Source organism: Nansenia antarctica (genome assembly GCF_963989245.1).
Source record: "Nansenia antarctica genome assembly, chromosome: 16".
NCBI lineage: Eukaryota > Metazoa > Chordata > Actinopteri > Argentiniformes > Microstomatidae > Nansenia > Nansenia antarctica.
In genome coordinates, this window is record NC_137686.1 from 4,134,080 (window position 1) to 4,206,168 (window position 72,089).

At 44.6% G+C, this 72,089-nt stretch overlaps 3 protein-coding genes across 3 annotated transcripts; 2 read left to right on the plus strand and 1 right to left on the minus strand.

The window, feature by feature from the left end:
• Positions 1–5,081: 5,081 nt before the first annotated feature.
• Positions 5,082–7,091, minus strand: LOC308171852 (5-beta-cholestane-3-alpha,7-alpha-diol 12-alpha-hydroxylase-like). Its single transcript, XM_080546756.1, has one exon. It carries the CDS (start codon positions 7,076–7,078, stop codon positions 5,534–5,536), a length of 1,545 nt encoding a protein of 514 aa, XP_080402882.1. The 5' UTR covers positions 7,079–7,091; the 3' UTR covers positions 5,082–5,533.
• A 16,346-nt stretch (positions 7,092–23,437) lies between these two features.
• higd1a (HIG1 hypoxia inducible domain family, member 1A) lies at positions 23,438–27,174 on the plus strand. Its single transcript, XM_080546808.1, has 4 exons — positions 23,438–23,555; positions 24,130–24,213; positions 24,431–24,565; positions 26,554–27,174. Exons 2-4 carry the CDS (start codon positions 24,135–24,137, stop codon positions 26,628–26,630), a joined length of 291 nt encoding a protein of 96 aa, XP_080402934.1. The 5' UTR covers positions 23,438–23,555; positions 24,130–24,134; the 3' UTR covers positions 26,631–27,174.
• Positions 27,175–28,635: 1,461 nt separating this feature from the next.
• On the plus strand, positions 28,636–54,615 carry ccdc13 (coiled-coil domain containing 13; the record flags this gene model as incomplete). Its single annotated transcript, XM_080546551.1, has 12 exons — positions 28,636–28,820; positions 32,698–32,846; positions 33,199–33,341; positions 33,941–34,054; positions 34,235–34,339; positions 34,525–34,674; positions 35,044–35,220; positions 36,971–37,180; positions 51,411–51,508; positions 51,746–51,802; positions 53,102–53,254; positions 53,782–54,615. The coding sequence occupies 12 exons, from the start codon at positions 28,636–28,638 to the stop codon at positions 53,957–53,959; spliced, it is 1,719 nt and encodes a 572-aa protein (XP_080402677.1). The 3' UTR covers positions 53,960–54,615.
• Positions 54,616–72,089: the final 17,474 nt, after the last annotated feature.

Sequence of the window (72,089 nt, forward strand, 5' to 3'; positions counted from 1 at the left end):
GCTTACCTATTGTAAAGCACTTTGATGTAAAGTGCTATACAAATAAAGTTATTATTATTATTATAGTCTGTTACAAATGTGTGGATTTGAGCTTGTCCTGTTGTTCAGGGTTGCTCTAACTGGGGTAACTCAACAGCCTGTATAGAGTTAAGATGCATTTGTTCCGCTTGAACTAGCTAAGCTGGACCTTTCACATCTGGTCGCAAGATCCATTGGCCACACAGCTGTTCCCTTTCAGTTTGTTCACTAGACGTTGTGTGTTGATATAGGGGTATAGCTCATCTCGTGAGACTGGAGACCTCGCGTGTTAGGGCCGTTGGTGAGCCCGGTGTCTGAGGAAGTCCTGCCATCCTCAGGTACTGTGTTGCTCCAGCCGAAAACAAACATGATTAGGCCAGACTGTTTTTAGTTTGAAATGTTGCTTCCTTAGATACTGAGTAGTCATATTGTATGCTCAATAGGGCCACATTTGTTCTGGAAATATGCCCAAAACACCTTGCAGACACTCCAAGCCAACTCATTATGGCATAATTGTTTTCTGAAAAGTCACTTTGTTACAATATAACCCACTTTGCATTTCGTTGTCATGGTAGCAATATGCTAAAGTCGATTACAGTGCAGTAAAATAACGTTTCAGAAACAGATAATGCAGACAGTCTTGTGCACACGTATTTCTATGTGATGCGCACACATTATAATGTTTCTCTTTTTCTGTTGAGGGTCTTAGAGGTTCCGCAGTAACCTCACAGAGGCATTCATTCATACAACAAGGGACAGAGCACTTTCCCGTTTTTCCCATATTGTCAGCGTCTTTGAGCCTCGGAAAAAGCGCTATATAAATATAATGAATTATTATTATTACTGAGGCATTTCGAAGAGAGCGCCTCAGCCAACGTTGGACCCGGAAACACGTCACGACTTAACAACCGAATTGCACTATTGCAACACTCAGCCAACACTCTCTCACCCTATTTCTCAATATGAACTTGTCTGTTGCAACGCTATCTGATACCAGAGCTGTACAGGGACAGAGTCCCACTCTGCAGACACTGTGTCACACAGCCAGTATAGAGGCACACTCTGCAGACACTGTGTCACACAGCCAGTATAGAAGCAGGGAGTCAGCTGAGTTGACATGTTATCCACATGACCTGAATTTGATAGACGGCACACCCATGTCCAACAAGGACAGAAGGGAAGCATGATCGCAGCTATTGTTGCCGGTGAACAATACAATATGCGTTGCACATGAGGGAGGGGAAAGAATGGGACATTTTAAACACATGCCTAGTACATAATTATGTCATCATATGCCTAGTGCATAACTCTGTCATCACATGCCTAGTGTCTAGTCTACTGCCTAGTGCATAACTCTGTCATCAAACTGTAATTATGGGCAAATAAAATACATGTTGAAATGTTTACTGGAAAAACACTGATTAACTGACGTCAACATGTTTTTCTTATGACTACTGTAGAAAATGAATACACAGCACAATGCCACAGATGTTGCAAGTTTTGAGGGAACGTGCAATTGGCAGGAATGTCCACCAGAGCTGTTGAATGTTCATTTTTCTCGTAAGCCGTCACCGAAGGCGTTTCCGAGAATTGGAATTGGAAATGACTTTGGAGACGGCTTATGGTAGAGAAATTAATTCACAGGCAACAGCTCTGGTGGACATTCCTGGAGTCAGCATGCCAATTGCACGTTCCCTCAAAACTTCAACAGATTTAAACAAATTTGTGAACACAATTTGAGAGGAATATGCCTTTTGTGTACATAGAAAAAGTCTTTGATTTCAACTCGTGGATAGTTGGAGCAAAAACAAAAGTGTTGTGTTTATATTTTTGTTCATTGTATATGTCTAGGTTATTTATTCATGTTTATATGCACCCTAGGTGAATGAATGAATGAATTAATTAATTAATGGACTTTATTGTCATTGCTACAGTACAGGTACCAAACAACGAAATTTAGGAGGGGTGGCTCCCCTGGTGTTAGGAAAGGGAAGAAAAAAAAACTTTTAGAAAAAGAAAAAATCACAAGAAGGTAAGGAGCTGGTTTACATAAATAAAGGCTATGTACACAATCCACTGTACTATACTGCACAGATAGTCAACTAGGGTTGTCATATTGCACAATAGTATTTTTTCACGTTATTTAAAGTGTCACAGTTTGCAGGCTTGAAATGTACATGTTTGTGCCTAGGTGGAGCCCCACCAGCGAAAGTATCTCCTTGTACTTGTGAGTGACAAATAAACATCTTGAATCTTGAATCTTGAGTAGGTACCTGACCTTTAGAAACGTTGTCAACAATAGGTTCAAACAACTATAAGTTCAAGTTCTGTACTTCAACAACGTCAACTCAGTCAATTCAGGAAGTCAAATCAAAGTCAACTTTAGAAATGGTCGATTGTTGTCACTTATCTTTTCACGATTGGAAATCCAATAAATCTTCTGAGCTGCCTTTGTCAAAATTAATTTGACCCCAAATTTTAGGCATACGATCAACATGAACTAACTGTAGATATTGTAAATGTTTAATCATCTAGCAGAAGACAATATAAACATTGTACAGACCCATCATATTATGGAGTAGGGAATGATTTCCACCTAATATGGAGAAACATTTTGATGACAAAAAAAGCTCTAAATAAAACAAAATACTTCTAGTTATATACTGAGGGGCGTGTTTGCTAAGATATGTTTCTGCATTTTGACCTGTTTGCAAACCAAGAAACCAACAATTCATATTAATTTCTCTGTATCATTAACATACAAAGAAATACTGAGTCAACAACAGCACATTATACTCTGTACACTAGTACTACATGCCATTACATTCACTTTACTAAACTCTCCAGACAGCATTTTAACAGCATCACAGAGAAATGGAAACAGGGAAAAAAGGCACACCTACCTCTCCGTGGGGGTCATAGCGTTGACTATTCTTTACAGTAGAGCATCCTGGGATTGTTTCCAGAGACTTTAGCTTAGCTGCCACAGGCTCGGAAGCAGGATGAGAGAGCGAGACAATGGGTCATTTTTCTTCAAAACCCCTCACCACCAAGTACAGGCAGGACACTCAGGAGTCCAGTCTTCTAACCATGGCTCCATTGTTCCCCCCGGCTTGGTCGCCTCCATGACCGGCCGCCCTACTATTTGTTTATTTCATCCAGGATGGTGTCTGCTGTACAGCCCATTCATTCACCCAGAAGGTTCTCCCTGATGCTGCTCCGGACCTCCAGAGCCTTGTGACTTAACAGTATGTGTGTGTGTGTGTGTGTCATGATAACTCAGATGGAAAGACTACTGTATATTATAACCTCTTTTCTCTGCATGGCTACAGGAAAAATGTGAATAGATCAAGTGTACATGTGTTATGATTCACTGTTTACACTAATACACACATAATGATGTAGTTTATAGGCCTGCGGTGTTTTGTTTAAGAAATGTGTAAACTATATGGAACATAAATGGGTGAAATATCACAATGACACATGTGGATTTCAGCGTATCCCTTTACTTTTGCAAGTAGTGAATTTGCTGTTAACATTGCAGTGTATAGTATAGAATTTCATACAGTATTTATACTTTATTATTAGTCCAAATATATATGAACTTGACACTGACACCCTCTATCGAGACATCTATTGTATGTAACACATTTTCTGTTGAGGCGAATTCACTTTTTACAAAATGTACACTTCAAATCTGGTCAAATGTATACCCTCAGCACATGCATCAGCAAAACATGTTTGTTTTGTCAAGTTACACTTCATTTGACAGTGCCCTCTTCAGGACAGAACATGGTGAATACTTTTGAGATTGAGATTTGAGATTGAGAATGTTTATTTTGGTCCCTTTACAATTCATAATACAGATATTAAAAATGTACACAGTCACACAATGCGTGACTGTAACACCAGGACCAAAAAGGTGTAGGCTGAAGCCATGGCTTATTGCGCCTACCCTTTTTACATGTATGGTTTTTCCCCATGAGTACATAATCAAAACATTGAAACTTTTATAAACAAACTATAAACAATACTTCATGATTGGTGATGAAGGCGTTTATATTTGTGTGATACTTGCCTTTTATGTGGCAAGGCAAAGGTGTACAGTTTGATAACTCATAATTGATATACCGTAACTAACATATAACTCAATGTCATTATGACCTCAAAGAACAAGGAACGCTTCCTGGATTGAAAATGTATTCCGTAATCATGTAAATGGACTGCATTTATATAGCGCCTTATTCCAAAGAGCTTTACAGTGGCTTCTCATTCACCCATTCACACACACATTCACACACCAATGGCAAGCTACCATGCAAGGCGCCGGCCCGCTCATTGGGAGCAATTATGGGGTTCAGTGTCTTGCTCAAGCCGGGGAGTTCGGACCGCAGAACTGCCAACCTTGCAATCATTAGACACCGGCTCTACCTCCTGAGACACAGCCTCTACCTCCGGAGACACAGCCTCTACCAAACAAGCTGCTCTAAGGAAATAAATAATAGTAACCCTTTGTGGTAGTTTCTCACATCTAATTGAACAAACAAAAAAGGAAGTTAATCTAAACATGAATCTTGAGGCTCAACTACAACAGATAATGTGTTATACCTTCTACCTTCTCAGATAATGATTATAATCAGACAATACATGTAATGTGTTTTGCAACTGACTGAAATTTTCCATTCTCTTTTCTGGTAAGTTCCTGCCCATATAGCCACAACGGGAAACACATGTTGCTGTCCAATTTGCCTTTTCCCAGCAGGATACACATGTGTGGCTTTTCATGTGCTAATGAGGAGTTTGAAGAATCCCAAGTAAAGTTGTACGTGCTGCGGGTTTCTTTTTGCTTTTTAAATAAAATATAATCAAGTCTTTCTTCTAGCATGCAGCAGTAGGTGAACACACACAACAAACATGTTGGCCTTTTTCAGTGTGTGAACTTGTAGCAGTGTATGTACATTTACCACAGAGAGTATTGGATGTGGGACACATCATAATAACTATATTTATGTTGTGTAATGGTACAATATTGTGGAAGAAAGGTAGCCTATCATTCATGTCGATCAGCTTTAAAGATAAACACATTTTATTTGATCTGATTTACAAATCTCAAGAGAAAACATTTAAAAACTAAAAAACATTTCCTATAATGTCAGTGTAATCCTATACAATCATAAGCTATGGTGCACAGGTTATAACCTAAACACAAACAGCACAGCAGAATGCATACATTCAGTGGTCCACTTCTGCATAGGGATTGTGTTCAACATCTGTACAGCACTAGTACTATTTGCAAATCCTGTCCTGTTACTCATCAGCATCTTTTTTTTTCTTCTATTATTTTCCCCTCTACTACAACATATGACAATCATGCTGTTATTGTAAATAGATTTTCTATTATTCAAGATATGCAAATGTTCAGGCACCAGCTAGTGTAATACTCATCATCAGATCAACAGTTTAGCAGATTAAAGGATACATTATAAGTGTTAGTATGTTTGTGTCACTCAGAGGTTTAAAACCTGAGTCTGTACCGAAACTGGATCTCCCTGGTTGGCTGCATAGATCCAAAGCCCCAGCGTTTGGTGTCAATATCCGGTATCTCCTCATTTGGATTTTGGAGCTCAAAATCAAAGTACGTGAGCATGAGGAAGACAAACTGTTTCAGCTCGTTGGTGGCAAAGAAACGCCCGGGGCACATGCTGACCCCCGCGCCCCAGGGCATATTGTAGTACTTCAGTTTCTTCCCCCCCTTGTTGAAATCCGTCTTTTTGCCTCCGTCCGGCATGAGGAAGCGATCGTATTTGAACGCGAGCGGGTCGGGGTGGACCTCCGGGTCCATCTGAACGGCGGTGTATGGGAAGAGCGCTATGCGGTCGCCCTCTCGGAAGTGGTACTCATGCCCGTCGGCCATCTTCAGCGATACCTCCTGCAGCACGGCCCTGGTGAGGACCGGGGCGGCCGTCAGGCGCAGGGTCTCCTCGACAGCGCTGTCCAGGACGGGCGTCCTCAGCAACATGTCCCGGGTCAGGTCGACGAGGGGCCCGCCGCGCTTCACTTCCTGTCCCGTCTCCCTCAGCACCTCCTCCACCTCGGCCCGGACGGCCTTCATGGCGTCCGGGTGCTTCATCAGGAAGAGGAGGAGCCAGAAGGCGGCGGGCCCGGTGTTCCCCTGGGACGCCCACAGGAGCAGGAACATGTAGCGGTTCTGCATGGACTCCTTCATCCCGTACTCCTCCCTCACCTGCTGCTGCTCCCTCACCCAGCCGCTGATGTTGTCCTTGGTACGGACCTTCTGCACGGACAGCACCTTCCAGAACAGCCTCTTCAGCCTCTCCGCCTCCATCTTCGCATTGGGCGACGAAACCCCGTAGGCCAGGTCGGGGAAGAGGCGGTCGTACTTGCGGAACTCGCGAAAGAGCTCCTCAGACTCCACCCGGTCGACCTCCCTGGCTTTCTCCAGGCTCCCAGAGGCCTTGGCGGTCTCGTTACCAAACAGGGCCAGGTAACCCGCCCTGAAGACGATGTTGTAGCTGTAGTTGAACAGCCCGTCCTCCATCCAGGTCTCACGGTCGTCCTCCTTCGGGCCGGAGCCGATGCTGTGCAGCATGAGATTCTGCAGGTTGCTCATCATGGCTTGCGTCATGACCACCAGACCGTCCCCCATGAGGTGTTTGTTGCTGGACATCTGGAGAAACTTGTGGTCGTTTTCCATGCTGTGGTAACCAAACACTTTGACCACCAGCTGCCTGGCGAACTTTGTGAAGTCCAGCTTGTCGCGGGCCTCCTTGACGAAGGACCCGAAGGACAGGGGATCCATGAGGAATGTGAAGTAGAAGCCTCCCAGCTGCACAGTGAAAATATCCCCGTGCTTCTTCTTCATCCTCTCCAGGAACTTTGCGGTGTCCCTGCGGAACTCAAGAACGTGACCAAGCCAGGGGATGGGACCCCTATCCAGGGGGGGCTCCCCAGGACGCCGCTGACGGAATGCGCCGAGGAGGTATAGGCCCCCCAGCACGGAGGCTAGCAGAGCTAAAAGGATCGGCACAAGAAAGCCCATCGTCCTTACCCCAAGCACTCACAGAGCAGAACTGTGGCCCTGCTCAAATACCTCTGTGTTAACCACTGTCCAGCTCCTCCCCCTCGTATAATGAGTAATCCAACCCCTGAGCTTTTTCATTGGAGACATCCTGCCAGTTTTAGTCACTTTGCGTGACACACAAAACTAGGTGTGTTTGGTAGCAACACTTTTCTGAATTATGATACCATTACCATGAGGGAATTCAGTATTCATGTTTGATATATGTATCCTTTATTTATACAGGTCTCTTATGTATCTAGTCCCAGGACACTTTGGTACTGTAGTAAACTGCAATATAAAAATAAAGGTTACTCCGATACCAGACAATCATCCAACCTGTTACTGCTTTGTGTTGGCTCTATCTCCAAGGTTCAATGAGTACATCCTTACAATTAATGATCCATTGATACAAAGTTCACTCCATTGATACATAGTTAATCAATTAGAGTGCTGTGCATTTTGTAATTAAATTACAGTACAAGTAACTATCTGTTGTTATCCAGATGTATACCTATGGTTTATCAGTTTCAAAATAATGTCTTAAACCTTATTTACAGCACTTTTGTGAAACGATAACAATGTTGCTTTAGTCACTTGTCCCATGTCATGGTTTAAGGGTAAAGATATTACAATATGATGTCAGTAGTACATCATAAAACTAGTCTAAGCCAGATAGTACCTTCTCCATGGAAACAGAGGGACACAATGGGAATTGCAGAAATATTGAATACTATATTAGGAACTCATTTTAACTCAAAATAAAATAGATCTTTGTTATATTCAATACATCACTGTGACCAACATAGTTACCTATTATCTCATTTACACTCATATACTAGATTAGTCTAGTCCTTCTTCCTGAGAAGTTAATTACGTATTTTCCTGTACAAATCAAGGTCATAGATAAGGACATTTATTGGGACAGTAGTTCATTAACATCACTTCAAGTTTAAGGTCCAGTCAGCAATCCAACACTACACTACGGGGCGGCTGTGGCACAGGAGGTAGAGCCGCCGTCTAATGATCGCAAGGTTGGCAGATCGGCGGTTCGAGCCCCGGCTGGCCACATGTCGAAGTGTCCTTGGGCAAGACACTGAACCCCAAATTGCTCCCAGTGAGCGGGCCGGCGCCTTGCATGGTAGCTTGCCGACATTGGTGTGTGTGTGTGTGTGTGTGTGTGTGTGTGTGTGTGTGTGTGTGTGAGAATGGGGGAATGAGAGGCCGTTGTAAAGCGCTTTGGATAAAGGCGCTATATAAGTGCAGTCCACTTTCCTAAAAAGCATATGTAGATGTGAAGCATGATGGTAAAGCCGGATGTACAGCATGCCAGAATGTTTTGGATCTGATAAAATAGCACGGAAAAGCCCAGCCATCAAGATTATATTTGCTATCCACCTGAGAAGTGGTAGACTCATGCTGCTTTTACTTCAAATAAAGATTGCTTCTATATTAAGATCGGACTTCATTACATTTCTGTAATTTCTGTGTATAAAACTACTGAGAACAGACCATGACCACTAGTCAGACTTTGAAGCCTCTACAATGATTGACAAGAAAGCACACAATAAACAATACTTGAACATTGATTTAGGGTGTAAAAAAGGAAACTTTCATAAACATCCCTCTATCCCTCTCATCTCAAACAAAGTTGGTATATTTGGGGGTTTTGATATACCCCTCTTCTAAGATAAATAAAATATATAATTTGTATAATTCCACAAAAAAGATTTGTTTCTGTTGTGGTTTTAGACCTAACTTATGCTGTTGATTGATAGTTAAGTACCTAAACTGAACTGTACTTCACTGAAGATTTGTGGTTGGTCGGTGGTATAAGAAACTGATTGTAACGCCCCAAATCAATCAAATTCTAAGAAATACAGTTCACTCTGCTTTCGTTTCACACATGTGTACATTATAGACTGGAATCAAGACATTCATTATTGTAGCAGAAGAAGAATCATGCTTTTGCCTAACCTGGACATTTGTAATCTGTAATTGATTGAATTGGGGCCACGCTGAGTTCAGATGTCCTGGCATCTAGGGGCATGCTGCCCTCATGTGGCTAACAGTGGTAGTAAAGTTTATTATATAAAACATCTTGGCATAACAATATGAAATTAGATGCTCTGTTACTATACCAGACCTGTGGTGGAACATTTGGTGGATTTTATCTGTGTTTGTGTGTAATATGTGTACTAATTATAATCTATGTGTTTACATCTGTAATTTGTGTAAAGCGTGTTATGTCTGTAATAATTTTGCAGTGTATGTGTGTCTAATGTGTGTAATCTGTTTGTAATGTATAAAGAATAAATAACATACATGTAATCCCCAGTACAATTTCAGACGGTTATGGCCATGATGAAAGCTCTACTAGTGGTCACATGAGCAACTAACTGTTGTGGAAATCTTAAATTCAGATTAACTGGTCCTTGGTGAGACATCAGGCAAAATAGCATAAACACAATACGTGTCCTTTTGAGCATTTAATAAGTAGTTTGCAAAGTACGGCACTCCATCACAAGCAACAGAAAGTTCAAGCAACAGAGCTCACAGGGCATACAGACTCTTTATACCTCTTGCTGAGCTCTCTAAGCTCAAAGTCCGGACCACTGTCCCCATCCGGACCAAACGGCAAGTCAATACAGACCCTGTCCATATGTGGTGTTATGAATACAATACGTTATGAAGTGTGACGTTTTCTCGAGTACACAATTTCTACAACTAGTGTAAATGTAGTTGTATGAATATGTCTGAGTCAGAAATAAATATGGAAATAAATATAGACTGAGCCGTGTGAGCCAGTCTGAGCCGTGTCTGTGTTGCTAATCCGATATGTATATGTAAATGGTACATTGTAAATGGTACATTGTTAATGGTCAATTGTAATTGTGTACATGTATTCTAGAAAACACACTGCCAACTAGCGATGTGACGGTGTAATTGCAGAGCGACCTACGCAGAAGTATAAAGTGCGAGAGCCCTTACGTAGGCTACGGCGTAGACGCGCCTAAATTCGACGCAGAAGCATAAATCGGCCTTTAGATCCCTAGAGCGGATCTCTCTAGCCAATCCAAAATCAGCAATCTTGATCAGCTCAGGCCCCATTCACAGCAGGTACTCTGGTTTCATATCCCGGTGGAAGAATGCTGAGTCACACACACACATACAATAAAAAAAAGAGTAGTTCCAGAGAGTATAGTATCACTACAAAACAGATTCAGGTTTACTGAGATAGCAGAAGTTGAATATCGGGTTCTTGGGAATGTCAAGTAGTCAGTTATATCAGTCATCTTTCATTAACAATATGTTTTTTTATTTTTTATTATTGTTTTTAAATATTTTACAAATGATTGTTGTTTCATGATATTTCGGGGGAGCTAACTCATTGATCATGCTCTCTGGAGAGCCCCCTAACCCTAACCCAAACATGCTCTCTGGAGAGCCCCCAAGTTCACATCGCATGTTTGGTTCTTTTTTTCAGATGTTTAACGCTACATAGAGACATAAGCAGGACAGTGGCGCCATATGCGTTTTTTAAACATGGAGTATGCCAATACACACATGCACACAAGTACACGCACGCACACAATACACACATGCACACAAGTACACGCACGCACACAATACACACATGCACACAAGTACACGCACGCACACAATACACGCACGCACACAAGTACACGCACGCACACAATACACGCACGCACGCACACACACACACACACACACACACACACACACACACACACACACACACACACACACACACACAAACACACACACAACCATGTCATGTCATGTCATGCAAATAAACAGACAAAAGAACAGCAGGACAAAAGCATCTTACCATGCTTGTGCACAAATGCCAAACCAGACAGCACTTGGAACAAGACGTTCCTAATTTCATTCTCAGTGAACATCTTGTTCTCCCTGGTAGCAGAGGAAAGAAAGATGAAGAAAAAGAGAGACAAACAAGGAGAGATAAGGAGAGTGCATGCAGCCCATAGGACGCGTGGAACCATGGCTGTGTCTGACAAACACAGGCGTGTGTGTGTGTGTGTGTGTGTGTGTGTGTGTGTGTGTGTGTGTGTGTGTGTGTGAAAAGAACATCTCTTGACTACTCGATCTCTTTATAAGGTCAGCTGGAGCAGCATCCACTACAGGACCTCCTCTTACTCAAACCATGTTTACGGTATATCAGTTCTGAAACGTGTGCAGGCTTTGGTTCTAGTCCACATGATCTAGGTGCTCTAATGACTTTGTTTTAGGCTCTCTAGGGAGCTTAGACGTAACATTTTCCTGACTCCACTGATACATGTGTGTTTAGGATTTAACCTTAGAGAATTTTATAGTTTACATTTTATTTGTTTTTAACGAACGCTTAATGATAAGTGCTGTAGTTTACCGTTGCCAAACTAGGCAGCTTACAAGTTGTAAGAGTGACGGCATATATGATGGAAATGACTGATCATTTTTTATTAGCCTTCTTATATAACAGCTTATTTTATGTTTATTGTGATTTAGCCAATTGATTTTAAATGGAAATATCTAGTGAATGCAGGTTATTACTGGATTTTGAAATATTTAGATTTTTTCTAGAATACTGTGATTTGATCTTCACAGAACATTCCATCGCCAATGAGGTAAAGATGTCGTCACAATTTACAAAGAAAAGAAAAGTTGACCAAGAACACAGAGTATTCAAAGAGGAGTGGACAGACAAATATGCTCATTTTGCCCCAGTCCAGCACAAAGCCCATGAGTTTTGACAGTAGGGATTGTGAAGAGTGGCAATGTAAAAGGTCACTATGACACCAAGCACAGGCATTTCACTATGACACCAAGCACAGACATGTCACTATGACACCAAGCACAGACATGTCACTATGACACCAAGCACAGACATCTCACTATGACACCAAGTACAGCCATCTCACTATGACACCAAGCACAGACATGTCACTATGACACCAAGCACAGACATGTCACTATGACACCAAGCACAGACATCTCACTATGACACCAAGCACAGACATTTCACTATGACACCAAGCACAGACATCTCACTATGACACCAAGCACAGACATCTCACTATGACACCAAGTACAGCCATCACACTATGACACCAAGCACAGGCATTTCACTATGACACCAAGCACAGACATGTCACTATGACACCAAGCACAGACATGTCACTATGACACCAAGCACAGACATCTCACTATGACACCAAGTACAGCCATCACACTATGACACCAAGCACAGACATTTCACTATGACACCAAGCACAGACATTTCACTATGACACCAAGCACAGACATCTCACTATGACACCAAGCACATACATGTCACTATGACACCAAGCACAGACATTTCACTATGACACCAAGCACAGACATTTCACTATGACACCAAGTACAGCCATCTCACTATGACACCAAGCACAGACATTTCACTATGACACCAAGCACAGACATTTCACTATGACACCAAGCACAGACATTTCAACAACAGTATCCACAGAACACAGAGGCGAGGACAACACAACTTTGACAGTTTAAGTCTTGAATCAACAAACTAATTGTTTGTGAGATCTATGAAACAACAACACAAAGCAACTGAAGCCACTTCAGTTGCTGGACACTCAATCACACCATTTGTGCCTAGGTTCAAGCAACTGATTGCAGGCAAACAATGCCATTTCTCCCACTAGGCATACTATATATATATATATATATATTTTTTTTTTACACAATCAAACAAAGAACCAGCCAGCACAGAAATTTACTTGAATGTATTTTGACTGTGTTGAACTTGCATGTTGCTTAAAAGTTATAAGTGAGCTGAATAAATGTTATTTTGTTATCACCAATCGTTCCAGACCTCTGACCTTGAATGAAAATCAGATGCGGACCTTTGAGTGATACGTTTGAGAACCCCTGCATTAGGGAATGGTCAGCAGGAGACAGGCTATGAGTGACACTGAAGCCTAGGTCAAAGGTGATCTCTTGACCCGTATGTAACCCCCTCCCTAGAAGGAAGGGGTCATCTGCTGGCCAACCATGTGTTCACTGTGGCCCAAGTTGGAACTCTGTCTAGGGTTACAAGTTAAATCTCACTACACATTCATAATAATGATCAATAATAGTACATTCCTTAATGGCTCGTTCGAATGAGAGTATTACACAATAATAAACTGTTAGTATTATACATACACATTTTGCCATTACATTAACACAAGTTAACATTATATGTAGGAGCCATGAATATGATTTGTGAGTTTATTTGCTTGTTTGTTTATTGTTTGATGACGTTATGTTCTTCCTTCCGGAAGTCACATGATTATGGGCGGGGATAGCCCGAGGGTAACTTAAACACCTGTTCACCTGTATTCTAGTGGAGAGAGAGGGGAGACAGGGTCGTTGTATTTTTTGTTGACCGCATTTTCGTTATATATTGTTTGTTATTTTCTTATTTTATATGGAAGGTATGGATGTTCCAGAGTGTCAAAAGGGAGAAACTAAACTCACTGAAAAGGCCTTGGAGAATAAGATTGAACATCTTCAACGGGAACTCAAATTAACCGTGAATGAAATTAAAGGGCTCATACCACAAATTAAATCACTCATGAAAACAAAGGAAAATGTCTCACATGTACAAACCCTTTTGGAGAGTTTAATTACACTTTGTGAAAATGCTGCCATATCACATAGGACATTGAGGCCTTTACTCCCAGAGGATGAACAGATGAAACAAAATGAATGGTTTTCTAGTATTATGGAATACAGCAGCACACTTGAAGGGGATGTTGTACAGTGGTTGAGTGAGCCAATACCTGTTGAACTTCATATACCAGTACAGGCTGTCTCCATAATCACAACAGATGATATACAAGATGTGGTAAAACCCAGCGACAGTGTATCAAATGTGGGAAGCAGAGTTTCTAAACCACAGAGCTCTGCAACAGGCAGAAGGTCTACTACCTCTACTATATCCTCTGCATGTCTTAAAGTGGAGGCTGACCTGGCAGCACTACGGATAAGACAAAAAACACTAAAGGACAAACATGAACTGGAACAGGAGGAAGAGCAGCTACGTAAAAGAAAGGAGCAACTTCAGCTGGATGAGGAAATAGCAGTGCACATGGCCAAACTGGATGTGTTTAGATCTCAGAGCGTCCTAGGTGGGAAGAGCTCAACGACAAAGCATTCAGATGGAATGAATTAATATCTGGGAAAAGGACAAGGGAAAGCACAAACCCTCAGAGCTAAGGCCTATCCATTTCTTCCTCAAATGTCACTAAAGAAAATCAATCACGACCGCTTGGATACAGCAGGAACAAGGCCCAAGGAAGAATACCCATCTCAGTTCATTCACTCTGAGCCTATGTCATTTAGACGCCACGAACCTGAGCCACATTCACAGTATAATATTGCTCCAGACGACGAGGATAAAAACAACATGTTGAGCATTATGAGAAAGCAAAATTAAATAACTACTCTGTTGGCCCAACAGCAATGCCTCTCATTTCTGCCAAAGAGAGAGATACCAATCTTCAATGGTGATCCATTAAAATACCACGCCTTTATAAGAGCATTTGAGAATGGTGTGGAAAAGAACACTGCGAACCACAGTGACCGACTCCATTTCCTGGAACAGCACACAAAGGGTCATCCCAAGGAACTTGTTAGAAGCTGTCAGGCTGTCAGCACATTGATCCAGTGAGGGGATATGCTAAGGCCAAGGTTTTATTACAGGAACAGTTTGGAAATGAGCAGAGAGTCGCATCTGCTTACATGGAGAAGGCTCTTTCATGGCCCCCCATTAAAACTGAAGATGTACAGGCTCTTCAGGATTACAGCTTTTTTCTGAGAGGCTTATAAGGAAGTTGCCTTACCAAGTCAGGGACAAGTGGAGAACTGTAGCCTGTGAACTGCAGGAAAGTCGCAGACAGAGAGCTACATTCATTGACAATTTGACATCACTCATTTCATTGAGAGACAAGTGAGAATCTTAACCGACCCAGTGTTTGGGAACATACAGGATGCTCCATCACTGATGACAAACCGAGGCATAAGCAAACTCAATCTACCACCTCGTTCCGGAATTAAAGGAACCAGCTTCGCCACCACTGTAGGCCCCGTTGAAAAACGGATCTCAGCTTGGTATTGAAGAGAAGGAACATAGTCTTACAGTAAGGAAGACCTGTCTTTTCTGTGGAGGAGGACACGCATTAGATCTGTGTCCCCTGTTGTTCTCACACAGAGAAGATAGGCTTCTTGAAGGAAAATGGTGCCTGTTTTGGCTGTTTGTGTGTTGGGCACATCAGCAAAGTTTGCAGTAAATGGATTTCCTGTGAAAAATGTGGTCTCAAACATCCAACCATACTTCACATTCCATCAAAGGAAAGGGATGGGTACTCCAACCAAGCTGAGAGGAAATCAGAGGTGTCACTAGACAACACCCTGGTGTCGAGTGGTCTTACTGGGGCTGGTGACCATGACTGTAAACTCCCCATAGTTCCAGTACAGGTTAAGTCCAAGAAGGGCAGCAAGATTGTTACCACCTATGCTTTCTTGGACCCAGGAAGTACAGCAGTATTCTGTACAGAGGCTTTAATGCACAAGCTTGACCTTACAGGGAAGACGGCACATGTTCTCTTACGGACAATGGGCCAAGAGAAAATGGTGAGTAGCTGCATCGTGTCAGGACTGGAGGTCTTATACGCAGGTGTGCATGCCTGTTCACAAGGGGAACATCCCAAGACAGAGGGATATTCAGAGATGGCCTCATTTAAAGCATGTCCATTTGCCGGAGATCGATGCTGAAATTGAGCTGTTGATAGGGACACATTATTTCTAAGGCCTTGGAACCACTGCAAGTCATTCGCAGTGTTAATAATGCTCCCTATGCAACCAGGACCATGCTGGGTTGGACTGTGAATGGGCCACTGAAAGATGACAGCAGAGATGCAATGGATTGTGAGGAGCCAGACCTATCAGTAAACAGAGTGTCAGTTGTGAATTTGGATGAACTTTGGCAGCAGCAGTTTAAGACGGACTTCCCTGAATGCAGCATGGATGAACAAGCTGGCATGTCAAGAGAGGATCTGAAGTTTATGGAATTGGCCACCAACTCAGCAAAACTAGTGAATGGTCATTACCAGATTAACTTATCTTTAAGGAAACGGGATGTTATCATGCCAAATAATAAGAAAATCATAGATCATATAGCAACAAAAAAAATCATATAGCAGCGTGCTATACACCTGAAGAAAAGGCTACAGAAGGATTCTTCTTTTCACGTTGATTATACAGTCTTCATGAATGACCTTGTTGCTAAAGGGCATGCAGAAAGGGTGCCAGGGCCTAATTTTCTCCTGCTACCAGAAAGCAAGTGGCCTGTCAATCCCGAAGACGTTCATCAACTTCAACCAGATGACCCTGAGGTCAAGAAAGCCGCTACAGTGAATACTGTACATGTCATAGAGGAGGCGGATACAGTTACACGCATGATCCATTACGCTGACTCTTGGACCCATCTGAGAAAGTCTGTGGCCTGGATCTTGAAATTCAAGACCTGGCTCTTATCCCTTTGTCAGAAGAGGAGACAATTGAGCATGGCACTTGCACAGTCCGACTTAGATGTGCAACGACGACAACGTTCATTGGAGAAGGACATGGTAACATTAAAGAGGAAGACTGTTGCCAGTTGCCAGTGGAGGAACTTGAAAAGGCAGAACTGGAGATTATCAAGTTTACCCAAAAGAATAGGTTTCCAGAGGAATACTCCAGGCTGCAAAATGGCAAAAGTGTGAAAGGGCATAGTCACATCTATACACTCTACCCGCGGATGGAAGATGGTATTCTGAGAGTTGGTGGTCGACTCAGCAAGTCATCTATGCCTGCGGAAGCTAAACATCCCATAATACTAGCTAAGGATTTACATATATCATCCATTATTCTAAGACACATTCATCAAGAGGTGGGACATGGTGGTCGTAACCACATGTTATCCAAATTGCGTGAGAAATATTGGATTATTGGCGCCAGTACAGCCACAAGGACCTGTCGACGGTGGAATGCTCAGCCAATGTCCCAGAGGATGGCAGACTTACCTTCTGAAACTCCGGGTGAACCTCCGTTTACACATGTCGGATAGACTATTTCGGACCTTTCCAGGGGAGGAGCAGAAGGAGTGTAGTGAAGAGGTATGGAGTCACTTTTACCTGCATGGCCATACGAGCAATCCACATTGAAGTGGCACCTTCACTGGACACGGACTCTTTCATAAATGCACTCAGACGCTTTATAGCAAGACGTGGTCAAGTTCAGGAACTGCGCTCTGATAACGGAACACACTTGCTAGGAGCAGAGCGTGAATTGAGAACGGCCATGATACAGTGGAATCAGTCACCTATTATAGTCTAGCAGGAAGGGCCCTCAGATTTTGAGATACCCCTACCCGAGGTAGAGCAAATGACAACAATGATTTTTCTTATCTTTAGGGTCTCCCATTAATGAAATTGATTGTTGTCAAATTTTATTTTTGGGGAAAAGATGTTTTTTTGGTTGTTCTTTAGAGCTACCCCAATCCCTGAAAAAGAGCCAAATTAGACCAGGCCGAATATGGGGAAGGTGACAAAAAAGCCCATAACTTGAGAATGATCACTCCTTTCCTCTTCAGATTTGCTGAGGTATGAACCAGGTGGTTGTCCTACATCACCAAATAGTCAGACAACTATTTACCTAAATAAATACTGAATTATAGTCCTGTAAACTTAGCTTTAGTTTAGACGGAAATTGTACTTTTTGGTGACAGGAACATAGGACTCCATCACTTTTCTCTCATTTATCAGAAAAACAGAAATCCCTGAAAAATATATCATTACTGAATTGTCTAGGGTGCTATTGAACAATAACCAGTAGTTGTATGGAAATATCTCATACAGTTCTATTGCAAATGAGATTTCTTTAGACATAGGCCTACCTCTTCTCTGATACAGTCAAATTCCGAATGGGGGATAAGTGGCATAATAGCCTATAAGTTAAGAATGCTCACTCTGATGGTCATTATATTTGGAGAGGGAAATACCAGGTGGCTGAACTACATCACCAAATAGTCAGAATAAGAGTAACCCAATCAATCCATTTTCCATTTTCTTTTTTCCATATAGGAGTAGCGCAAATTCTCTTGCGACTGGCAAAGACTCTTCCAAGCTGGCAGAGAGTCCAAAATGGGCCAGATCTTTGAGCTCGCTGAGATGGGTCTTGAGTTTGTTGAATGCTGTTGTCTTTCCTATTCTGTACAAACGACTTGTTGTGTCACAGCCAGTGAGTGCATGACATGCTGGTAGACAGTTAGACATGTCTTTTCCAATCTTCTCAGATATGGTGTTGATGGGGACATAGCTCTCTCTCATTCCATGGCCTGTATGCATGTACACCAGAGATGAACCAAACATTTCTTTGCTTGCATAGTATATGAGCAGTACTTCCACATCTGTGTCATCAGACCTCACAATGATGCGGGAATATGACTCTGCAAGATGTATGGCATGGAGCACCATCCTTGTGTCTGCCTCCTCCTGATCACTGTACAGTGATGTCAAACTGCTGACTCCTGCTGTGCAGATGCTCTTCACCTCCTCCCCTTTGTCAAATCCACCTGCCAAGATGATGGAGTCATCTGAGTGTAGTCTCTATGGGGCTGCAATGACAATGTAGTTGCTCACAAACATGCACAGTGCAGTCTTGTTTCCACTACTCCTCAAGTACTTCCTGTAGTTTGGGACATTTGTGTTGCCAGTGATAACATGTGTAGGCCTTCCATCACCTCCACCTCTCCTTTGCCTCTCCAGGTCTTTGATTGACTGTGGGCCGTCATACCTGTCAAATACCATGACCACACATTGCATTTCATCCTGCCAGCAGCCCGGAACCATGGTATTGCTTCAGACATGCAGTTGAGATGAAGGTCAAAGTTAGCTTCACGCTCTGATCGTAGCATTCTGAGTAAGAGATCAGCCCCTTTGAGGAAATTCAGCCAGTACTTAAAAGTTGCTGATTGTTGAACTCCCCTCTCTGAAAACTGTTGTATTCTTCTCCTCAGTTCAGGACGGTCTGTCTCCACTTCACTTAAGAACTGTCTGGCAGAGACCTGGTCGTCGCCATGAAAGGCATGCTGCACATCTCGCAGGAGGTGTTCTTGTTCAGCAGACAATGGACTCTGGCCTTTTTTGTTCAGCCAGGAGACCAGTGCCATCCAGAAGAGCCTGAACAGAGCCTCTGAAACAACCTTGATGCTCCTCACACCTCTTGTCAGTTGTTTCCCCTGAAGCATCTGCCGAGCTGTTGCGTCAGCATAGACTCCAGACTCGGTTATCATGTCAAAGAGGCCCCCGTCTGCATACACCTTCCCAATGCTTGCCAGAAAGGCCATGGTGATGTGCATTCCTCCAATTCTCATGGTGATCTTGCCATCCAAAGCTTCAGGTTTGCTCCACAGAATTTGCTGTGCTTTGCTGTAGATGGCAAGGTCAGCAGTTACAAGTATATGCCTCTGTCCCAGTTCTTGAGCAAGCTGTGTGAGCTGCAAAAGAGCTGTATAGATTGTAGATAGGTCTGATGGTGAAGCTCTTATGAAGGGCATATATTGTACTGTTGTTAATGGGATGTCTGACGTGGATACATAGGCATTGAATGCAGACCATCCTGGGATTCTCTGGTCTTCTTCTTTCATGATACGGCTCACCTTCCAAAGTAAGTCTTGGCCTTCTGCTGCCTGAGCTTTTGTGCTGTCTGATTTGAGGACCTGTGGTAGAACTGCTGGTGGTTCAGATCGCCTACCTGGCTTGATGTATCTGAAATTCAAGAACAAGTCATTAGGCATCTTTTGTCATATAATTCAATCTTTAACAAAATGCCCTTACAAACAACAACACTCCAGATTCCTTAGATTATGATGTGTGACCTCACAAATAATGTGTAACTTGAATATTGGACAAATGCTAGTCTGACTTACACAAGTGTAATGTGAAACTTGAAGCCTCCAGTGCACATTACACATTTTACATTTTAATATTGGATTATATTGCATTAACATACAGTATATCCGAGCCATTTCAATCAAGTATTGCATGTGTCTGGCAGATAGTTGGTCTATAATATTTACCTCTGAACCTCTTCATTATCCAAATCACAGCTGTCCAGGGCATGGAGAGATCTCTCTGGGATTCTCAGGATGGGGTTGTGTGCTGTGGCAACATCACCTCTTCTGTATACAACAATTGCCATGGAATCTGTTGTATTTTTGCCATCCAGCGTCTCTTCATTCTGGTCAAAGTTGTCAATGGCTGCATCAATTATCCCATGTTCTGTGGTTCTTGTCAGTCCATTTGGAATGTAAACACCTTTGCTTCTCTGTAATTGATCTGCTGCTACTGATGTGAGAAATTGACGCACTTCATCATACGACACACAATGACCCATCATGTGTAGCTTGTTGATAAGGGCCTTGCTGCCAAACTCATGATGGATCATAATCCCAAGTCCTAGTGTGATAGGTGTACGCCTGCTGCAGCACTGTGCAATTAGATCATGGCAAAAGGTTATAACACTTGTGTTATTCTTCAGAGCTGGGTCCTCATCACAGGTCTGCACATTTTTAAATGCACCTGCATTGACACACCAGTTCACAAAATCATACAGAGTGTTTGGCACATATTCACTGCACTGGAGAAGGGAAAGCTTGTCACTGCTTATGTAGAATTGAGGCTCATGCTCAACCTTTTCCATAGTTTTCCTCAATATACCTGCAGCCTGGTGGAGGATTTGAGTGTCAGTGAGGGTCTCTGTTCTCTGTGGAGGCATTGTCTCCCTGTCTTCTGTTATGTTTTCTCTGAGGAGAGAAGCTTCTCTCATTGCATGGCCAACAGTCATGGCACCAGAACAGATCAGATCAGATTTTCCAGGACGTTCAATGAAGATGAGTTTATCCCCATAATGCTGGTTCATCTTTTCTTTGAGTTTCCAGGATTTATACATTGTTGGTTCTGTAGCTGTACTCAGTTTTCCTTTATAGCTCTCAGTTACAGCACTCAGTGTTGTGACAGTCATATGCTTTGAAAAAACTGTCTTAGTTAATTCTTCAGTTAGCTCAATGAAAGCTCTTTCATGTTCATTTAACTTCTTTTCTGTTAAATGTTTGTTTCTAGCTGCTAGAATGTTCCTTTCTGAAAGATAGTGTCCTAGGCAACTTCTGTGATACTTTGCATCATAGGCAAAAAGATCTTCATAGGTCAGCATACGGTGATGTATTATTTCATCAAACCTCTCTGAGGCTGCGTTGAGGACCTTTGACCTTGTACTTTCACCTGTACCGGTACATATAGGGGTCAGGCCTTCTCTCTTTGTGACTTTCTGGCTGCAATTGAAACATTGGCTGCAAATGAAACACTGGCTACGGATGTCAAATCTAGTGTCTCTGGACAGTCTAAGTCTTTTACTGATCCTGGGGTGGTTCTTGATCACTGGTTGTAGGCGTATAGTTATGTGTGCTTGAATAACTGGCCCGACATGACCTGTGATATGAAACCTTGACCTTGAAGGACAGTATGTCATCTGAGTGGGGCGATAGTCTCTTATGAACTTCATCATCTCGTCCTTGAGCAACGTTCAGTATGGTTCTGAGTCCTTGTAAGCTGGGCTCTGCTAGCCTCTGCCTAGATCAGAATGCCTGCACTATGGTTTAAAAGCTCACAAATCTTTCAACATATTCAACAACATATTAATATCATAGTTGGACATATGTGTTACCTGTTATCTGTCATTAGATTGGTGATAATCTGAACAGAACTGTCAATCCACAGCCCCTCTCCCTCTGAGATGGAGATTGTTATGGCTGCTGCTGCCCAGTTGGCTACACAGTTTTGAAACATGCAGCTGTCACTCAAACCAGAGTGGCAGAGAGTGTTCCACTGTCAAGCTTCAAAATTATTTCTATACTGTACTTTGAATTAAGGTTCCAGTTTTAATAAAACCTGTACTATTTACACCTATGTTTTAGAGGCTTGCAATTTAGAACTAATAAACTTTATTTTATTGGGTTACTCTTATTCTGACTATTTGGTGATGTAGTTCAGCCACCTGGTATTTCCCTCTCCAAATATGATGACCATCAGAGTGAGCATTCTTAACTTATAGGCTATTATGCCACTTATCCCCCATTCGGAATTTGACTGTATCAGAGAAGAGGTAGGCCTATGTCTAAAGAAATCTCATTTGCAATAGAACTGTATGAGATATTTCCATACAACTACTGGTTATTGTTCAATAGCACCTTAGACAATTCAGTAATGATATATTTTTCAGGGATTTCTGTTTTTCTGATAAATTAGAGAAAAGTGATGGAGTCCTATGTTCCTGTCACCAAAAAGTACAATTTCCGTCTAAACTAAAGCTAAGTTTACAGGACTATAATTCAGTATTTATTTAGGTAAATAGTTGTCTGACTATTTGGTGATGTAGGACAACCACCTGGTTCATACCTCAGCAAATCTGAAGAGGAAAGGAGTGATCATTCTCAAGTTATGGGCTTTTTTGTCACCTTCCCCATATTCGGCCTGGTCTAATTTGGCTCTTTTTCAGGGATTGGGGTAGCTCTAAAGAACAACCAAAAAAACATATTTTCCCCAAAAATAAAATTTGACAACAATCAATTTCATTAATGGGAGACCCTAAAGATAAGAAAAATTATTGTTGTCATTTGCTCTACCTCGGGTAGGGGTATCTCGAAAACTAAAGCCTTTTTTGAGGACTTGCTGCTAGACTATTAATGATGTTCTTCTTCAGAAGGGAATAAAATGCCCTTTTAACCCCCCTGCTGGCTCACATCATGGAGGGTCTTGGGAGAGGTTATTTAGATCAGCGCGGAAGGTAACCCTCAATTCCATTTTGAATGTGCAAAAAAAAAACTTGAAGAAGGTCTTCATACAGTTCTTTGTGAAGTGGAAGCCACCATCAATGGCCGTCCAATTACCAAAGCATCCACATATCCTAATGACCTGGAAGCATTGACGCCAAATCACCTGTTACTCTTGAAGACCTTACCAACGGTGCCTCCGGGAGACTTCCAAGGGTCAGACATTCTGCTCGCCGGTGATGGAAGCAGGTCCAGTACATGTGCGATGTCCATGTTCTGGAGAAGATGGGTTAAAGAGTACCATGTAGGAACTGGATACATCCAGAAGATGGCAGTAGTGCGACGTTAAGGATGCAAGCTGCCGTTAAATCCAATCCAGGAGAAGAAGAAGAAGCCGGTATGACGTCACATCACATGTGAGTAGGTTAGGACTTGGTGTGCCCAGTGAGATATTCAGAGAAGCTTTTGTCCTTTCTCCTCTTATACAGACATATACTCCACCACTGGCTACTAGTTTACCGAAAGAAAACGGTAAGAGGTTTGATATTATTTCCCAATCGTATTCGATCTCAGAAGGTTTCATTGAATTTTTTGTGGTATTGTTTGACCTTCGTTCTAGACCTATCTGGTTTAAACAGCTGATGATGTAACTATTCTGGTATAGAATAGCTTTTATTTTATATTTTATATTAGGCAAGGTGTGTCCTATGTAGCCTATGGACATCCACATGTTCGAGATATGTGTGTAAAAGTTATACTCTTACTAACTTCATTTCTAACTTTGAACTGCTCAATGTATTATTGTTATATTTATTTATTTATTTGTATAGTATAGTGGATAGTGTACATAGCCTTTATTTATGTAAACCAGCTCTTTTCCCTTCTTGTTTTTAGTATTTTTTTCAGGGGAGCCCCCCCTCCTAAATTTCGTTGGTACCTGTACTGTATCAATGACAATAAAGACCATTCATTCATTCATTCATTCATTCATCATTCATGGATGTATCAATTGTTACAGTTATTGACAGTCATTGTGAATGCATCAATAGGCCTATAGTAAATCAGATGTCATAGATTAATACTCAAACCTTGTTTTACATTTCAGCCGAGATGTCTAATATCTTTGAATATGATGACAATGATTCCAAGTTTATGCGAAAGGCAAAGGAAAATCCATTTGTTCCTATCGGTGAGTACTGTACTCTAGAAGACCTACATACTATATACAGTATATGTTTTTAAATCTTCTTTGCTGTACTCATACAGGATAGTCAGCATCCATTGTAACTCTGTATAATGGCATATATTATGATGATGAGGATGTAGGCTATATCTCTTTTATCTTGATGTGGTGTATTACGCTCCATCAATTCACTTCACTTGCTGTCTCTTTTTTATTATTCAAGGAATGGCTGGATTCTTTGGCATCGTCGGGTGGAGACTAATGAAAATGAAGAGTCGTGGAGATGTTAAGATGTCAGTGCACCTTATCCACATGCGTGTAGCTGCCCAAGGGTTCGTCGTGGGAGCAATGACAGTTGGTGTGTATTTTAAACTTTTGGATTGTGTTAACCCCTGATATTTTATGTTAGAACTCTCTCTTGTGTGCACATGCAACCTAATTATGTATGCAACCATATTATGTCTCAGATCTATCTTATGCGTTCACATTGTAATTGGAGTGTTGTCAGGGCTCTGGGAAATGTCATGTAGCGGGGGGGAGGGGGTTTCCCTAGGTGTGTCTGCCCACATAAGCCACGTAATGGGTACAATCTGTTCTCTTCCTCATGTGTTTTTCCGGGTTATTTTTTTTCTTTAAACAGACTGGCCATTGTTATTTGATCTATCCAGACCTGGCACTGGTCTAAACAGGTCTTGTTTAGGTTAGATTAGATTCAACATTGTCATCACAGAGTACAAGTACCAGACAATGAAATGCAGTTCAGCATCTAACCAGAAGTGCAAATAGTATATTATAATATAGTGCAAAACATGATAGTGATCAGTACAGTATGGCAAGTACGGTAGTTAGAGGTGTACAAGAGATGGATAGCAGTAAGCTATGTCCAGTTAAGGTAGCTATGTACAGTATGGTGTATACAGATGTAGAAATTAGAGACGAATATCAAAAAAGAGGTATGTACACAAAATATGGTATGTGCAAATGTAGTAGCCTATGTGCAAACTGAAAAAATAATAATAATAATGTTTTAGTAGAAGGCGATAATAGGGAGAAGGTTTTTCCTTCTATCAGTGGCCCCGGGCCCGAGCTAGAGTACTCTTCCTGCAACAAATGGTGGACTGCTGATTCACATGCTTAGTATTCAAATGTATTGATTGTAAGTCGCTTTGGAATAAGGCGTCTGCTAAATGCCAAAAATGTAAAATGTAAATGTAAATGATGGTATCACAGTACAGCGATTCTGCGATAATTGATACATTGTAAGACAATGAATCAACGATACATCACGATATCTGTGTTAACTGAAGAAAAAAATACCACTATTTGGCAAAAAGCAGGAATTATGTTTTTTATTCATTCACTTTGTTGTCGCTGGGTTAGAACAATGAAACAAACAATAAATTAGGCCTAGCCTACATCTTTCTTACTCTTAGCTTAGTGTCTCTAACACACATTGACTGCAACTTGTGTGTCCATGTGTGCCTGCCATCATTCATACAAAATGTAAGTGCCAAAAGGCTGAACTGCCCAGAAAGCAGGAGTTAAAATGTTTAAAGGAAGGACTTCATACAACGCTGGAATAGCCGTTTCAGTGAAATATTTTCCACACTCTATTTCATATCTTTGTTCCAGCGTTTGCAGCATTCGGCAGAAACCGTTGTTTTTTTTACTACACTGTACGGGCGAAGTTCCTTGCAGATAAGCCCAGCGCTAGGTAATAGTCGCAGCCCTCGGGGAGGTAAAAGGAAGCCTGGCTTTGAAATGTAATGGTCCCAGAGTTGTAGGCCAGAGGTGCGTTTGGGATTTGTTTCTCCGCTCTAGGTGGGTATGGGTGGGGTGAAGTGCTGTGGAGATGGCATCCTCTGTTGATCTGTTCTTGCAGTAGGTGAACTGGTAGGGGTTTAGTGTGGGGGGGTAGGTGAGTTTTTAGGTGGGCCAGGACCAACCTCTCGAAGCACTTTGTGACGATGGGGGTGAGCACAAGGGGGCAGAAGTCATTCAAGCCCGCTGCAGCAGAGCACCGGCACGATGGATGTTGACTTGAAGCACATGGAGACAACTGCCTGGGCCAGTCAAAACCCCGGCCAGCTGTGCAGCTTTTCGTACCTTCACTTTGCTCAGTGTGCGGTAGACATCGGTGGTGGAGAGCGTGAGGGGCTGGTGGTCGTCTTGGGGGGGGGGCTACACTTTGATGGCTGGTTCTTTGTTGTCCCGGTTGAGGTGACCGTAGAAGTGGTTGAGCTCGTCGGGTAGGGACGCGGTGAGGGGGGGGGGGTATAGGCCCAAGAGCGTTAAATGTAAAATGTAACCTTTCTTTATTTTGATTTGTTGTGTTTTGTTTCGCAGGTGTCCTTTATTCAATGTACAAAGACTACATTGTGAAGCCTAGAGAAGAAGCCCAGAAAGCATTGGAACACAAATAATGATGGATGACTCTTTTGGACTGCTATTTCTCTGTCTCCTTAGTATTATCTCATATATTATATTTGCTCATTTTAGTCATTTATATTTCCCTCAACACACCCGAGGGAACTAGGTACTGAGTAATTGTAAGGTATTCTCATTCAACTTTCAGAATGATCCTATTCTTCTTGGTTGAAGATGCTACCTCAACTACATTTTCGAGGAACAAACGTTTTCCAACTCTTGGTGGAAAACACCCTTTTTATGCTATTATTTAGTAGCCTTAAGTATTGCCTTTTTGTGGCAATAAAAAAATAAATTTGCACCTTACCTGTGTCAAAATGGCCATGAGAATAAAATGGTGTTAATGTTCAGTGGCAATGTGAATGAGAGGGACAGCTTGCGTAGAATGTTTAACTAACAGTGTGGTTTGTGTTTTCTGCAGTTGATTGAATATGGATTTAGTCAATCTGTAAAAAATATATTTTGTAAAAATATGTCTGGTAGGCTGTTGACTAATGTTGGCTAAACGTTTTATCACTTTTGTGTGGAAACAAATAAATATATAGAATAATTGACTTGATTTCTTGGTATTATATTACACTATGCTATTGGTCCCACAAACACTACTACCTGTGCAATGAATTTAGCACACAAATTGTGAATAGTAACACAAAAAATACATTGTACATGACCTCCTTGAATGTACAGGAATTTGATTTGAGTATTTTGCATGAAATGTCATACATACCTATTTTTCTGGGATTTTTGCATTTCGGGCATGAGGGGGTTAATATCTGAACACGGGATATCACCCTCCTGTGTGTTGAAGAGGTTCCCCCAGCAACAAGAAACAGCAGAGACAAACACTTTACCCGACAAAATAAGGTTCAACCCCATGGCTCCCGGACTATTAGTGAAGTTGATGGAATACCCCCCAGTAAACTAAACTAAAAACTAAAAACATGTTTTGTAGTAACACAATGTACAGAGAATCCTTTGCTTCTGTATTCCAGCCTCATAGATTCAGTAGACCACAGCAGCACATAGTACCACACTTCAATATACGAGATGAATTCACATTCGCTACAGTGTGTCACAAAGATAACAAATACATCAATAAATATATCTATATCTGATGTGTCCTGGGTTATAAATAAATACATATATAGATATATGATCATGTGTCCTGGGTTATTCGCCTCCTCTTCGCTCCACCTGTTTGGGGTTGTGAGGAACACGTTGCCATGGAGACGCTAGCCAGCGTCCGATGGGATGAGGAAGTAGCCTGGCTGAACACTTCTCACACTGGTGTCGCTACGAACACTGATACGCATATATGTATATAACATAGACTCGGATAGCTTTAATATATACCAACAACCTGACGTGTGTACACTTACATAACAGCATATTGTTTCTGTGCAGAGCGTATTGAGGTAAGTTAAAGGCAACACCGTTCTGGTAGCTAGGTAGCTAGCTATTGAAGCCAAACCAAAGGCCAACTCAAACCTCGTCGGGACCTATTATTGATTGCACAAGTTTGTCAAAACATCTATACAACTTTATATTTATTCTTTAAACATAACTCCTCCGATTGTACTTTTTACATTTGTGCTGATATAATGTATTTCATACGGTTCGTTACAATTTTACGAAAACATGGTCCATGCCTTAAACTGATAATGATAATAATAATAATAATCTTTATTTGTATAGCACTTTTCCTGCAAACGTTGCGTTGAGATTTCCATGAATCATAGATGAGATGCTATGCCAAGACTACATGTTATGACAAATAATAGACCCAGGTCGACTCATCTGTATTGCTTTATTGTGAAATGTGTCATGAAAGTATAATAACAGGTTAATAGTCAATAGTAGACTTATTTATTATATCACACAGAATAATAATAATAATAATAATAATAATAATAATAATAATAATAATAATTGTAACCTGTTTTCAATACCAAGGTTTGTTTCTACGTACACTTTTTGAATTGGACAACTGATCGCTCCAACATGGAGGAAGATGATGCTGGACTGAAGGACAGCTTAAGGCTGCAGTTCCAGGCTCTGCAGGAACAGCAAGAGAAGCGTCTCCAGAAAAGATCAGAGAAACAGAAGGACCTGAACCTCTCTGAGCAGAAGCACCTGAACCTCTCTGAGCAGGACACCGTCGACCACGCCAATGAGCTCAGTAACAGGTGAGTTCTAATGGTGCTTTTCCACCAGGGTCCCAGGTTAGTGCAGTACGCATCAGTTCGAGGTCAGATCGGGTCACTTTTGATCTGTTCTGGTTTTCCATTATACACAAACCGACCCGGACTAGTAGGAGGAGTAGACGATAGTAGGCGGAGTTACGCGTCACACGCAGCCTGGCAAAAAGCTTCCGGGTGTACACAGCAACAGCAGTGATTTTTTTGGAGAGAAAGAGAAAGAGAGAGAGGAAGCTATGTACACATAATAAAGTCATGTTTTTTGAACCCTTAAAACCACTGCCTTCACTTGTCTGCTTTATGAACTGTAGTATCATCATCGGGAAACGCCGACAAGACGCGAATCTACCGGCATTTGACTCATGAGTGAATGGCGAAAATGGCAGACAAACACGGTGCCGTTTGCGGGTTAATAACTTCGGGTTACCGGGGGTTAGGATAACAATTCAAACGTGTCCGGAAAGAGGAGAAACCAGGGAATCCAAAAGTTTTTGAATGGAGTCGATCCTCCACTCCTATCACCGTGGACACAGCGCGGAGCGAATTCCCTGTTAAAACCGGCATTTGACTCATGAGTGAATGGCAAAAATGGCTTGACAGCACAGCAGCAGCGGTCGGGTGAACTCCCGGTTCATCGAGTTTACGGTTAAAAGCAGTGGCGGCTGGTGTTAACATTTTTGGGTGGGGCACAGCAGTGTGGCGGGGGGGTCTTCTTTCGCACGCGCAGCGCGTGCGATTTTTTTGCGTGCACGATTTTTTGTCGCGTGCACGCGCATAAAACACGCACTGGCGTTACAACCATTGTGTAATTTCAACTTTCACCCTTAAAATGACCGTGTGGGCTATGGAGAAGTTACCCTGTCAACTACAGACACTGAGGTGGAAGAGTGACCGGTCTATGGACGTCGGTACGGTCCAATACCCAGTGTCAGACAAGGAGGAAGTCTAGTCAACAAGGCTAGTACAGGCCTCACAGCTACACTCAGGTTAATAAAGGTAGCAGATGAATATGTGTACTATGTGTCTGTGTGACATGGCTACATCAATGAGCAGAGATGAATGCTGCAGTCAGTAGTACAGTACTATCTATTTCATAGACACATGATGGATGATGATGGAGAGTGATGGTGGTCAACACATTCAATGATGTATCACAACCAGACCATGTCAGAAACACAACCAGACCATGTCAGAAACACAACCAGACCATGCCAGAAACACAACCAGACCATGTCAGAAACACAACCAGACCATGTCAGAAACACAACCAGACCATGTCTGTATCACAACCAGACCATGTCAGAAACACAACCAGACCATGTCAGAAACACAACCAGACCATGTCTGTAACACAACCAGACCATGTCAGAAACACAACCAGACCATGTCAGAAACACAACCAGACCATGTCTGTATCACAACCAGACCATGTCTGTATCACAACCAGACCATGTCAGAAACACAACCAGACCATGTCTGTAACACAACCAGACCATGTCTGTAACACAACCAGACCATGTCAGAAACACAACCAGACCATGTCTGTAACACAACCAGACCATGTCAGAAACACAACCAGACCATGTCAGAAACACAACCAGACCATGTCAGAAACACAACCAGACCATGTCTGTAACACAACCAGACCATGTCAGAAACACAACCAGACCATGTCAGAAACACAACCAGACCATGTCAGAAACACAACCAGACCATGTCAGAAACACAACCAGACCATGTCTGTAACACAACCAGACCATGTCAGAAACACAACCAGACCATGTCAGAAACACAACCAGACCATGTCTGTAACACAACCAGACCATGTCTGTAACACAACCAGACCATGTCAGAAACACAACCAGACCATGTCAGAAACACAACCAGACCATGTCTGTAACACAACCAGACCATGTCAGAAACACAACCAGACCATGTCAGAAACACAACAATGCATCAGCTGAGTTAAAGAAAACCAACTCTTACCTTTGATGACAGAACATGAGCCGTGTTTACCCGTACCTCCGCCTTGCCCCGCGCATATTGCTATGAATAGTTCGAAGATAGGTGCTTGCACGTTAGGTGCGAGGCTGCTTGGTTAACCCATTAGCGGGAACATTATTAGTTGCACAAAATAGGCTGATTTAATTGACCATGAACATCAGAGACAGACATTACGAATGTTCATTTAAAATACTCCGGAAGCCCGAAGTCCGGAAAACCGGAAGTCGGGAGTCCTCAGCATAATGCATTGTCTGCAATACAACCGGAGATTTCTTCACAAATGTGCGTCCTGGCCAAGAAATAGAGACAGCCAATTGGAGCGCTGCTACAGCTCACGTGTAAGCGAAAAGTATTCGTCCTGGCATAGACTTCCAATGACCGGCGCCCCGACTCCTCCCCTATGTATTTTAACAGTGAGTTTTACACACACACACACAGATAAAAATGTTTATTGTATTGGAGGATTTTTAATGAATGCTGATAGGCGCCGACAGAATATCAGCCGCATTTTGTGAATAAACAATGTTTATTTAAAAAAAATACTTTTACAAATCACAACTAGGAAGTGAAGGTGGGGGCGGCGCCCCAGCGCCCTCTATCGGCCAGCCGCCACTGGTTAAAAGCATAACTTCTCGGGGTGTCAGCGCGGTGGTTAAGGGCTCAAAATGACCGTAGACAGATGGTGAAGTTAGCAAAGGAGTATTGTGTTTGTAACACCTCCACAGCCGGTGTTATTCACGGACAAAGCCGGTGCATAATAGCGATTTTTGTGTTGTGCTTGTTGTAAATAAAAGTTATATGATTCATTGAAATGACATTAAACTAAGATAATACGATGGTCAGCATAATTTTCCGAATCTTTATTAATAAGCTATTACAGAAACTGTAGTGACATTTTCCTAGAGTGAAGTTGGTATTTCAAGATGGCGGTTAGTGAAGAAATAATATGGGATGGGACATGGGATGACGATTTTCCATTGACCAATCAACGGTGTGCAGCGTCACACGTCACACGCAGCCTGGCAAAGAAACCCGGATATGAAATTTTAGACCCTGCTCCGATGTGGAGCTAAAGAAGCGAGCTGACCTGGGACCGAAGCGACCTGGAACGACGAATGGAAAAGGGGAACGAAGCGGGCTGACCCGGGTCAGCACCAGGTCTGCACCGTAGTGGAAAAGCGGCTTAAGAGATATCAAAGTTGATGATACCAACATTTGGTAATCCTAACCTGATATACAGAGCATGCATTAACATATCGAGTTCATTGTGGTAATAGCTCAGTTGGTAGAGCATGGCCCTGACAAATGCTTAGATTGTGGGTTTGATTCCCGCTGGGAACATACTGAGAAATGTATGCACTCACTGCAATGTAAGTAACTAAGTAAGTAAAGCTTTATTTATATAGCACCTTTCATACAAGAAATGCAGCTCAAAGTGCTTTACAACAGGAATAAGAACATAAAGTGAATATAAAAACATATACAAAACAAGCATAGAATGAATATAAAAGCAGGGGAAAACAGTAAAAAGAACAGGTAAAGATAAAATACAATATTACGTAACAACATTGTTTTAGCGCCCCTTGTGAGTGGAGGCATGCTAACGTAAGTCACTTTGGATAAAGCCATCAGCTAAATGGCATATATAATAATAATAATAATAATAATAATAATAATAATAATAATAACTTTTTATTTGTATAGCACTTTTCCTGTAAATGTTGCAGCTAGATCTGCGTTACCCGTGGTGGAACCAAATACTTTCACTAAAACCAATGTTACACCTTTTGACAGCCTGCCTGCTTAAATTGATGATGAATTATCATCTCAAATGGGAACCTTTTGAATTGCATCCCCACAGACTACGACAGAATGAACATGAACAGTTGCAGGACCAGGTGAGGGAGCTACTGGACGAAAACGGCAGACTATACAAACTGCTGAGTGAGAAAGACTTTGAGATGAAACATGTGAAGAAGAAGAGGGAGGAAGACAGGCTGGCCTTAGCAGGTATGTGACAGCAACATTAATGGATTTGTTGTCGACATAAAGTAGGCCTACACTGGATTACCCGCTGTAGTACGACTACCATCTCTTTTGTTGTTTGGTATGTTGCTGCAATGCCAATGTTGAAGAACCTAAGCCAAGACTCTTGTGTACCTGTACATTATATGTAATAAATGCAATTCTGATTACACATGAGTAGGCTACTGTACTGTATGTAAGTAAGCCCTACAAGGCTGTTCACTGTATTATGGATAGTTTTATCTGTCTTTTATTCTCAACTGGACATTGAATGAATGCTGCCAGAAGTGGCTAAATGTTTTTTGTCTTTTAATTGACTTCCTGACACTTTTGATAGGCACATCTGGCATGGCAGGTGATGCAGCGGCCACCAAGATTGTGGAACTGTCCAAGAGGAATCGAGAGTTAGGTGCAGAAATTGAGCGAGAAAAGGTCAAAGCAAAGCAAACAAACAACAGAGTGAAAGAGCTGGAGAAAGAGGTGAATGATAACTTGTTAACATTTCAGATGTTCTGTATCCATCTTGGATCCATTGGCAAATGGATGTACTGTATATATGTAGACGGATTCATTTTGATCATTTTGACATTGAACAAATAGGCCAGCCCACCTTTAGGTTCATGCAGATCCTACAAAGAACCATCAACTACCGGCATTAATTGAATTTAATTAAGTGAATTCGGGAATAGACAAATAGGTTATGACATTTTGATGGAAAAGTCAACTCAAATATATACAATACATGAGATATTCTCCTCTTGACCTAAGCGGTTATTAAAGGTACAGCTTTCTAGACTGTGAGGTCTTGACAGTGATGGATTGTGTTATTAACTCCATAGCTACATGCCGCTTTGTCACTCTGTCCCTCTGGAGAGAGGATGGATCTCAAGGCACAGGAACTGAGGTCATCTGAGAAGGAGGTAATTAGTTTGAATCATAATAATCATTTCAAGACAGTCTCACGACTTTCTGTCAAAATGTTTCCTTGAAACCACCATGGCTTATTGTTTGGATATCGATACAATTATTTTTTTTATTTTTTTTAGTAACACTGCATTTAAATATCCTTTCCCAAACAGAATAGCCCAGTTGTCAAATCTCTACAAGAGAAACTATCTGCTGCCCAGTTCAAAATGACAGAATACCGCAACCAGATTCAAGCCGTTAAACAAGAATTGAAAATAGCTCAGAAGGTTAGTATCAGGAATATGATCTGCTCTCATTCTTATTTTATAACATGCCTCTTAGATTGGGTCATTTAAAAGTTACCATTCGGCTTCTATAATTCAAAGTGGCCCTTGAGCCCCCCCCCCCAATATTAAAAATAATAATAAATAAATGTTGATTTAAAGGTTTATTTTTTCTTACTCCAGGTGTTAACCAATGAGGTGGGTGAAGAGGTCAACATTCAGCAGTTGTTGAGCTATCCAGGGAACTGGAGGGGTCGCTCTCAGCAGATCCTGGCCCTCCAGAGCAGGGTGAGCTGAAGCAACCAACTTGCTATTGTTCCATTTGAGTTTTTTCATACTTCATCAACTTCATGCATTTGACCTTTGTCTGAAATAATGTTGATCTTCTTTTTCATACAGTTCCTGAGTCCGTCAGTCTGAATGAAGTGTTGTATTGTTAAGTGAACGTCTCTCGTGTGTGTTTGAACCCGCAGTTGCGAGACCTGGAGCAGCAGCTTAGCCAATCAGCTCAGAGGAAGAAGGAGGAGTTACTGGAGATCGGGGTCCTGCAGAAAACATCTCCCCAGAACAGGAACCTCAGCTACATCCGCACCATGGAGAAGGAGAAGAGAGAAACCCTGGAGGTGGGTGTCACCCCTAGGTCATTTGACATTCAGTGATCTATTTATTTATTTTATTTATTGTTTATTTGGCAGGGACAATGTACATCAAAGAATGCACCAGAATTAGCTAGTTTTCATCCGTAGTCTCTAAACAGTCTCAGACCTGGTTCGAAATATTCTTCCATTGATCTTTCCTTAAATACTTGAGGTGCGCTTGATTCAGCTCGTCCAATGTAATGGAACCGATGGAATTGTCCCAGATTTCTGCCAGCCAATCTAAACCAAGTGCACCTCAATTATCGACACATGAGTGATTGCATCACAAAACATTTAAATATTTAAAAATCTATAAAATCTATAATATCAAATCTTCTCCCACCATGGCAACAGAGGGTCACAGCGGACCACGAGGCCCTCCTGAAAGAGCAGGAAGACGTGAGGAAGAAGCTGGAAGGATCCAAGGCCAGGAACAAAGTCCTGAGCACTGAGGTGAAATCACTGAAGGCCCAGATCTCTACCCTCCTGGACAAGGGTAAACATGACGATGAGCTGGTGGATGCCTTACTGGTAAGACCGTAATCAGTTCAGTACATACCAAACATAAGTGTCTTTTATTATGCCTTTTCTTCAAATATATATATATATATATATATACCGGTCAAAAGTAAACACCACAATTTTTCAATTTTTTACAGAAATGTAATCAGTTCAAGTCCAGTCAATGACCTGATTTCAATATATACAGTACCCTCCACAATTATGGACACTCCTGGTAAAGATAAGTCAAAAAGTGAATTAGCTTAATGTCACATTAATTTTTGGAAACATCCAACCTTTAATTAAAGTAAATTTATTCTGAGAAAAAAGAAACTGTCATCAACAAATAATTATTTCTAGCAAAACCACGTACGTAAATATTTGGACAGTGACACAATTTCCATAATTTTGGCTCTGTATGCCACCACAATAGATTTGAAATGAAACAATCGAGATGTAATTGAAGTGCAGACTTTCAGCTTTAATTCAAGGGGTTGAACAAAAATATTGTATGGAACGTTTAGCAATTGCAAAAAAAAATATACACAGTCCCCTATTTTCAGGAGCTCAAAAGTGATTGGACAAATTAACATAATCATAAATAAAATCAGGTGATTGACTCGGCCATTGCAGAATATTCCACTTCTTTGCCTTAAAAAACTCCTGGGTTGCTTACGAAGTATGTTTTGGGTCATTGTCCATCTGTATTGTGAAGTGCCATCCAATCAACTTTGCTGAATTTGTCTGAATCTGAGCAGACAGAATATCCCTAAACACTTAAGAATTAATCCGTCTACTTCTGTCTTCTGTCACATCATCAATAAACACAAGTGACCAAGTGGCATTGGAAGCCATGCATGCCCATGTCATCACACTGCCTCCACTGTTTTTTACAGATGATGTAGTAAGCGTCGGATCGTGAGCCGTTCCAAGCCTTATCCATACTTTTTTCTTCCCATCATTCTGGTACAGGTTGATCTGAGTTTCTGAGTTTCATGAGTTTTCTATTCTTGAGGCTTATGAATGACTTGCACCTTGTGGTGAACCCTCTGTATTTGTTCATGTGAAGTCTTCCCTTTATGGTACACTTGGATAATGATGTGCCTACCTCCTGGAGACTGTTCTTCACTTGGCTGGATGTTGTGAAGGGGTTTTTCTTTACCATGTAAAGGATCCTGTGATCATCCACCACTCTTTTCTTCCATGGACATTCAGACCTTTTTGTGATGCCGAGCTCACCAGTGCGTTCTTTCTTTCTCAGAATGTACCAAACAGTTAATTTGGCCACTCCTAATGTTCCCGCTATCTCTCTGATGGATCTTTTGGTTGTTTTTGCAACCTAATTCGACGCAGAAGTATAAATTCGGCTTAAGGATGGCCTGTTTCACTTGCATTGAGAGCTCCATTGACTGCATGTTGTGCGTGTACAGCAACATCTTCCAAATGCAAATCCATCTCTCTCCTCTCCTCCCTCCCTCTGTCTCTCCTCTCTCCCTCTGTCTCTCCTCTCCTCTCTCCCTCTGTCTCTCCCTCTGTCCCTCCTCTCTCCCTCTGTCTCTCCTCTCTTCCTCTGTCTCTCCCTCTGTCTCTCCTCTCCTCTCTCCCTCTCCTCTTTCCCTATGTCTCTCCCTCTGTCTCTCCTCTCTCCCTCTGTCTCTCCCTCTGTCTCTCCTCTCCTCTCTCCCTCTGTGTCTCCTCTCCTCTCTCCCTCTGTCTCCCCTCTCCTCTCTACTCTCTCACCTCTCTCCCCCATCCCCTCCGTCTCTGTCTCTGGTGATAGAAGCAGCAGACCCAGCTTCAGGAGGTGTTGGGCAGGCTGAGCCAGCAGGACACGCGCACCAAGGAGTCCCAGTCCCAGAGCCTGGGCCAGCGGCTGAGCAGCGAGGCCCAGAAGCACAGCTCCCTGGTCCAGCAGCTCAAGCAGATGGTCTCTGAGAGAGAGGCCAAAGTCAAAGAGCTGGAGGAGGAGATCCAGCAGCTCTCCCTCAAGGTAAACCAGAGATATACTTTGGAGTATATTTGTCATCACTACCATCAGTTGACATGGTCCCAAAATAGAATGGTGTTTTGCATTACAAGCCTCATAGATAAATACAAACCTCATCAATAGGGATTGCAATTGAGAGCCGCTTCCAGTTGAGAACCGGTTCCAAATTATCCGATCCGTCGGAATCGTATGCCTCTGAGGTCAATCCATTCCTTTTATCGACAACTCTTTGTCTGGCGTCAAACTCTGCAGTGTAGTATTGGTGTAAAGTTTTATTTAGTCGCAACAAGGACAGTATTCAAGCACTCAGGCTATGCCACCTGGTATCCGTTTGCTAATTTCTTTTGAGAAAGCTGATTGTAGGAGCCAATTACTTTGGATGAGGTTTATGATTTTTCATTTTTTAGTTTTGGATAAATTCTACACTGGAAATGTTAATTAGTATAATGTAGAAACAATGTTTTGATATATGATTTGTATCAGCATAGGAAACCCCTTTGGTTTAGCCTTCAGAGCCCATGTTAAATATTGGGGCTGCTGTCTCTTTAAGAACGTCAGACCTCTTTACGTTGAAGGTAACTTTCTAGATTGTTCTAGGCCAGGGGTGCTCACACTTTTTGGAACCAAGATCTACTTTTCAAGTAGCCAGTCTGCCAAGATCTACCAGTCTAGTTTCAACATCGCAAACGTACATGCACGTACTACAAACACACACACACACACACACACACACACACACACACACACAGTTCCCAGCCTGCATAGTAAACTCACAATACACTTTCCCTCTCTCTGTCACACAGCCACAGGAGAAGACCATCACAAACCCTCCCTCTTTGCTATTCTCGCTCACACACATTCACACACACACACACACACACACACACACACACACACACACACACACACACACACACACACACACACATTTGCCAGTCTGCATAGGGAGCCATAGCACAAACCCTCCCTCTCTCTCCCCCTCTCTCTCCCTCTCTCTCTCTCACTCTCTTACACACACACACACACACACACACACACACACACACACACACACACACACACACACACACACACACACACACACACACACTTTCTCTCACTCACACACTGACAGCCAGTCTGCAGTACCATAGCCAACTACTGATCCAACAAACAGAAAAGTAAACCAGATACAAAACAGGTAATTCCCTAGTTTGAAAGGAGGAAATAAATGCATTTCTCTACCTTAGTGGGAGACCTGGCACTGGGAGGAGGCAGCTAGTTTCTAGTAGTCAGGGCTGTAGGAGCTGGTTGCAAGGTGTAGGCAGGCTGCAAGGTGTCATCAGCCACTGTGGATCTGTCATCGAAAAGGCAATCTGCAGCCTCGAGAAACGCTTTTTTCACAATTTCGCCATTTGAATGACTTCTTGTGTTTAACAAGAACGTGACTGACGCGATAAGAAGCTATCGTTACAGCTGTACGTTTTCGCTCTTTTGCCACATTTCCCTTCTAACAGCCATCGTAGATCTGCAGATCAGACAGACGCACTTCCAATATCACATCGTGTAAAAGTCCTCCTCCCATTCTGGATGGAAGTTATAATTTATTGGTTTCTTACTTGGTCCAGCTTCCCCACTCATTTGTATACCCTTTCTTTAGTAGTAAATAGTAGAAATTGGAAGGCTAACTAGTTAATTAGCCTCGCCGGTATTTTGTATTTTGTAGTTGGCGCTGTTGACTGTGCATGCGTGGTGAACCGTGTGTTAGGTGAAAAGATCAGATCGCAGACTGGCTTACCTGTACGTCAATCAAGTGGCAAAAGCCATAGTTAGGATGGATTTTTTTTTGAACCTTTTTTTTATTTTTTTGAACTTTTTTTATTATTATTTTTTTTAACTTTGTTTTTGTTCAATGCCATGCGATCTACCCATACTACCTTTGCGATCGACCGGTCGATCGCGATCGACGTATTGGGCACCCCTGTTCTAGGCAGTGTGTCGGTGATTGGATTTGAGACTGGAAGCATATCGTTTTTTGACCGTAGTCGTAGTTGCAAAACATAGTTTACAAAATTCACAATCTTGCTCATGTAAAGGAGATCTTACCTGTGGAAATTGAATCTTTTTACATCGGAGTCCGGTGGATTTTTGGTATTCTAAACGAAGGAGTGCAGCACACACGAGTAGCTAACTGTAGCAGCTAAAAGTCCATCGTCGGCCCCTCACATTAGTCAAAAAACTTCGTTTCGTTTGGAGGAAGGATTCACTCACAAGGGAGGAAGGATTCATTCACGAAGTATTGGACCTCTGGAAGGAAGGAAGGAAAACGGAAGGAAAACAGGACTTTGCTGTGAGTGCTGAAGCTAATCAGAGAATGAAGATTGCTAAGATTCTACCAGCACATGGACATCGCGCGTGAGTACGGTAGCTAGCCTACCTGTGAAGCCCAGTGTGGTCATTTTGTGGAAGGAATTCAAGCCTGCAATAAATGTCTAGGACTGTCTTGCAATATTCATAAAGTCAATATGCAGGTAGCAGATCCCACCTCGACGGCTGAGGGTAGAATGATTAAAGTTACAGCTAAGGCCGCTCAGGAAAGGCTGACTCGTTTGATGAACCAGAGGAAGGCTAAGCTAGGTCAGCTAACTGGTCAAATGAACCAGATAGGTCAGCTAATGCAAGAAGGAGATGATAGTAATCTGCAAGTTGTCCAGACAACGTTGATAGTTAATTTCAATAAGCTCTTTGGAGAGTTTTGTGAGCTTAACACCTCTGTTAAGGTGTCACTTAAGGAGATATCAGATGAGGAGATGGATAAGGACCAGGATGGATGGTTCACGCCCAAGGCTGACATGTTCCACCACTTCGTCGAAAGGGCTGAAGCATGGATGAAAGAGGTTCATCTGCGTATTGCTGAGGCTAAGAAGCAAAATGAAGAGGTGGAGCCTTCAGATAGTGTATCTGTTGTGGTCTCACGAAAGCAAGGGTCTAGAGCGTCATCCTCAGTGCATTCTAAAGCATCGTCATCTGCATCAACAGCTCACCTGAGAGCTAAATTAGAGAGAGCTGTCCTGCAAGTCCAAGCATCTGCTCTGAAACAAAAACAAGTGTATGAGGAGCAGGAAGCTAAGCTAATGAGACAGCAAAAGGAGCAGGAAGCTATGCTAATGATACAGCAAAAGGAGCAGGAAGCTATGCTAATGATACAGCTAAAGATACAGAGAGAAGAATTTGAGTTACAGACTGCCTTAGCAGCCTCAGATGCCCCTTAACATCCCATATAGAGCCCCTAGTGCGGATGGAATGAATTCTTACATCGAGGCAGCTAAGCCCTTCGAAGTTCTCGAGCAGGCTATGCCTACTCTTTCTCATGCTGTATTACCGAAGACGGAACATGCTAGCATTAGCAACCACAGTGCACCTGTTAGAGCTAAGCAGCTAGAACAAGAGACTATTGGGTCCACAAAGGCCATCATGGAGTTCCTAGTGAAACAACAAAACCTCACTACTCTGCCTCCTCGGAAGATTCAGATGTTCAGAGGAGACCCTATGGAATACAAGCTATTCATCAGGGCCTTCGAACATGGAGTGGAGGACAAGACAGATAGTGATAGAGACCGGCTGTACTTCATGGAGCAGTACACGGATGGACAACCCAGAGAGCTGATACGAAGTTGTCTTCACATGGAACCAGAACGTGGCTATCGTGAGGCGAAGAGGCTCTTGAAAGAACATTTTGGAAACGGATACCAGATCTCGGTGGCATACGTCGACAAGGCACTGAACTGGCCCACTATTAAGTCTGACGATGGAGAGGCGCTTCGCTCCTTTGGCCTCTATCTCACTGGATGCCTCAATGCTATGGCAGACGGGGAGTACATGGAGGAGCTCGACAGCGCAACCAACATGCGTGCTATCATTGCCAAGCTTCCGTACAAGCTGAGAGAACGGTGGAGAGGCAAAGCCTATGGTATCATGGATAAGGAGCAGCGTAGAGCCAAGTTTCATGACCTCGCAGGTTTTGTAAACAAGCAAGCTGAAGAAGCCTTGGATCCCCTGTTCGGGAACATAGCAGATGGAGTCAGGAGCCAAGCTAGAGCTCACAATGATGAGAGGTCGACCAGAAAGAGTGGCGGTCGAGGAAGCTTTACCACTGCTGCTACAGTGGTAGGGAACTCAACAGAGACAAGGGCCAAGAGGGACATACTCTGTGCTTTTTCGAAACCTTGTATCTTCTGTCAAGGAGAACAGCACGCCATGAAGCACTGCGAGAAGATGAGGAGGTCTCTTCACAAGGAGAAGATAGACTTTTTTAAGAATAAGGGTCTGTGCTTTGGCTGTCTTAAACAAGGACATATAAGCAGGGACTGCAAGGAAAGGCTAAGCTGCCAAGACTGCCAGCTGACACACCCTACGGTTTTGCATATGAAGAACAAGGCTACATCTATTGAAGCTAAGCACGAGGGCGAGTCACCGGATGATGTACACAAGAGCGAGCCATCGGATGGGGGTGAAGATCATTCGGTGGTCAGCGGATGCATCAAAGCAGAGACGAGAACCTGCAGAGCCACTGGGGCCGGCAACACTGAGACCATCTTGGCGATCGTTCCGGTCCAGATCAAAGCTAAGAAGGGCAACAAGGTGTTGGCTACCTACGCTTTCCTCGACCCAGGCAGCAATGCCACATTCTGCACTGAGAAGTTAATGTCGGCACTTAACCTCACAGGCAGGAACACAAACATCCTGCTAAAGACCATGGGGGGAGAGAGGATCATAAGCAGCCAAGTGGTATCCGGCTTAGAGATCTGTAGCTTGGATAGTAATGACTTCCTGGAGCTGCCCAACATCTTCTCTCAGAAGGCTATCCCAGCACGTAAACAGAACATCCCACTACAAGAGGAGGTGGATAAGTGGCCCCATCTCAGTCAAGTACGGATCCCGGAGATTCAAGCGGAGATAGGCCTTCTCATTGGGACTAACGTACCCAAGGCTATGGAACCATGGCAGGTTATATCCAGCCAAGATGAAGGGCCGTACGCGGTGAAAACACGACTGGGCTGGATTGTCAACGGTCCCCTCCGGGAAGACCATGGCCACAGAACCACAAGTGGACTCATACAGGTCACATCCAACCACTTATCAGTGGCAATGCAGGATGAGCTTTGGAGTCAACAGTTCAAGAATGACTTTCCAGAGGGTCAAGACGACAAACTGGAGATAACGAGGGATGACATCCAGTTTCTGGAGATGGTCTCGCAGTCTGCTAGGCTCACAGAGGGACACTACAGCATTAGTCTACCACTAAAGAGCACAGTCAAGATGCCAAACAACAGGAGAGTAGCTGAACAGCGAGCTCTCAACTTGAAGAGGAGGTTCATGAGGAATCCTGAGTTTCGAGCTGATTACACGGTGTTCGTGGATGATTGGATAACCAAAGGCTACGCAGTAAAGGTTCCCAAGGACGAGCTCAGCCGCAGCGACGGGAAGGTTTGGTACTTGCCACACCATGGTGTGTACCATACTAAGAAGAAGAAGATCCGAGTGGTGTTCGATTGTGGAGCGTCGTTCCAGGGTACCACATTGAACAACCACCTGCTACAGGGGCCGGATCTAACTAGTACTCTGCTCGGTGTCATCACCAGGTTCAGACAAGAGGAGGTGGCTATCATGGCGGATGTGGAAGCTATGTTCCACCAGGTTAGGGTGCCGATGGAGGATGCCGACCTTCTCCGGTTTCTCTGGTGGCCTTCCGGTGACACCAGCCAAGAATTGGTGGAGTACAGGATGACGGTGCACATATTTGGAGCCACCTCGTCTCCAAGTTGTGCCAGCTTTGCCCTTCGGAAGTGTGCAGAAGACAGCAGAGACCAGTACGGCGCCAAAGGGGTCGAAACCGTGCTGCACAACTTCTACGTCGATGACTGCCTCAAGTCAGTTAGCTCAGAGGAAGAAGCTATTTCCTTGTACCACGACTTGAGAGCTATCCTTAGTTCGGGAGGATTTCGGCTCACAAAATGGGTGAGCAACAGCCGGGCCGTGCTGTCAGCCATTCCTGCAGAAGAACGGGTCCAAGAAGTTAGAGACCTAGATTTGGACCTGGACAAGCTCCCTTTTGAGCGAGCGTTGGGAGTCCGATGGTGTACCGAATCTGACGACTTCAAGTTTAAGATCGTCGTACAAGACAGACCATCCACGAGAAGAGGCATTCTCTCTGTAGTTGGCTCAATCTACGATCCGTTGTGTATCCTAGCGCCGGTGGTCCTGATGGCAAAGAAGATTCTACAAGAACTCTGTAGACTGAAGCTAGGTTGGGACGATGTCATTCCTGATCATCTAGCACAACAATGGTCCAACTGGGTGAGCGACCTTCACCTGTTGGAAGACTTCGGAGTGGCTCGGTGTTTCAAGCCTAAAGGCTTTGGCGAGACAACATTCAGCCAACTGCATCACTTTGCAGATGCTAGTCAAGAGGGCTATGGAACAGTGAGTTATTTGCTACTGAAGAGCAATGACAACGAGCTTCATGGAGCCTTTGTCATGGCAAAGGCCAGAGTTGCTCCACTCAAGCCGATTACCATCCCACGCATGGAGCTATCAGCAGCTACCATGGCAGCGCGCATGGACAGAACTCTGAGATCAGAACTGCAACTTCAGCTCGAGGAGTCTGTGTTTTGGTCAGACAGCACTACTGTGCTCAAATACATCGGAAATAGAACCAGTAGATTCCGCACCTTCGTAGCAAATCGAGTGGAGACCATCTTGAAGTTGTCCAAAGTAAGACAGTGGCGATATGTGAATACCACAAAGAACCCTGCTGACCACGCGTCAAGGGGACTGAACGTGGAGTCATTCCTGCGCAACGAGACTTGGATACAGGGGCCGGACTTTCTCACCAAACCTATGGAGGAGTGGCCAAAGAATCCAGACAACCCTGGAGACCTAACCACGGAGGACCCAGAGGTAAGGAACACCGTGGTCAGCGCCACTACAGCTGAAGAGCAGTTGGATACAGTGCAGCAGTTCCTCGAGTACTTCTCTTCCTGGATGCGCCTCAGGAAGGCGGTAGGTTGGATCCTCAAGCTGAGAAACACTCTGCTGTGTCTGTGTCGCAAGAGGAAGGAGATGCGCACTTCTCTCACACAGTCTGAGGCTCAGAAGCAGATGATGATCTTCAAGGCAGGCCTTGCGAAGACCAACCTCACTGTGGAGAACCTAAAGGAAGCAGAGCTTGAGATCATTCGCTTCAGTCAGCGGAGGAAATTCTCAGAAGAGATCACCACGCTTCAGAAAGGCGATGGCGTGAAGACTACTAGTCATCTCTGCAAGCTCAAACCCATACTTCAGGATGGAGTCCTCAGAGTAGGTGGAAGACTCTGCAGAGCAGCGATGCCGGAAGAGGTTAAACACCCTGCCATCCTGTCTAAAGACCTCCATGTGGCAGAACTTATTCTCAGAAATATCCACCAGAACTTGGGTCACAGTGGTCGCAACCATATGCTGTCCAAACTGCGACTCAAGTATTGGATCCCTGGTGTTCACGCAGCTATAAGAAGAGTTCTTTCCAAGTGTGTAACCTGTCGACGCTCGTATGGTGCCGCTGGGCAACAACAGATGGCTAATTTGCCTCAGGACAGGGTCCTGCCAGATTAACCCCCATTCACCAACACCGGGGTAGACTACTTTGGTCTGTTTGAAGTTAAACGTGGCAGAAGCATTGTGAAGAGGTGGGGTGTTATCTTTACCTGCCTGGCTATCCGTGCAGTCCACATTGAGGTGGCGTCGTCTTTGGATACAGACTCTTTCATTGATGCTCTCCGTCGCTTCCTAGCGAGAAGAGGCCAGGTGAAAATCCTCCGTTCAGATAACGGGACAAACTTCATTGGAGCTGAGCGTGAGCTGAAGAGAGCTATAGAAGAGTGGAATGACTCTAAGATTGAGGACACTCTACGTCAGAGGGGAATCCAGTGGATGTTCAACCCCCCTACTGGTTCTCACCATGGCGGAGTCTGGGAACGGATGATCAGGTCGGTCAGGAAGATTCTCAGCACCACCTTAAAGTTGCAGACCTTGGATGAGGAAGGCCTGCACACTGTCTTGTGTGAGGCGGAAGCCATCATCAACAGTCGACCAATTACCAAGGCTTCCAGTGACCCAAACGACCTGGAAGCGCTTACCCCCAATCATCTCTTGCTTCTCCAGTCCAAGCCATCCCTGCCACCAGGTCTCTTCATGAAGGGAGATCTCTATGCCCGCAGGAGATGGAAACAGGTTCAGTATATGTCGGACATATTCTGGAAACGATGGACCCGAGAGCCTCAGCTACAAGAGCGCCAGAAGTGGACACGTGTGTCGCGCAGCTTTGCTGAAGGAGATATCGTCTTGATTGTCGACGACACCGCTCCACGCAACTCATGGGTCCTGGGCAAGGTCATCGAGGCGGTCCCTGACAAGTACGGGCTCGTACGCCAGGTCCGCATCAAGACAAAGACAAGCACTTTATGTAGACCTATCACCAAAATCTGTCTTCTTCAAGAGGCTGCATGAGGCGGTGGTAAAGACCGTCCTCCTACGGTGTGCTATGTATTGATGACCTCTGGCACCAGGTATGGTAATTCAGCGGCGGAAACAGAAGAAGACGATTTATTTTTTGGGCTCCTTGTGTTTTGTTGTTGTTGATAATTGTCTCTTATCTAGGTTAAAAGGACAATTAGGGGCCGGTATGTAGGAGCCAATTACTTTGGATGAGGTTTATGATTTTGCATTTTTTAGTTTTGGATAAATTCTACACTGGAAATGTTAATTAGTATAATGTAGAAACAATGTTTTGATATATGATTTGTATCAGCATAGGAAACCCCTTTGGTTTAGCCTTCAGAGCCCATGTTAAATATTGGGGCTGCTGTCTCTTTAAGAACGTCAGACCTCTTTACGTTGAAGGTAACTTTCTAGATTGTTCTAGGCAGTGTGTCGGTGATTGGATTTGAGACTGGAAGCATATCGTTTTTTGACCGTAGTCGTAGTTGCAAAACATAGTTTACAAAATTCACAATCTTGCTCATGTAAAGGAGATCTTACCTGTGGAAATTGAAATAAAACTTTTGATATCTTTTTACATCGGAGTCCGGTGGATTTTTGGTATTCTAAACGAAGGAGTGCAGCACACACGAGTAGCTAACTGTAGCAGCTAAAAGTCCATCGTCGGCCCCTCACACTGATAAAGTAGCATGTTATCTATTTAAAATGTGATGAACAAAGTCAGAAGACACATCTCTCTGCACGTCTCTTCCACTCAACAATAACGACCTTTGCTACTTTGCACTCCGTGTCAGATTGTCTCAAGTGAGGTCAAGGAATCGTGCATATAGGTTATTCATATATAGGTTATTCATATCTTGCAGTAAGTTCTATAGTATCTCACTTGAAGTTGTATATAAATGTTCCATTGGTTTATTGTATGGGTAATTGTATTACGAAGTTACTCTTCCAATTAATGGGACAATTGAAAACATTTGTTCATAAGTAAAATTCATCGTTTAATATCAGTATTTATAGCATAGTGATACTGCTGGCTGCACTGTAGTCTCAGGCTGGTCTTTTCTAAATAGGACAGACATCAGTCTTCACTTGATCTGGTTTAAGCCACACCATCTACATTCTAAAGAAGAATTGTTTATTTTATGCACCAGTTATATTTTATATTTGGTTCAAGGTTATTCCCTTTTGAAAAGGAGTATTTTAATGTTTTCAAATGTTACCTGACATACATGCCTATTTTTCTAATTCTAATTGTTCCTTTCTAAAGGAGCATAGTCATTTATTTGAACATGTTCAAATGTTATCAGGCAGACATTCTACACTGTGTTCAGAGACTCAAGAGATAATAAAACAGCTGTGCTGACAATCAGGAAACAGTAAAGAATCAGACCGATAAGCAGAATCGATAATGGCATCGGTATCAATAAAACCTTATCAGTTCCCATCATACTCATCAATAAATGACTTATTTACATCCTGGAAATGTGAGATACAGGTGTGTTGTGTGTCACTCTTTTGAGTAAAGTACCCTTTTAGAGAGACCTGGATCCATGCTTTGAATGAATGGAGCTGATATATTTCCTTACTCTACATAAGCATATTGTTTGACACAATATGTTTAAGAACATCAGAGCATCACAGCAAAATATTGCACATCAGTGGAAAATATTGCACATTGGTAGCCAAAGTCATATTGCACTTAAGGTCCTGGGTATTATGATGAAGCAGATGTGGTGGCAATAGGAGTGTTTATTTAGTTGGGTGATGGCTCTAGGGAAGAAGCTGTTCTGCAGCCTGGAGGTGCGGGCTTTGAAGGCCCTGTATGACCTACCACATGTTAACAGAGAGAAGAGCCTGTATGACCTACCACATGGTAACAGAGAAGAGCCTGTATGGCCTACCACATGGTAACAGAGTAGAGCCTGTATGGCCTACCACATGGTAACAGAGAAGAGCCTGTATGGCCTACCACATGGTAACAGAGAAGAGCCTGTATGGCCTACCACATGGTAACAGAGAGAAGAGCCTGTATGGCCTACCACATGGTAACAGAGTAGAGCCTGTATGGCCTACCACATGGTAACAGAGTAGAGCCTGTATGACCTACCACATGGTAACAGAGAAGAGCCTGTATGACCTACCACATGGTAACAGAGTAGAGCCTGTATGGCCTACCACATGGTAACAGAGTAGAGCCTGTATGGCCTACCACATGGTAACAGAGAGAAGAGCCTGTATGGCCTACCACATGGTAACAGAGAAGAGCCTGTATGACCTACCACATGGTAACAGAGAAGAGCCTGTATGGCCTACCACATGGTAACAGAGTAGAGCCTGTATGGCCTACCACATGGTAACAGAGTAGAGCATGTATGACCTACCACATGGTAACAGAGAAGAGCCTGTATGGCCTACCACATGGTAACAGAGAAGAGCCTGTATGGCCTACCACATGGTAACAGAGAAGAGCCTCTATGGCCTACCACATGGTAACAGAGAGAAGAGCCTGTATGGCCTACCACATGGTAACAGAGTAGAGCCTGTATGGCCTACCACATGGTAACAGAGAAGAGCCTGTATGGCCTACCACATGGTAACAGAGAAGAGCCTGTATGACCTACCACATGGTAACAGAGTAGAGCCTGTATGACCTACCACATGGTAACAGAGAAGAGCCTGTATGGCCTACCACATGGTAACAGAGTAGAGCCTGTATGGCCTACCACATGGTAACAGAGTAGAGCATGTATGACCTACCACATGGTAACAGAGAAGAGCCTGTATGGCCTACCACATGGTAACTGAGAAGAGCCTGTATGGCCTACCACATGGTAACAGAGTAGAGCCTGTATGGCCTACCACATGGTAACAGAGTAGAGCATGTATGGCCTACCACATGGTAACAGAGTAGAGCCTGTATGGCCTACCACATGGTAACAGAGAAGAGCCTGTATGGCCTACCACATGGTAACAGAGAAGAGCCTGTATGGCCTACCACATGGTAACAGAGTAGAGCCTGTATGGCCTACCACATGGTAACAGAGTAGAGCATGTATGACCTACCACATGGTAACAGAGAAGAGCCTGTATGGCCTACCACATGGTAACAGAGAAGAGCCTGTATGGCCTACCACATGGTAACAGAGAAGAGCCTGTATGGCCTACCACATGGTAACAGAGAGAAGAGCCTGTATGACCTACCACATGGTAACAGAGAAGAGCCTGTATGGCCTACCACATGGTAACAGAGTAGAGCCTGTATGGCCTACCACATGGTAACAGAGAGAAGAGCCTGTATGGCCTACCACATGGTAACAGAGAAGAGCCTCTATGGCCTACCACATGGTAACAGAGAGAAGAGCCTGTATGGCCTACCACATGGTAACAGAGTAGAGCCTGTATGGCCTACCACATGGTAACAGAGAAGAGCCTGTATGGCCTACCACATGGTAACAGAGAAGAGCCTGTATGGCCTACCACATGGTAACAGAGAGAAGAGCCTGTATGGCCTACCACATGTTAACAGAGAGAAGAGCCTGTATGGCCTACCACATGGTAACAGAGAAGAGCCTGTATGACCTACCACATGGTAACAGAGTAGAGCCTGTATGGCCTACCACATGGTAACAGAGAGAAGAGCCTGTATGGCCTACCACATGGTAACAGAGTAGAGCCTGTATGGCCTACCACATGGTAACAGAGAAGAGCCTGTATGGCCTACCACATGGTAATAGAGAAGAGCCTGTATGACCTACCACATGGTAACAGAGAAGAGCCTGTATGGCCTACCACATGGTAACAGAGAAGAGCCTGTATGACCTACCACATGGTAACAGAGAAGAGCCTGTATGGCCTACCACATGGTAACAGAGAAGAGCATGTATGACCTACCACATGGTAACAGAGAAGAGCCTGTATGGCCTACCACATGGTAACAGAGAGAAGAGCCTGTATGGCCTACCACATGGTAACAGAGAGAAGAGGGGATGCATCCGTCTGTGGATGCTGCTCGGTCTGTGGAGGCAGCGCGTCCTGCAGATGTCATCCAGTGTGGGCAGGGGAAGTCCAATCATTTTCTGAGCAGTTTCAGCTGCTGTGCAGTTTGCATACCATGCTGTGATGGAGTAGGTTAACATGCTCTCCATAGAGCCGTGATAAAAGGCCTTGAGCGGCTCAGCAGACGAGTTGGTTGTTCTTGAGTGTCCTTAAGAAATAGAGCCGCTGGTGAGCCTTTTTTAACAGTGCAGTGGAGTTGGCTGTGCATTTGAGGTCCTCAGTGATGTGGGTCCCCAAGAACTTGAAGCAGGGGACCCTCTCCACTTCCTCTCCTTTAATGGTTAGGGGAGAGAGATCCACCCTGTGTCTTCTGAAGTCAGTGATGATTTATTTCTTTTTGTCTTTGTGTAAGTGTAAGTGTACCATCTTATCAGTTTATGGACTTCATCCCTGTAGGCTGTCTCATCATCGTTGGAAATCGTCATCATCGTCCCACCACTATTGTGTCATCAGCAAATGTCATTATTGTGTTAGAGGAGTGCGTGGAGGTACAGTCATGTGTGTAGAGGGAGTAAAGCAGCGGACTCAGCACGCAGCCTTGTGGTGCGCCGGTGCCGAGGGACAGACTGGAGGAGAGATGAGAGCCGAGTCTGACTGTGTGGGAGGTTAGATAGAAAGTCTTTGATCCATCTACACAGAGAGTTGCTGAGACCCAGGTGGAGAAGTTTGGAGACTAACCTACTAGGGACAAGTGTGTTGAACGCACTACTGTAGTCTATAAAAGGCATTCTCACATGTGTCCCAATCTTGTGAATCGCGTGACTGAAAGCTGCTGCACCGTTGTTTTGTTTTCACTCTTGGAATGTTTAGCCTCATTAGTCTCAGCTGACCTTAGGGGCCTTGCGGGAATATATGGTGGGAGGAGATCTGATGTATTTTGGTCCATATTGTCCATGTTATGATTTGTATGCAATTAGGAGTACTTTGAATTCAATTCTCTGAGAGACTGGTAGCCAGTGTAGGGATCTCAGAATTGGTGTGATGTGTTCAAACTTCTTTGTTTTTGTTAGGACCCTAGCAGCGGCGTTTTGGATGAGCTGCAGCTTACAAACAGCTTCTTTAGATAGGCCTGTTAGTAGACCATTACAGTAATCAAGTCTACTCGAAAAAATGCATGGATAGTTTTTCAAGGTCTTGTTTGGACATGAAACCTCTCATTCTTGTTATGTTTTTCAGGGGATAGTAGGATGATTTATTTATCGAGTTTATGTGGCTGTTGAAGTTTAGATCGTAGTCTAGAATTACACCAATATTTCTGACCTGTTTTTTAGTTTGAAGAGAGAGAGAATCAAGTTTTGCACTGACTTTCGATCTTTTGTCAGGTGCACCGAATACAATTATCTCTGTTTTGTCCTTGTTTAGTTGGAGGAAGTTTTGTGTCATCCAGGCGTTTATTTGTTCAATGCAATTACAGAGATTGTCGATCGGTGAAAGGGCTATGTAGATTTGAGTGTCATCCGCATAATTGTGGTAGGCAATTTTGTTCTTTTTTATGATGTGTCCCAATGGAAGCATGTAAAGATTGAATAGGAGAATCAATAAATTGATGTGAAATCAAATGAAACTTTATTTATAGCATGTTTCATAAACGGATGTAATACAGTGCATTTTACAGGAAGAACAACAGTCATGTGGTACAGAGTTGTTTGTAAATGTGTTCCAGAGAGACGATGGCAGTCAGTCAGACCCTAAGACTGCCAGTACCCGACCATCGACAGCAGGGGGAGACAGTAACAAGAGATTGAGCTCTGCCCGGTACGTGTGCATGATGTGACAATCATACTGTACTGTAAATGCAAGACCATCTTCATCTATGTAAGATGACAGGTTGCACTAGGGCAGACTTCCTTGTCCTGTCCAGATCATTCTGCTCTACTTTTAGTTCATTCACCTCCAGTGTGACCTGCAGTTGATTGAACTTTCAATGGCGTGGTTTGGTGGTTTTATGACACAACAATCTGTTGTTATCTCGACATTTGTGTGTTTTGTCTTTTGCAGTTCCAAACTTGGACATAAGCTGGTGGAGTCTGCTGCAGGGAGCGAAGTGGGCTTCAGGTAAGTCTTACCTTTCACCATACAGTATCTTACCTTTCACCATACAGTATCTTACCTTTCACCATACAGTATCGGCTCAATGTCATCGACCCACTATCTTTTGTCAATCATTGTCCTATGTCATCATCATGATAGTTGTTCCTGTCACACCTGGGTCAAATACTGTACATATCAAGGACTTTTAAATAGGCAAGGCAAGGCAAGTTTATTTGTATAGCACATTTCATACAACAGGGGCAATTCAAAGTGCTTTACATATAGCATAAAAAAATACAGCAAGAGGAGGATAGTAAGAAAGTAAAAATGACAAGAATATATATATATATATATATATATACCGTATACAGTATATATATCTAGAAAATAAATAGATAAACATTTAACAAGATAATAAGACAATGAATAAAAAGATATAGATAAAAGTGTTATTACTGCAACTGTGTTCAACCAGATATGGCCTGTGAGATTGCAGGTACTGCGTCTGTGTTCACCCGCTATCTTGTGCGGTTGTGAGATGGCAGTGTAAAATTACACGTTTGATACTGCATCTGTATCGAACCGCTATCCTGCCCGATACGGTGTGTGAGGTCGCAGTGTAAAATGACACGTTTGCAAACACATTTAGCCTATATATATAGAGAGGACGCTGGCGTTGCTTGTTCACCGCTTCTGCGCCCGAAATCTAGGTGTAATTGCAATTTACAGAGTAGATTGTCCTACAAAGACATTTAGATTTAGATTTAGTAGGCCTTTACAACGGCCTCTCATTCACCCATTCACACACATATTCACACACCAATGGCGGCAAGCTACCATGCAAGGCGCCGGCCTGCTCATTCGGAGCAGTTTGGCACCTCGACACGTGGACAGGAGGAGCCGGAGATCGAACCGCCGACCTTTGCGATCATTGTACGCCCCTGCTCTACCTCCTGAGCCACAGCCGCCACATGAGCACACGACACACACTGTAGCTGCAAGAGAGTTCCCCCCCCCAAAAAAATCCCCAAATGTTTTCATAGAAACGTATTATTTTGTTAAATTAAGAATTGTGCTGGTCGAGGTGAGGAGTAGGCCTGGATTTGAACTGAATTCCGTAACACTCACCACCTGGGGTGTTTTACGTGGCATTTTACCTAGCAACAATACTTAGACTGGCTACAAAATGAAGAATCATCATTGATGCTTTTTCTTGGTGAATAAGGTCAGCCTTGGCACTCTAGAACGTTGACAGTTTAAACGAGTTCGCCACAAAGCTTTCGGTAAACTCACCTCGCCTCACGGTTTTACTCCAATCTCCAGTTTACTAGGAGATTCAGGGCCACCTTTGAGTCAGCGCTGTTCTGAGGAAGTGAAGGCCCTTACAGCCCAGTGTGCAGAGTACAGGACCCTGTATCAGGCGGCCAGCGTGGAGAGAGACAGACTGTTAGAGCTTGTCAAGCTCCAGCAATCCAGGTATACATGACAGTATGACGGCTTACAGTGGAGATTCCCACTGTGCTCATCGTCACCTCAGAATTGTGTTTCCTGTTTTTGAGTGTGTGTGCGTGTCGGTGGGTGCAAGGTTGACTTGGACGATTGGCACTGTGTGGGCTTTGTATGTCGACCGTTGTCTTCTTTCCATTGTCGGTCCAGAGTCGTATTGTTATTGCAGTCTCGTGGGCGCTCTCGTGGGCGTTTTCATTCAATCTCACCGTTTCCTTTACTGTATATCCTAGCCCCACGGGCAGTAAAAGAGGGATCTGGGGTTAGTCGTCCCCCCCCCCCCGAAAGCTCCATAGAACTGAGGTTACGCATTTACAATGAGCCCCGTCTTCCCCATTCCTCTCCATCCTGCCAGCCTCCCGACTATCTGAAAGTCCGACAGGTAAAGGCTTTGGACGGGAAAGACGGTCTTAGCATTCCAAAGTGACTGAGAGGATGAGGGGGGGGGGGGGGGGGGGGGGATTCAGCCGCCTTTGCTCTGTGTTGACGTCAAACAGAGAGGAGGAGATGAAGACGCGCTGTGCGGAAGGGGAGTGGAGACTACAGGAGGAGCGCAGGAGAGCGGTGGCCTTGGAGCAGCAGCTGGGGAAAGCCAAGCTGGATACGGCTCCCCGTAACCCCGGCAACAAAGGCGCGGCTTCCCGTCACCCTACCCTGGCCCTAGCCCTACCCTAGCCCTACCCTGGCCCTGGCCCTACCCTGGCCCTAGCCCTACCCTGGCCCTAGCCCTACCCTGGCCCTGGCCCTACCCTGGCCCTAGCCCTACCCTGGCCCTACCCTAGCCCTACCCTGGCCCTGGCCCTACCCTGGCCCTAGCCCTACCCTGGCCCTACCCTGGCCCTAGCCCTACCCTAGCCCTACCCTGGCCCTGGCCCTACCCTGGCCCTACCCTGGCCCTAGCCCTAACTCTGGCCCTACCCTGGCCCTAGCCCTACCCTGGCCCTAACTCTGGCCCTACCCTGGCCCTAGCCCTGGCCTTAGCCCTACCCTGGCCCTAGCCCTACCCTGGCCCTACCCTAGCCCTGGCCGTACCCCTATTAGCCCTGGCCCTACCCTGGCCCTAGCCCTACCCTAGCCCTGGCCCTACCCTGGCCCTAGCCATGGCCTTAGCCTTAGCCCTATAGCCCTGGCCCTAGCCCTGGTCCTAGCTTAGCTGGCTCCAGACCCTCCTGCTGTACAGTTCTTGATGTCCCTAAGCTTTCTCCTCCCACCTGTCACATGGGCTGTAAGGAAGGACAGCTCTGAGTGAAACAGGTTCTGTCTTTTTTTTCTTCAGCACACAATTTCATTAACGAGATTTCTGGCCTCCTGTTCCTGTTCCTGTCTCATTGGTCCCCATGATGTGAATGTGAGCTGGCCAATCAAAGCCACTAAGGGCTTAAGTAGCAGGGCTGATCAGACCTTCTCCTGAAGACATCAGGGACGAGGGGGTTTTCTTCTGTTGATTGCAGAGACTGTCAGCCCTGGTGGTGCCTGGCTGTGATTGGCTGTCTGCAGAACTGTCCTGTGCACCTTGTGTTCTCTAAATGTGGCTGTCATATCATAAAGAAACCTGCAACCAGAGGCTTTATTCTCAGTTATCTTTTCAGTGCATGTGTTTAGAAGATACACACTACTACCCACACATTACTAACAGTTTGTATGTACTGTACACTATAACGATCATTCAATGCTCACCTTATACTTACGTATACAAATGGAACAAATAGACTTTTTAAAAATATATACCAATGAAAGGACATTTGACACCCAAAGTAGCTCTATTTTTTCACTCGCATAGCCAAGACGGTACACTAACTTTTAGTTACACTTGGCTATGGTGTAGTACACACAAATATTTGACAGCCTAAACCAAATAGCAAATAAAAAAAATAAAAAAAATAGTAGTTCCAAAGTTATTCAGACTTATTCCTGCTAATCGTTTCTGACTTGCAACCAGCTGTGTGGGAATAGTGGTCTAAAAACCGAATGCAGACCTAAGCTACACAAACTCCCACTTTACCCCTCTATGTGTTCCCCAGAGCATGTCAAACGCATACATGACCTGAGCTCCTCATTCCAGTGGCGCATTCCAAAGAGCCGTCTCGTCTTGTGTACGCTTGTGGGAGTGGCCCCGCACATTCAGAGCTACTAACATCCCAGTTATTTTCTTCCCCATGTAGCCAAAAGGATTTCAGCAGAAACACTCCCTCCCTCCCCTCCCTCCCTCACCCCTCCTCCGCTACCTCCACACATCACGCTTAATTTAAACCCATGGCTGAGTTAGTGTGCTGCTTCAAATACCACACTATTTCTCCCAGAAGCCTGTGGGAGATTGGCAGGTCCCGGCTGGACCCGAGTGAAAAAAGTGCCACAAGACAAAAATATCAGACTTTGGGACGTGATGAAGAAAGCCTTTATGCTGCTGAGAAACAAAAAACAGCTTGTGTTGAACAGCCTCCTGGGTTGGAGGAAGGTGAGGCACCTTCGATGGAGTTTGTATACCAGCAGCGTTGGAGTTGTGACTTTGACAAGGCAGATATAAGACGGTTCAGATAGCAGCAGGGTGTGTTTGATGTATGCGGTAGTACAGGCGTGCCAAGTTTGTACAGCATCAAAGCTTCACAGCCTTTGTTGATGGAGCAAATAGTTGTCGCGTCCAATGACTCCGGCACAATCCAGAAACTTCTTCAAACACCCGGGATGGTACGACAGAACAGACAGAATGGACCTAAACAAAAGCTGGGTTGACTCAATCGGTGTATGCATACAGATTATTCCGGAACAACCAATATTGACTGTTTACCTTACCGTCACAAATGCATTCGGGGTGGCACCCTTAATTCCTGCATCATCCTAATTTGGATCGTATCTTTGTTTATACGATCAATTCAATGTTTATTTTCATGTATGCCACTTGTAAGGGCTGTCATTCTCTCTACGTCCCATGAGTCTCAATCTCAATGTTGTCTTAGTATTAATATGCCTATTCCTGATGACTTCAGTAATTAAAGGGTGTCATCACTTTCAAATAAATCAAATTTCGCCAAACAGTTTTAATATTGTTTTATGGAGCCAGTATTACGCAGAAAGGTGTAGATTTATTCCAAAATGCCCAATAACCCACCAAGCCAAACACAAACTTATGTAAACATGGCGTACGTAAACAGCCTCACCTATTTGTCATTCCAGGTTTGAATGACTCCTTTCTCCATCCCTCTCCTCAGAGGGATTCCCTGGTTCTGGACCACTGCATCCTGCAGACCATTGACTGCATCCACAAACTAAAGTAAACACACTGAGCTGTGAACGCAGAGGTTAAAGTTAGCCATCAGTCTTTTGAGGGATCTGTGAACATTTTTTTTCGTGCGGGGCCTGAAAAACGGTATGTTCCTCTATGAGGCGATTCATGCCACTGTACTGTAGGGAACCGCATCATTTACATGCAATGGAAAGAAAATAAGCACACTTTTGCTCAGCTCCTAATCTGTTCATTTACAGTACGTTAAGAAGAAAGTAAAGATATGGGTTTACAATGAAATGGTCTTGTCCAGAAACAACCCCTACCTTTCTATGTTCTAATAGTACCATCTTTCTTGTGTCTAGGGTAGGGAGTGACTCAAGATTGTTTCTTGACAGGGCCAGGGCATAGGTAAAGTGAGGCAAAGAAATGCAGCAATTTTACAGTTATTATAACATGTATTCTCTCATTGGTATTTTGCTCTACATAACACAGATACAGTTATACCGTAACTAATGTTGACATTTCTATGGATATCCAATGTTCATGTTCAGCACAGTCAGCACACCCCATAATGACAACCTCACCATTAATCTTTTCAGGGGAATTCTTCCATTCACATTTTTATGCTTTTCAAATGCACACAAACACATTTAGATATATTCTCCTCGTAATCATTTGCTAGTATATGAGACAGGGTATATTCAATGATACTATATACATACATGTATATTAGGTAATAAGTGCAATTGAAGTAATGAAGTAAAATGACTGATTTCAACAGCCAAGCTCACTTTGACTTATCATACATCACAATAACATGAAATATGACCGTCGTAATAAGCATTGAACACTGCCTAATTGTAATCTAGAGTAGTCTGCATCCAAGTCAACATTCAATATACACATCACTAGATGGCAGTATGGTCAATTCTGTACAGAATTTCCACCTCATGGTGCGTTTTGACATTGAGTTATCACCTAATTTCCTGTGATGATCTAATCTAAGATCAAGCAGTGGCTGGTGTATTATACCAACGCCAAATGGACAATATTACTTTGAGAGGGAATGGCACCCCGCTTGATTGACCAATTTGCTCAAATTGATAAATCTCTGCAATATATCAGCATGTTCCCCCTGCATGATCTGAGGGTTTAATATAATTCTAACCTGGGCTTATCTCACACATTCACCAGTGACCTTCAGTCATGTCAACATGGCATTATTATGGATACACAAGGGTGAGGGGGAGAGCAAGAAGTGCTGGAAGTCTGAATCACTGACTGTGTTTTCATGTGTCTATAAGGCAGAGCCACTGACGCGCGTATCCTTTCCACCCAGCTGACGTGAGCTGTGACTCACCTCTTAAACAACCGAGGCAGGAGGGACGGTCGGGGACAGCGTCTCCAGATCATTATAGTCTTTAACACGAGCCTTTCACTGACATCTGGCAACACGGAGATAGCCAGGGTTTGTTTTGACCACGGTACCTTCCGACGTAGCGGACCTGTATGATAGGAACAGTACCAGTGATCAAGGGAGTTGTTCCACAATGGAGTTATTTTTTTCCGCCTACGAAACACTCCCTGAAATTCAACCTTGCTTAGTGCATTTATTAAACAAAGTGTATAGCCTACAACGATGAGACAAAACAAATATGACCACTGACAGGTGAAGTAACATTAACATTGATGATCTTGACACCTGTCAGGGGGGGGGGGCAAATTGTTATGGTCAGAGCATCTCTGAAACGGCAGAGATGAGCATCTCCCTGCCACATAAAGGTGAGGGATGAGGTCGAAATAATAACACCCTCGGATTCATAGACAAAACTCTGTCTGCAAGGACTGACAATCTTTGACATCAACAGGTTTTTAATACATTTTAAAGCTATACATGCAGTGTTTGTTTACATTATGGTTGTTTGTCAAATATTGGTGCATAATGAAGAATTGGAAATAAAAACACAGAAGAATAGAGGACGGATTAATAATTAGACATACATACATTTATTCAAGTTATGTCTGACTCCAAAATAGTTTCAAGGTTGATAATGATGCATGTGAACATTAGACATGAAATGGGAGAACCTGGTCATGATTAAGTTGTGCAGAACCCCTTTATCCAGTGCATCACATCAATGCACAGATGAAGAATGAGAATAGAGTATTAACAAAACAGTTTACCCGTTTCCAAGCAAAACATTACTGCAAGTCTAACCATACTTGTGTCAAGGACAACACAGCAGAGAAGCTAAAAACAAGTCTCATTGTCCTTGTCCTTAAATATCATCCCAACAAAAGCATGTACGGTAGGTGTGAGATACATTACTATGGCAAAGGACTTGACCAACACTAAGGCCCCATGTCCTCAGGATGTTCGCCAGGCAAGCTAATTCAACTGGAAATAGGTCATTGGTCACACATGTAAATCAAATTGCTAGCACCACCACCACATCCGTCTACATAAACAGCCACATGGGGTTATGATGGAGTAAGGCAGTTGTATTTAGCTTATGTATCTATAAGTAATATTCTTCACAAAACAATGGGTTTAGTAGGCTATATCATCAACCCATATACAAAAACAAAGGCTTTGATCAATTACAGATAGTGGCTTTAAAGAGTGCATAGCTGATTGCGATTAGTAAGGGCAGATTTGAAACTACAGGGCTGTTGACTCTGTTGTCTCTTCTGTAACAACCAGAGAACAGATGACCTGCATGGTGGAGGACACAGAAGAGAACAGATGACCTGCATGGTGGAGGACACAGAAGAGAACAGATGACCTGCATGGTGGAGGACACAGAAGAGAACAGATGACCTGCATGGTGGAGGACACAGAAGACCTCAAGAGGATTGACTCCAGTCCCAACTTGCTTATTCACTACCTCCAGGTCCTAGTATTTAAAGGCCTTACGTGTACAGTCATATTTGGTACTATTGCATGAATTAATTAATATGAACTTTTTCATGTCCAGGCGCATTCCCACACACCCATCCGTCACGTTATTATAAACACATTGAATACAAAATAATACAAATAACACAACTGCAGTGATCAACACACTCACTTCAAGACGACTATGTAAAAAGAAAAAGGATACAATTAAAAGAGAAAGCATACAAAACAGACGTCAAACCAAACATACTATGACAAATAAATTATAAAAGAAACTGAATAGCATTCACAGATCATAAGTGCAGTATATCATGACATCAGTCATGTTTAGTTGTTGTATTCTTCTTCTACTAGTCCATACCTTGTGTATGTCAGTATCAGAATCAGAATTTTATTTTATAATTGTATAGCTTTTATTAAATTTTACTGTACAACTACACAAGAGTCAAATTATTTGGCTTTGGTTCCCCAACATTGACGTTGCAGCATTCAGATACACAAAAACACAATAATAATAAGTAATAATAAAGAATAATAATATTAAGTAACCCTACATTAACATTACATACATTGATAGAGTAATAACGTGATGGATTTTACAGTGGCTTCTATAGTGAGTTCTTTATAATAAGTAATAATAAAGAAAAGTAATATCATGTAAGTAAAAAAGTAACCCTACTACATTAACATTACATTAACATTACATACATTGATAAAGTGATGGATTTTACAGTGGCTTCTATAGTGTAAAAATGCTGTGCAAAGTATGATGATATGAAATGCAATATAATACAATACTATACAATACCTAGGGTAGTAAATTAGTCCAATGGTATACAAGTAAGACAGTAGTGTGCAGTAGTTATAATACTGTAATATGCACATGTGTGTAGTGTGCGTGGGTTTGGTTAGAAGGTGGCAGTGTTTTGTATTCTTCCACTATATTTCTCTAGGGTGATTTCTTGGGGGAAATAGCTGTTGGTCAGCTTCTGGATTTTAGCCCCGACTTTAGTACCGTTTCCCAGACGGCAATAACTCATGATAACAGTTTCTGATTGGGGTGGCTGCGTGGGCTCCCTATCATGTATTCATGTAATGCATTCTGCTATTGTAAAAAAAAATGTATTGAATTCAAATTAAAATATTGAATTTTCAACCTTAACAAGAAGGAGGTCCTGTTGCAATCTTAGAAAACTGACAATGTTGAGTGTGCATATACTGATGTATGAGTAGACACGAGAAGTACATTGATGTACTGATGAGTTGAAAATGACTCATTGTTTCTAGACGGGTTGATCTGTTCATGACTGTATCGAGTGAATTGAAATTCTTGGCCTGCATAACAATCATTGTATCAAGAGGGGATAGAGCATGGAGGGCCACTAGGGATGGGAATCCAGACAGCCGATTCCCTCAGCCCCATAGGTCAACATAGGCTGAGAGAACATAGGGAACATAGGGCTGAGGGAACATAGGGAACATAGGGCTGAGGGAACATAGGGAACATGGGGCTGAGGGAACATAGGGAACATATATATATATATATATATATATATATATATATATATATATAGCCTAGCTCATAGTTCATATAGCTCATATTTCATATAGCTCCCATTTCATAGAGCTCATATTTCATATATAGCTCATATTTCATACAGCTTATATTTCATATAGCTCATATTTCATACAGCTCATATTTCATATAGCTCATATTTCATAGAGCTCATATATCATATATAACCCATATTCCATATAGCTCATATTTCATATAGCCCATATTTCATATAGCTCATATTTCATATATACGTATATATCATATTCCATATAGCTCATATTTCATCTATATTATATTCCATATAGCTCATATTTCATATATATCATATAGCTAATATTTCATAGAGCTCATATTTCATATAGCTCATACTTCATACAGCTTATATTTCATATAGCTCATATTTCATATATATATACTGTATAGCCTAGCTCATATTTCATATAGCTCATATTTCATATAGCTCACATTTCATAGAGCTCATATTTCATATATAGCTCATATTTCATATAGTTCATATTTCATACAGCTCATATTTCATATAGCTCATATTTCATAGAGCTCATATTTCATATAGCCCATATTCCATATAGCTCATATTTCATATATACTGTATATATAGCTCATATAGCTCACATTTCATAGAGCTCATATTTCATATATATAGCTCATATTTCATATAGCTCATATTCCATATAGCTCATATTTCATACAGCTCATATTTCAGAGCTCATATTTCATATAGCCCATATTCCATATAGCTCATATTTCATATAGCTCACATTTCATAGAGCTCATATTTCATATATATAGCTCATATTTCATACAGCTTATATTTCATATAGCTCATATTCCATATAGCTCATATTTCATATATATAGCTCATATTTCATATATATAGCTCATATTTCAGAGCTCATATTTCATATAGCCCATATTCCATATAGCTCATATTTCATATAGCTCACATTTCATAGAGCTCATATTTCATACAGCTTATATTTCATATAGCTCATATTCCATATAGCTCATATTTCATATATATATAATAGAGCTCATATTTCATATATATATAGCTCATATTATAACTGTAACTGTCATAGTAAAGATGTAATAATAATGTTCTTATTTTCTTACTGTAAAAAGATTATTTATAGAAATGTATATGTTATTGTTGTACAATTATTGTTTATTTTGTTTATCTAAACGTGTACGTGTTGACGTCACCTCACTGTTCACGTACTGTGGTCTCGCGATGAGACGGGATGTATATATATTGACGGAGGCTGAACGTGTAAGGGTTTTTCCGTCACTGTCATGAAGAGAAGTTTGATGTTTAAGACGGTATATAACTATTCTAGCTACTCCTGAGGTTCTGAATAGAAGGCGCACACGGTATGTCGTTGTTTTGTTTGTCACTGTTTGACTGTGCATTTTGATTTGAAGTAATTTCTCACATGTATGTGATGTCGGAACGCCGTGCTGGCTGGTTTCAATGTGTAATTGGTGCTTTGTTTCACATTGCAGTTTTTCCACGGTGTTTGTGTGTACGGTGTGCACACAAAATAAAGAACATCAGTATCAGAATCGTGGGTTGCTTGTCTATCAGAAGAACACCAAACGGGAGCAGTTATAATAACCAACCAAACCGGTGGAAGGAGGAGAAGAGAGAGAATCAGAGTGAGCAGCCAGCTTAAGTAGGCAACTCACCAGGTGCCTCAGATCACCTAATCAAGCCTCTGCCCAGCCAGGACCTGCAGCAACCAATCCATATATGGTATGAGCCCACAGCACATAGTGAGAGGGCTGCCACATACAGGTGCTGGTCATATAATTAGAATATCATCAAAAAGTTGATTTATTTCAGTAATTCCATTCAAAATGTGAGACTTGTATAATGTATACATTCATTCCACACAGACTGATATATTTCAAGTGTTTATTGCTTTTAATTTCGATGATTATTACTGTAACCAGGGAGTAGCTGAAAAGGACTGTATAATTTAGGAAGGGGCTGGTTATCTAACTAACTCTAAGCTAAATAGGCAGTGTAGGAGGATACAGGCAGGGGGCGCCAGCAAACCGTTAGACTAGCAGTTACTATCGTTAGCATTAGCATGGAATTAGCATTAGCATGGAATTAGCATTAGCATTAGCATGGAATTAGCATTAGCATTAGCCTTGGAATTAGCATTAGCCTACAAACAACTAACACACGGTAACGGTATCACATATGAACAACACATTTATTTACAGAACTGATGTATACATCCCCAGGTATATACATTCCCTCCCCGCCGGCCACACACACACTCAATCACTCACTCATAGTCTCTGGCCTGAACAGGCTTATAGTCCAGGGCTGTGGTGCGCGTTGAGGCCTGGTTGGATGGCATGTGCGTCGAGGAAGGTAGCAGACGAAAGGGGGGGGGGTGACGTAGCAACGCGGAGGGAAAGGGCCGTCTTCGTGGTCCACAACGAGGTGAAGGGCCCAGGTCCGGTGGTCCGCGTCGAAGCTCCGAGGGAGTCAGTGTTCGGTCGCAGTCCGCTCGGGGAGGCGACGATTATGTCCAGTTGGCGTCTCGCTTGGTCCAACGTTGAACAGCCGGCTGCTGGCAAGGCGGTCCAACGGGAACACAACTAAACGGGCTACAGTGGTACACTCAATAATCGCTTTCCTGGCGTCTTCAGCTGCTGCACGGGGTGCGTGTTGCTGAATCCGCCATCTTAGATTGGCTTCTCTTTACTCTCTCTCGTTTGGTCTCTCTCTCTCTGATTCTCATCACACACTGACTCGCGGACTACTTCCGTCTCTTATATATACACCACCGAACCTAACATCCGGGTCACGGACACACCCCGGATATACTACGTCATCAAACATATACATAAAACAGTACAATAATAATACATACACCTTCATAAACGTACAGAAATAGTATAGAAAATAATAAAGAAATAACAGGGCAAAAGGGCTGAATTTCGGGTAAACTAAAACTGGCTCTAAAACTGTGGGCCTTCATAACAGCCGCCCCATGAAACCCTCGGTTTCAGTTAACTAAGAAGGCACACTGGCTAGGCTGCTCTAGCAGCGTGAGGTAGGAGGTGATAGTGTCCTTGGTAATTTGAGGGAGCTCAATCAGGCGTGCCACAGGTCGGGTGTAAGTGCGACCACCAACGTCCACGATGGCCGTCCGCACCCTTCCATCCGGACCCGGCAGGACCTTGGTCACTCTGCCTGTCTGCCAGGCGGCGCGTGGAAGGGACTGGTCGATCACCAGTACCACGGCACCTTCGGACAAGTTGTCTCTCTCCCTCGTCCACTTCTGCCTGACTTGCAGGGTCGGCAGGTAGTGCAGTATGAACTGCTTCCAGAACTGGTCCGCGAGCACCTGGCTGTGCCTCCACCATCTTCTTCCGGTGAGCTCTGCAGGGTCGTAGACTACCTGAGGCAGTGCAGAGTCTCGCCGCCCCATCAGCAAGAAGTTAGGCGTGATGGGATCCAGATCTGCTACATCACTGGAGGTATAGCCTAGGGGCCGGGAGTTCAAGATGCCCTCAATCTCTGCTAGCACAGTCTGGAGCACCTCATCGGTAGGCACCTTCTGTCCGAGAATGGTACGTAGGACGTTCTTTACTGAGCGAATCTCCCGCTCCCAGGCTCCCCCGAAGTGTGGAGCATTTGGGGGGTTGAACTCAAACTTCACTTGCTGGGAGGCGAGTCGGTCACGGGCCTCCTCAGTCATCGCAGCGTAGCTCGCCCTCAGCTCGGCCTCACCACCGACGAAGTTGGTGCCTCTGTCCGACCGGAGGGTCTTAGGGGTCCCTCGCCTGGAGGTGAACCTCTTGAAGGACATGAGGAAGCTGTCGCTTGTGAGCTGGTGCAGAACTTCCAGGTGCATTGCTCTCGTCGTCAGGCACGTGTAGATGATGCCCCACCGCTTTTCGGAGGCTCGCCGGTTTCGGACTAGGAGTGGCCCGAAACAGTCGACCCCAGTAGAGTGGAACGGAGCCTGTCTCAGTCGCAGCCGTTCCTCGGGCAGATCGGACATCATGGGCTGCGGCGGCGTGGCTCGCCACCTCTGGCAGTCCGAGCAGGACCTTTGATATCTCCGTACCGCCTCCCGTCCATGGAGTATCCAGAATCTCCGTCGTACCTCCGCGAAGACACGCTCTCCACCCGCGTGCTGCACTTTGTCATCATGGTGCTTGATGACCAACCTGGTGACCTGATGCTTAGTGGGAAGCACGATGGGATGCTTCGTGTCCAGGTCTAGATCTTGAGCGCGGCGCAGTCTGCCACCCACGCGAATGAGAACACCGTCGAGCTCTGGAGCTAAGCCGCGGAGTCTACTGTCCGAGGGGATCGGCTTCCCTTTCTCGAGACACTCCCGCTCTCGGGAGAAGGCATCCTGTTGGGCACTCTGCAGCACCAGGAGCTCCGCCGCGGTGTAATCTTCGGCGCTGAGCGTAGTATCTAGGGGTAGACCGGCCTTGGAACAGAACATCCTCTTCTGCAGCTCTTCGAGCGTCTCACACTCCTCTCCTGGAGTAGTCGCAGGGTCTACGACCTGGGTGACTCCGCAGAACAACGTCTTACGCAGCTCTTTGTCCTCTCTGTCTTCTGCTAACGCCGGCGTGGCTGGCCACTCTGACTCCCGCTCCTGTAGGAAGTCTGGTCCCGTGTGATACAGATGGGGCTCAGCCAGATCCTGTAGAGTTGCCCCTCTCGTGATGACGTCAGCAGGGTTCCTCTTGGTGTCTACATAACGCCAGCAGTTCACCTCAGTCAACTCCAGAATCTCTGCGACTCGGGTGCCCACGAACACCTTGTACCGACATGAGCTGGACTTCAACCACTGGAGGACGGTAGTGGAGTCTGACCACATGGTGACGCTCTTCAGAGGTAGCTGGAGCTCGTCGAGCAGGAACCTTCCCAGTTGCGCGCCGTTCAGGGCAGCACACAGCTCCAGTCTAGGGATGGACTGTTGCTTTTTCGGCGCCACTCGGGAACGTGCCAGGACAAACGAGACGTGGACTTCACCTCCAAGCTCTGCCGCTCTGACGTATGCCACGGACCCGTACGCCATCTCCGAGGCGTCGCAGAATACATGTAGCGTGATGACACTCCTCTCTAGGTCCGTGGAGGGAGGGAAGTAGCTCCGCTGCAGCTTGATGTGCTGGAGAGTGGGAAGTTCCTGCTCCCAGGCCTTCCACTTCTCTTCTAGGTGACGAGGCAGAGGATCGTCCCATCCTCGTTCTTGGGCCCACAGCTCCCGGACAAGCACCTTGGCCATCGTCGTGAAGGGAGCGATATATCCCAGTGGGTCGTACTGGCTCGCTAGAGTGCTGTATATCGTTCTCATCGTGACGCGTTGAGGCTTGGCAGGCTTATTGCGATAGCGTAGAGTGTCGGTCTGGAACTGCCAGATAAGTCCGAGCGTCATCTCCTGAGCATCATCTGGTGAGTGAGAGACCCAAGCCTCGCTGCTGGTCGAGGTGGCCTCCTTCGGGAGGTCTCTGATGACTTGCGGGTCGTTGCTGGCCCACTGGCAGATCTCAAATCCACCCTCCTGGAGATGAGCACGCAGGTCCTGGACTAGCTGACGGGCTTCCGTGGCTGTCTTCGAACTGTGGAGGCAGTTGTCCACGTAAAAGCTCTTATGGACGGCGTCAAACACTCCAGGAGGTGCCGTCTCCTGCGCGGCGTGAGTCTGTAGCGCATAGGTAGCGCAGCAGGGGCTGCAGGTTGTCCCGAAGGGTAGCACCTCCCACTGGTAGATAGAGGGGTCGGGGTCGCTCGGGTCCTCTCTCCAGAGAAACCTCATGAGTGGCTTGTCTTCCTCCAACATCCTGACCTGGTGAAACATTCGCTTAATGTCACCACTGACTGCGATCGGCTGCTGACGGAAGCGCACCAGAACTCCCAAGAGGGCTGGGGTCAAGGTTGGACCAGGGAGAAGATAGTGGTTGAGGTTGAGCTTCCCCACCTGGTAGCTACAGTTGAAGACCACTCGGTTCTTCCCGTTGTGGTGAACATTGTGGTGCGGGAGGTACCAAGACTCGGCACTCTGGTTCGCCTCGGCTGGCTCAAGCTTCTTCACTAGACCGGACTCCGTCAGTTTCTTCATCTCCGTTCGGTAAGAAGCAGCAAGGACCTCGTCCTTCCTCATACGCCTCTCAGTGCTGGTCAGACACTGTAGGACGGTTCGAGGGGATACTCGAAACTCTGGCATGAGTTCTCTGCGGAGTAGTGGTGTGACGTATCTCTTAACGCCCTGGACTTCGATACGCACTGTCTTTGCTTTAAGGAGGTCTAGGGCGTAGACGTCCTCCTTTGACCGTACGTAGAGCTTCTCATTCTTGTAGGGCGCGACGTCTAGCGTCCACAGCTTCTGGACGTTGTCTAGCAGCGCCGCATTCATGGAGTCCACACTGGTGTGAAGGCAGTTGATGGTCTGCACTTCTTCGGTGCGGACATGGAGGGATGACGTAGCTCTCCCGTCTCTATCTCTCCACTCGGTAGCGCCTTGGAGGGCCCACCCAAGCGCAGTCTTAACAGCCATCGGGCAGCCTCGTGGTCCTCTCAGCGGAGGACGGAGCGACACGATCAGTGCAGCGTTGTCCGAGCCGATGAGAAGGGTTGGCTCCGCTCCTTCTATCGGATGTAGGTCTACTCGCCGTAGGTGGGGATATCTTGCGCGTAACCTCTCCAGGGGGTAGTCGTAGCGGGAGAGCGCTAGCTGGTCGGCGGTGAAGACATTCTGAAGCCGATGTCTATCCGACGGCCTCCCCGCCGGGGAGATAGAGAAGTTGATTCTCGCCCCGGTGACCTCTTTAAGGTCGCGACGTATCGTGCGCAGAGTCAGCTTCTCCTCAGTCCCGTGGAGCCCCAACCGGCGCACTGCCTCCTGGAGGAGGATGGTCCGTTCCGACCCGTCGTCTAGAACGGCGTACGTGTCGTACACAGCGTTGTTGTGGTGGAGTCGGACCTTCACCACCTTCAGTAGGACCTTGGAGCCGCTGCTCTGGGTTGGGTCTAGGTAGTAGACAGGGGTTTCCTCTTCCGGTGCGCGACCGGACCTAGGGCTTCTGGTGCCCTCCGTGGACCTGGCGAGGGAGACCTCGTGTAGAATGTTGAGGTGGACCTCCTCACAGCGATTGCACTTTCTCCTCAAGGTGCAGTTCTTAGCCAGATGGTCGCGCCCACAGTTCCAGCACCTCTTGTTCTCCTCGAGCCACCTCTGCTTGTCCTCGGTACTCAGGTTGTTGAAGTCACTGCACTCATTGAACCAGTGCTCGCTGGTGCAGTACGGACATGGCGGTGGACCTCTCCGTCCCTTTTGAGGGGGTTGAGAGGAATCCTTTCCCTCAGGTCGGGCTTTCCTCTCTCTCCGAGGCTCCTCCTCCGTGTGCAGCACTCCTACTGGGCGTCCTCTGTTCGAGCTCGGCCGGTCCCAGCGGTCTCCCTTCTCCCTCTCCTTCTTCGGCTCAGCGTAACCCATGGCGTCTACGTTGGTGTCATGCACTTCCTCCAGTAGGAACTCCGCGAAGGCAGCCATGCTCAGACCCAACTTCCCGGGGTTACGAACGCGCTGCTGTCGCCGGAACCTCTCCTGCCGGAAGCGTGGGATCTTGCGGAGCAGCCGCTCTACGTTGGAGGTGCTGTTGATCTCGCTGGCGCCAGCTGGGCCCTGCGTCTTCAGCATTCCAACCAAGGTGTGTACGCGGAGCGCGAAGTCATCCAGCGCCCGGTCATCCTTGATGGGGGCCTGCTGTTCGAGGGCTTGCAGTTCAGCAAGGGCGTGGTTCCAGGGACGACCGTAGCGGGCATCCAAGTCAGCGAGCGCTCTGGTGTAAGGTGTCGGTGCGGAGGCATGGGCCAGTACCATGTTGTGGGCTCTGGGGTTCCTCACATGCTGAAGGAGAATCGCATATTTGTAGGACTCTGAGCAGGAGTCGTCCAAGAGCGTGTCTAGGCAGATGCGTAGCTCCACATACTGGCTCCGGTCCTCGTCCTTGAAGAAGGGGAACTTGGGTCCCTCCACCTGGGGGAACATCCTGTAGTGGATCATCGGGGCTGGAGTGACGGTCTGGGTGTCCGGCCTGCATGCATTTTGGTGCACTGGAGGACCTAGGGGTGTGCTACGCTCTTGGGGGATGGCTCCCCTCCCGGGCAGCGACGCTGGCTCCCTCTGGGCCGCGTAGCGGTCGGGTCCCTGGTCCTCTTCCTTCCAGGTGGTCAGCTGGGCCTGTAGTTGGACAGTCATGGCGGGGGTCATGGAGCCATCGGCGGGGGGTTCAGGAGATGGCACTCGAGAGGGCCGTGCGGATGATGCTCTGGAGCTACGGGCCGACGGAGTTCTGCTGATGCACACGTCGCGCATGGTCTGCATCATTTCCTCCATCTTCTCTGCGTGCAGTTGCTCTCTCGCCATCTGCCTCTCCGCCGCGCGTTCCGCCCCCTCCATCTGGAGGCGCTCGCGCTCGTACTGGATGCGTTCCCTCTCTAACGCCTCCTGGCGCTGTCTCTCCGCCGCACGTTCCGCTCCGTTCATCTGGAGGCGTTCCCTCTCTGACGCCTCCTGGCGCTGTCTCTCCGTCTGGAGGCGGTCGCGCTCCATCTGGAAGCGTTCACGTTCTAGCGCCTCCTGGCGCTGTCTCTCCGCCACGCGTTCCGCTCCGTCCATCTGGAGGCGTTCGCGTTCTAGCGCCTCCTGGCGCTGTCTCTCCGCCGCGCGTTCCGCTCCGTTCATCTGGAGGCGTTCGCGTTCTAGCGCCTCCTGGCGCTGGAGGCGTTCACGCTCGAACTGGAGTCGTTCCCGCTCTAACGCCGTCTCGGCCTGTTGGCGCTCCCGCTCTAACGCCATCTCGGCCTGTTGGCGCATACATTCGGACAGCGCGGCACTACTCCCTCTGGAGTGCAGGCTATCCGCCCCAGAGGCAGAACTGCCCACGGAAACCCTGGACCGGGAGGAAGCCACTGAGCGGCAGGAGCTAGGTCTCGAGCGCGCCGTACTGGGAGGCAGATCGTTAAGGCTGAGGCCCTCCCTCTTCCGCCCGCAGGCGCTGTCGGACCGGGCCTCTCCTTCCTGCTCTTCCGTTTCCACGGCAAAACCCTGCGGTTCTGCCATCTCATCCTCAGGCTGGTGCTCTTTGAGGGCTGTCTCAGTGCTAGCCACCCGCGCGCCGGCGGACACCTCGGCCTCTCCGACCACTGTATCCCGTGGAGTGCGCTCCTCGCTACCACTCAGTGAGCTTTCGAGCTCAAGCTCATACTCCTGTAACCTCGGAGGCAACCGCGGGACTCTCTGTGGTCGTGGCTCTGGCTCAGGGGGCGGAGAAGGGGGGGTAACTGTCTGGTCTGGTTGGCTGCGCTCAGCCATGCTATCACTACACTACCTATCCGGCTCGAAGGACCAATTGTAACCAGGGAGTAGCTGAAAAGGACTGTATAATTTAGGAAGGGGCTGGTTATCTAACTAAACTCTAAGCTAAATAGGCAGTGTAGGAGGATACAGGCAGGGGGCGCCAGCAAACCGTTAGACTAGCAGTTACTATAGTTAGCATTAGCATGGAATTAGCATTAGCATGGAATTAGCATTAGCATTAGCATGGAATTAGCATTAGCATTAGCCTTGGAATTAGCATTAGCCTACAAACAACTAACACACGGTAACGGTATCACATATGAACAACACATTTATTTACAGAACTGATGTATACATCCCCAGGTATATACATTCCCTCCCCGCCGGCCACACACACACTCAATCACTCACTCATAGTCTCTGGCCTGAACAGGCTTATAGTCCAGGGCTGTGGTGCGCGTTGAGGCCTGGTTGGATGGCATGTGCGTCGAGGAAGGTAGCAGACGAAAGGGGGGGGGGTGACGTAGCAACGCGGAGGGAAAGGGCCGTCTTCGTGGTCCACAACGAGGTGAAGGGCCCAGGTCCGGTGGTCCGCGTCGAAGCTCCGAGGGAGTCAGTGTTCGGTCGCAGTCCGCTCGGGGAGGCGACGATTATGTCCAGTTGGCGTCTCGCTTGGTCCAACGTTGAACAGCCGGCTGCTGGCAAGGCGGTCCAACGGGAACACAACTAAACGGGCTACAGTGGTACACTCAATAATCGCTTTCCTGGCGTCTTCAGCTGCTGCACGGGGTGCGTGTTGCTGAATCCGCCATCTTAGATTGGCTTCTCTTTACTCTCTCTCGTTTGGTCTCTCTCTCTCTGATTCTCATCACACACTGACTCGCGGACTACTTCCGTCTCTTATATATACACCACCGAACCTAACATCCGGGTCACGGACACACCCCGGATATACTACGTCATCAAACATATACATAAAACAGTACAATAATAATACATACACCTTCATAAACGTACAGAAATAGTATAGAAAATAATAAAGAAATAACAGGGCAAAAGGGCTGAATTTCGGGTAAACTAAAACTGGCTCTAAAACTGTGGGCCTTCATAACAATTACTGACAACTAATGAAAAGATGATATACACTGTGTTCAGAGACTCAAGATAATAAAACAGCTGTGTTGACGCTGAAAACCTGTGTTTTCCCTAACCATCCCTAAGAGCCACACATCCATAAACATGTTGTTCCAAACAGACCAGTCAGAGAGCAGAATGTCCATTGCCTTTTGTCCAGTTTCTGAAAGCCCAACTATTACTGTGACAACTGCCTTTGTGTCTCTAAACAGGATTTTGGAATTGCTGTCAAATGATTTTCACATGTCTGGTCAGGGTCAAACTAACACAATAGTTTGTTTCTCACACCATCACCTACTGTGCCTTCAGTAAGTATTCCCACCCCTGGACTTTTTCCACAATGTGGAACACCCTAACCTTCTATAAAATAGAATAGGTTTTGTCACGGATATACACAAAACACTCCTTAAGGTCAAAGTGACATTTTAATGAAATGTTTATGTAAAGCTGAAATGTCTAGGGCCAATAAGTATTCACCCCCTTTGCTATGACCTCTAAAATTTGCACAAATGCAAACATGTCTTCAACATGTCACTCAGTAAGTCAAATTGATTCCATCTGAGTGAAAGGATAATAGTTAATGAATATGAATGAATATCTTTGTTTTCATTCATCAGAGCAAT

Coding starts and splice junctions, on each gene's coding strand:
- LOC308171852 (XM_080546756.1), bottom strand. CDS start 7,078: ATGGGCTTTCTTGTGCCGATCCTTTTAGCTCTGCTAGCCTCCGTGCTG.
- higd1a (XM_080546808.1), top strand. CDS start 24,135: ATGTCTAATATCTTTGAATATGATGACAATGATTCCAAGTTTATGCGA. Junction 24,214..24,430: donor AAATCCATTTGTTCCTATCG/GTGAGTACTGTA, acceptor TTATTATTCAAG/GAATGGCTGGATTCTTTGGC. Junction 24,566..26,553: donor CGTGGGAGCAATGACAGTTG/GTGTGTATTTTA, acceptor TTTGTTTCGCAG/GTGTCCTTTATTCAATGTAC.